The sequence below is a fragment of the Chenopodium album genome, chromosome 26, assembly GCF_948465745.1.
Source record: "Chenopodium album chromosome 26, dcCheAlbu1.1, whole genome shotgun sequence".
NCBI lineage: Eukaryota > Viridiplantae > Streptophyta > Magnoliopsida > Caryophyllales > Amaranthaceae > Chenopodium > Chenopodium album.
In genome coordinates this window covers 28494514-28566602 of record NC_137859.1, presented here as the reverse complement: position 1 = coordinate 28566602, position 72089 = coordinate 28494514, and the positions used below count along the sequence as shown (strand labels likewise).

Below are 72089 nucleotides of genomic sequence, written 5' to 3'. Positions count from 1 at the left end.
ATATTTTTTTCACAAAAATTTTAAAATATAATGATTTAATAAGTAATAATAATTTTATTTATGAATTTGTCTTAATCATATATTTTTAATCCTAAAATTATAATAATATACAAAGTACTACTTGAAAACAACCTCTTTTTTAATTCTTAAATTGTATGGAAAGATTTTAAAATTAATTCAACTCTATAAACTAACAATCAATACCTACATAAAATGTTTCTACATATTGTGATTCTATTATCTAATGTTTATAAAAGAAATTGTTATTAATTGTTATTATTTTTATTATTATTATTTATTTTTTTGAAATAATTGTTATAATTATTAGAAATTATTAATTAATAATATTATTAAATATTAATTATTAATAGTTTAAATTATCAAATTTTATTATTAATAATTATTATAATTATTCAAAATATTATAACTTATTATCATCAACACAATATTAATCATTATTATTAAATATTAATTATTATTAATGTTATTATTAATTATTATTTGAAAACAGAGCAGAGTAGAGCAGATTTCTTTTGAGCTTAGCAGAGCAGAGAAGATTTGATTTGAGTAGAGCAGCTCTAAAGAACATGGCCTAATACTAGAGAAATGAATTAATGGGCAAGCTAATGATGAATAAGGATTTTGCATAATACACCGAGTGACAACACAAAGGATATAGAGAGGCAAAAATACTAATAAGATTGGCAACGAATAACATATACCTATATTATAAGGGTTCATAATATAGCTTATATAGACTCCGAAAACAGAGAAACTTTTATCATATAACTAGCTTAAGGCCCGTGCCATGCTTGGTAAGACTAATTTTTGTAAGAATATCAAACAAATAAAATTTGAAAAAACATACACATCAAATATAGAAATTAAAATGTCATAATCTATATTAGTAGGCAAGCAAAAATTTAAACAAAAATGGATATTTTGGGCTGCCTAAACCCGAGAATATTTTCAGGCGGGGCTTGGTTTGATCAGGTCTAGTGACCATTTTAGCAAAATACATATTTTTTTAATAAATTTTTAATAAAAATAAAAAATTAATCGAACAATAGAATAAAATTAATTGATATTTTACCTTTTCTTAAAATTAGACATATGATATAATTGTCAAATACAACATTTATTTTATAGTTATACTATACTCCATAAATCCTTAATTTGTAATGATATATACGTAGTAGTAAAATTTTAGAAACAAAATTATTATTAATTTGAATATATAGTCATATTGAAAATTAAAATAAAATATTAGTTAGAGGTATTGGAAAGAAAAAATTAAGTGTTTTTTTAAAGTAATTTCTTTAACATCTATTATATGAATCAATTTATAATTAATTTTTTGGCATAATTTAATAATACTCCTTTTAAAAGACAATTAAAAATGATTTGGAATAATTATTTTGGTAAATATGTATAGAAAAATTATGAACACAAAGTAAAATAAAGGAATACATTTGTCATAAAGACAATAAAAAAGATTTGGAATGGTATTATTATAGAATCAAAATCAAATATTAACAAAAAAAATATCATAAAGATAACATAAAACATTTGGAATGATATTTATTATAGAATCAAATGTTAACAATTTTTTTTAAGGTTAAAAAGGGAAGGGGAGTTTTGGAAAGAAAAAACAGCATCAGGATTGTAGGCTTCGTTTGAAGTGCGCCTACGTTAAGCATTTGTTAAATATGCTTGGCACTTATAGGAAGTAGGAATTGACATATACGATTAGGGACAACGATTAGAGACAAGGAAAGTAGGGAGCCGCCAACAAGTTTTTAAGGAACTTGTAAACCGTTCACGGATCATAAAGGCAGCCACGATTAAGGGAAAACGTTAGGCAACAACGATTGACCCGTGAAGGTTACACCCCATTCATAATCCATGAGATTACTAACTCCATATGCTTCGCAACCACAAAAGGAGGATCGGGGATGATGGTACGAAGTGAGTCATGGAGTCACATTCGCCCGTATTGGCTTCTACTCGATTCTTATAATGAAAAGCATTCCAGTGATCTCAAAGGCATACAAACAAAATATTCAATTCGCTACAAACTATTATTATGCTAAATTGGTTGAATATTAATGCAACATATAATTCTAAAATGTTGTGATCACTTGAATTAATAACAAGATTAAAAAGGAACCTAAACCGGTCGTCCAAATTATCTTAGTAGGCGTGATTTTCAATTACATATTCCCTTTAAACATGCAATATGGTGATCATAATAATAATAGAACAAACATTAATATTGGAAGCAATTCAACAATAAAGTGTTAGTCAAATCAAATATAAAATGGCCTAATCATGATACTAGCAATATTAAAATAATATAATTTGATAATTACCACCAACTATTGTTGCCAAAATTGAAAATACCACCTCAAGTTTTTTTTTTTAAAAAATTTTACCACCTAGTTTTTTCCAAAAGTTTTCAAATTCCCACCTTCTGTGCGACATGACGTCATCATGCCGATTTCCCTCTTTCTTCCCACGATTTCCTTCCAATTTCATCTTTAAATTTGATTTCAAATACAAAAATTTCGCAAATTAGGTTATAATTGCTACAATCTAACCTACAACGAACTGAATTAAGTAGTTTAATTACGGTTTGGGTAATCAAATTGGGGGTTTTTGCTCAATTCAAAAAATTAGGGTTTCTGAATTGATTAATTGGACAATTAAACATGTAAACCCTAATTTTACATTTAATTGAGGCGAAAACACTAACATTTTACGAATTACATGTTTAATTGCCCATTTAAATTATGTTTTTACCCTAATTACATGTTTAATTGTCAAGTTATTCACCCAATTAATGAATTCCTAAACCCTAATTTTTCAAATTTAGGAAAACCCCCAAATTAATTGCCCAAACTCTAATTAAACTACTCTATTCAGTTTGTTGTAGATTAGATTGTAGAAATTATAACCTAATTTGCAAAATTTTTGTATTTGAAATCAAATTTGAGAGATGAAATTGAAAGAAGGGAGTAGAAGAACAGGGGAAACCGAGGGAAGAAAGAGGGAAAACGAAAGTGTGGGTCATATGATGACGTCATGCGGCAAAAAGGTGGGAATTTGAAAACTTTTGGAAAAAACTAGGTGGTAAAATTAAAAAAAAAAAAAAAACTTGAGGTGGTATTTTCAATTTTGGCAACAATAGTTGGTGGTAATTATCAAATTTTCCTAATTAAATTAATTAATTACTCACATTCCGCGCGTTTAAATTGCTACATCAGAATAAACCGTTAGTAACTTCAATAAAAATATAAAGCAAATGACAATTAAATTAAATAAATGTAGATTTGATTTGGTCCAAACCCTCAGTTATTTGTACCTTGCACATCTTGGTTTAAGGACGCAACCTCGGGTGTCGTATAGACTCCTTGGAATGCTTAAGGGAAGAATGGTGTAATTAGGAATATAGGTTTAAGGCTTAGAATATGAAAGAAAGAGAAGATAATAATTTTTTGGTGTAAAAGAGAGGAAGAGAGAAGGATTTGATGCCGCAAACTTCAGAAATGAGGGTCATATTTATAGGAAAAATGAGCCGAGGGAACACACGGAACCCTAAAAAGATAAAAACCCTAAAAAAGGCTATCGCGACACTGTAGATTCTACCGTGACACGGCAGATGCTACCGTGTCATGGGGAAAATTGGTGTGACCCGGGGAAAATTAGTGTGACGCGGGAAATATTTGACCTACGGGAGTAAAAACGCATGAAGCGTTTACGCGGAAAAGACACGAGAAGATTCCGTGACACGGCACACGTATCGTGACATGGTTGTACTCACCGTGGCAAGCCATGTCACGGTACAGTACACCGTGTCACGGTAAAAAAAAAGTACACGAAAATTACACGGAACATCCCCGTGTCACAGAATGAGTACCTTGACACGGGAAATTGTACCGTGCCACGGTGCAAAATCCTGTGGCGCGGCAATATTCCCTTGACACGGTAAGAAGAAAAGGAAGAATTACACAAAGGGGGCACCGTGTCACGGCAATATGCCCCGTGACACGTGAGCATTTGCCGCGTCACGGCATTTTGGCTGTTGCGCGGTAATTCCAATTTTTTGTCCATTTTTAAATCCATCATAACTTTTGATCAGTAACTCGGAATAAGACATATAATATATCATTGGAAAGATTATCAAGTCTAATTTCCAACCCAATTAGAATCAGGTCAAAATCATTTTTAGATTTTGGGATATGACTGTTTTAGTAGAAGGGTGTCAGTTTTGGGCCGAGTTTAGTGTTTGGCTCATATCTTCTTCGTTTCAAATCGGAATTGGGCTTATGATATATGGTTGGAAATCTTATTGAAAGGCCTATCCAAGAAAATAATAATTGGATCAAAATTATGTAGCCATAAAATCATTTCAGCTCGGTTTTGAGATGTGGATACGTAAAGTGGAAAATAAGTTATGATTTAGGGAAATGAGTTAGGAAATGAATTGGTTTATGAAATGTATTAGATAGAAACATGGATTTAAGCACTCCAAAGATTAAAGACTTAACCCGACCATTAACGGTGGTGAAAAGTTGTTCATCATCAGGTTTGGTTTTGGGGAGACATTTTTAGGTGTCTACAAGGATATGACACGTGTCACTTTTGGTGTCTGTTTTAGTATTAAGTTATTGATTGATGATTTGTATTAGAATTAGGCGAGAAACCAATTAAAGTATAAACAAAAAATCAAAATTCTCATTTAATAATAATTTGTGTAGTACAAATCTATTATTTGATAGATTCATCATTTAAATTATATTAAATTAAAAAATTTATGACGTATTAAAGATTTGTCGTATAGAGTAATAATAAATTGTGTAGTACACCAGGAATTGACACGTGTCATTCCTGATGTCTGTTTTAATAATAAGTTATTATTATTGATTTGTGTTAGAATTAGGCGAGAAACCAATGAAAGTATGAAAAAAAAATCAAAATTCTCATTTAATAATACTTTGTGTAGTACAAATCTATTATTTGATAGATACATCATTTAAATTATATTAATCAATTAAATTAAAAAAGTTATGATGTATTAAAGTTATGATGTATTAAAAAATTAAATTATATTATACCAAACTTATTAAAGAAGATTTTAGCAAAAAAGGGAAGAGTTTTTTTGGATGGAAAAAACTACACCAGGAATTGGTGTCTGTTTAGTACTTCCTCCGTTTTTAAATACTTGCTCCACTTCCCTTTTCCAGCCGTTTTTGAATACTTGCTCCATTTCCTTTTTTGGAAAGTTTTTACAATATTTAATTCATTTCATTCACTTGGTGGACCGAACATAATACTCTCTCTCCTCCTATTCTTCCACTATTTTTACTTTTTACAATTTTTTATTTTCTCAACTACCGTACTACCTTTATATTTTATTACTTTCTCCAATTTCTCCTAAAACTCCGCACATGGAGAAATGGAGAAAGTATTTTAAAACGAAGGGAGTATTAAGCTATTGATATTATAAAATTTAATATATGAAAACTATAATTTTAAATATTACAAAATCATGTAAATTACGAGTATTACAAAAAAAATATGAGAAGAATTTATTAAAAGTTGAAAATTTAAACCCATTTCATCACTGATAAAATGTAGCGGGAAAAAAGAACTGTAGTATATAGGAGGAAAGAAGGAAAGAAAAGAGACCAACCACCAATTTTAATATTTTTATTTTTTATCTCCATAGAAAAATTTTGTAGTTAGTAAATTTAGTTACACAAGCTTTTACGTAAATTAATCCACCTTTTTCAAACATTAGCTTTATTTTAAAATGATGGAGAAAAAAAAATATTGATGTCATTTATAATTTTGGAGGAAATTTTTTTATAAGAAGTTGACACAAGATAGTGGTGATGTTAACGGTAATTATTTCAGTATTAGTTATATAAATTATTTAAGAAATATAGTAGGGTATTCCCCTTGTTGATGTTTGCTATTGGTCAGGGATTCCAGCTAGAAAAGAGGTTGGCATTGGGTTGTATGGAGGGAACGACGGAGCCCTCAAACCTGCAGACGTGTTACTTTATTCCTAGGATCGTGGTCGTGATATTTGTGTTGACTTGACAGGGTCTTCTCCTTTGACACAATATGGGTTATCTGGCTTTGTTCCTGGATGGGTTGAGTTGATGCGGCTCACCGAAAGCGGGATAAGTAGGACTCCAATGGTTGCGCTATTTGATATGGCTTCCTTCCTTTATCTTTCTCTTCACTTGGGAATTATAAAAAGAGGCGGTTGCATTGCTGTAGCGGATCCAGAATTTCTCGAAAACTTAGGATATTGGGGCTCGTGATGCTGCTCATATCTTCACTATGATAGGTTTTGCTATAGGTCAAGGAGTGGGGGCCTATATTATATCTCGGTTCCCACTAATAGTTTGTAGTTTGTATGACTTTGTATGTTTTTGAGATATAATAATAATAATAATAATAATAATAATAATAATAATAATAATAATTCTCTTTGGTAAACATTTAGTCTTTAAAATTCTCAGTGGTGAATTACAAAAAAACTTATTAACATTAGTAAACTCTAATAAGTTATAATTTTTCAATACTAAACTTAATGAAACAATTTAGTTAACTTTTAACCTTGGTTAATATTTTTTCAAAATAAAAAATTGAAAATCCTAAAATATCCTCACTTATTTACACTTGATACATTCAAATTACTAAAATGTCCTCACTCATCAAAATCATCTTCATCCTCTATTTTTTCCTCGTCACCTTTCTTAATCACCACCCAATCACCACCTCGTTGACAGCCAGCCACCTCTCTCCCCTACCCACGCCGGCGACTGCTCCCAGCCCCTCCCTCACCGTGCGCCATCCTCCTCCACCCCTGCCGCACCTCTCCTTACCCCTGAGCCACCACCGTACCACCTCCCCAAAAATCCTCAAATCCTCGGAATTTGGCTTGAAATCTCCCCAATTCGATCCTCCAAAAGCCTAATTTCTTCTGCAATTTTGAATGATTTGTTGATAATTAATTTCTGCAATTTGGCTTGACTGATTTTGAACAATGGTGGTTTCTTCCGCTTTCATTTCCGTCTTCAGCGATTGGACTTGTTTTTTTGAGGCAAAGGATCGGAGTTGGAACGATTGATAATGGTATCATCTGGAAAATTGGAACACGGAAGTGAACGATGGTGGTGCGCTGTTGAGTGCGGGCGGTTGGCTATTTGAGCGCGAGAGAATGAGTACCAGTGTGGGTGGTCGTGGGTTTTCGATTAGTGGTCGAATTTCTAGGTTTTAGGGTCGAATTTCTCAAGGTGTTGTTGTTGTATTTGCTGGTGTTTTGGGTCAAACGGCAGCAAGGCATTGCTGGGGATTTATGAGGTTTTTTCCACTAGTGTTTGGGTTCGATCTGGTCGGAGCCGCAGAGGAGAGGGAGGTTGCGCTGGAAGGAGGAGAAAGAGAGGAGGGTTGTGGTTACGGTGGCCGGTGGGAGAACAGTGCTCGGTCAGAGAAGAAGAAAAAGATCGGCGGTGGCGTTGGTGCTGGTCTTGGCAGAGGAGGGGTTGTGTTTTTTTAATAATAATTTAATTATTAAAAATAGAATTAACCATGGTTAGTGAGTTTATGTTCAAAAACCTTTATCTTTGGTAAACAAAAATTCGAGTTTACATATGATAATAAGTTTTTTTGTAATTCACCACTGAGAATTTTAAAAACTACAGGTTTATCAAAGAGAATTTCCCTAATAATAATAATAATAATAATAATAATAATAATAATAATAATAATAATAATAATAATAATAAATATAATAAAGTAGTGAGTTTGGGTGGGGACGTTGAAAGGAGAGATATACTTCCACCGTGCTACATTTTTATTTTCACAATCTCCTAGATAACTTTTTCAGAGGAGAGAGATAGAGAGAAAAATAAGAGGGACCCATGTGGGTAGGAGAGAGATAGAGAGAAAGAAATGTCAAGTATGGACAGTGTTGCAACTAATTTCCAATTTCCAAAATAGGAAAGTGTAACAACTAAAAAGAAACAGAGGAAGTTAATATTATAATTTAGTTTTTTCCAAAAAAGTGTGACACTTTAATACACATGGCCGACTTAGTAAGTGTGACCCCTACATAAAATACGGAGGGAGCATTAGCTGAGTTTTAAGGGTTCGCTTGGTTAGACCTTTTGAAATGAGTGGAGTACGTAGAACTAAAAACCATTGCATCTATTTTATTGTCTATTAACTAGATTAGACTCGTGTGTTGCACGATTTAATTAATTTTTAACATTATTCATGAAATAAATTTTATATTTGTGTAAAAAAGAGAGCTATTTTTTTTTGTTAGAAAAATGTGTAGTGTAGGTTAAAAAAATAAAAAATAAATGATGACATCACACATAAAAAATGGAGGGAAAATATTTAATATTAGGGTTGATGATGCCAGCAATGTTTTGTTTTAGTAATAGTTAATAGATTAGGTTTTGTTTAGGTATGGAAGTTCATAGTCTCGTACCAATATAATTCTTACTCAACCCAATCAATCCATCTTCTTCAAATCTCATACCCACCTCCACCTGGCTCTGTATCACCGTATGACTCACATCGAACATAAAATGACTAATCAAAATAATATTAAAAAAAAATATTTCCGTTTCCAAAAAAAAAATAAATAAAGGGAAATTCTACATGGTGGCCTCAAGGTTTCAATTTTTCTACGTGGAAGACGAACTTGTGGCACCCAAGTCTTGAAAAATTATCCACAGTGCCCATTTTAAGATTTATGGCAAACTTTTTTAGTTTTTGGTTAACCTTAATTAATTTTTTAAGAAATTAAAAAAAAAAACCACTTGCCAATCCCCACCGCCGCCACCACCACCACCACCACCACGCCGGAACCCCTACCCCATTGCCAAATAACCCATCCCACTTCCAACCTGCCAACCAGCCAAACCCCATTAGCGACCAACCCAGCCCACCTAAACACTACCGACCAACCTAGCGCAAGCAAACACTGCCGACCAGTCCCGCCTAGAACTAGCATAGCCAACCATAAACACTCCAAATGGCGAACCAACTCCCACCAACCTCCTTCACCGGAATCGAGAACGAACTCCCTAAACCCCCAACCCAAACTTGAAACTCAAACCTAACGAATTGGGAGTGGTTTAAACCATGGGGTTTCGGGTTTGGGTTAGAGGTTTTGGGTTTGGGGTCGCCGGGCCGGGGAAGAAGGAGAGAGGGATAGTTCCAATTAGGGTGGCCGAATTCAGGAACAGAAAAGGAGTGGCGGTTGATCGGCCAACCGACACAAGGGGGAGGGTGAGGGAGAGGTTTGGGCGGCAGCTGGGTTGTCGGGTTAGGGTTCCGGCGACTCGGTGTGGTGGTGGCTGAGTTGGTTGTTGTTTTTTTTTAAATAAATTTTATTGTTTTTATAATAATTTTTAATTAAAAAAAAATCAAAGGTTAACCATTTTGATCGTAAAAGGTTAGCCATAAATCTTAAATTGGGCACTATGGATAATTTTTCAAGACTTGGGTGCCATTAAAGAGAGTTGGAAAAAAATTCGTCTTATATATTTGACCAAAATGATTTCAATACAAAAATAGGACATAAAAATCCATACTACAGTAGTCCTTAAAAATTCAATCTTTCAAGTCGAAAGTACCTCAAATAAATAACATTTTACAAACAAATGGTATTATAAAACTATTACATTAAATTAACTTTATGATTTTATACTATAATGATATTAAAATTGATTGCACATATATAGTAGAAATAGAAACAAGAATTATTAAAAAAATATACAACAACAAAAAAAAAAGATATCTTTAATAACCGGTCTCACTAATGGAAAAAGAAAGAAACGCAAAAAATCATTCAAATTCAAGTATTTAATGGATCAGAATAGAGACCAGTTATCTAAATATTAGGTCTTTTTGACATTTTAAAAAAACTAAGGTATTGCTAAAATCATGAACAAATAGCAGCATCATAATTCTTCTTTTTTTAAAAAAACATCTAATAATTTTTTTTTGGCGAGTCACGTGCACCACTGTGAACACGAAATTTCCCCAAAATTTCACCATTATGAAATTAATCAAGCAAGTATTTTAACCATAATTTTAAAACATTTCATGCATAATTAAGTCAAGATCAGATTTACAGCTACATACCACTCTTTTGAAATTACTCTTCCATAGTTAATATTTCATATGATTATATCCCTAATAATAATGTGAGCTTGTTTTGTTAGTTCCACACTCATAATAATATACGTTCCTTTATTTTTGTTAGTTTTAATAGTAAACTAGTGAGTAGCCCGAGCATTGCCCCGGGTTGCTATTTTTGTAATTTTACAGGATTCAGACCCTTAATTTATGACATAGAATTATTTACAGAATTCACGAGCTCTAAAAAATAGTTCAAATCAAACAAATCAAAATAAATAAGTTCAAATCGTATCATTACAAATCAAATTGAATTAGAACAAATGTAACATATTAATTTCTTATTAAAGTATGCCTAAGAAAAATCAAACAGATCCTTGATATGTCAACCCAATATAACAAACAAAAAAACAAAATTAACTACACTCCACGTTATGACAATAATGCTTTCATATTAGTTATAGTTAAGGAAAAGAGGATAACCAAATCCCATACATGTCGGACAACCAAATCCCATTCTTGTCTGACATATATTTTAAATAATATAAATCGTAACATCCTTTTCTTTAATTGATGATAAATTTTATTAAAAAAATATGTTTGTTTATCTACAAATTTTTGTATGCGGCTGGTCATATGGTGCGGCATGAGTTATTTGTAGGGTGTTACTGATGATTTGATCTGAGTTACTTGTAGGGTGTTACTAGTTTTGGTAGTTTTGGTTAGGGGTTACTTGTAGAGTGTTACTGGTTTGATATGTGAGGGTTTGTTTTGGGGTTACTTGTAGGGGTTACTCAGAAAGTCATAATAATACAAGTAACACCTACATGTAACCCCCAGAATGCAAGTAATAACACATACAAGTACCTCATAACAAAATCAGTAATACCCTATAAGTAATCCCTGCCACACCATATGCCCTAACGCACTGAAAAACCTATGTTGTTTATCATCACAAATTTCTTTCATAAATTACGTGTTCAAATGGTGAGTTTCAAGTAAAAGAGGAATTATTACAAATGTACTAGTACCATATAGACTATTCATTAATAAAATTGATTTGAAACTTAATCATTTCTAGACATAAAAGATTATAGCATATATTCATCAATAACGATCAAATTTATTACTATTAGACTCTTAATTTATTAAACTTGCTATATACAAATACTAACTTTCGAACAATTGGTTTACGAAAAAATGAGATATGAAATAAAATAAATAGTTACAAAGTTCTACCTATGTATTCTATTATTTGCTCCATTTCTCTATGCGTGGAGTTTTAGAAGTAGTAGAAAATAATCAAATATGATAAAGTGGGATTAGTTGAAAAACAAAAAACAAAAAACAAAAAAAAAAGTTAGTATGTATAAGTGGGGAGGAGAGAATAAGAACAATATTAAATAATGTATGATATGAGGGGATCATTATTAGGGAGGAAAATTGTAAAATATTATTAAAAATTTCGAAAAAAAGAAAATAGAACAAGTACTAAAATACAACTTGAAAAGGGAAGTGGAGCAAGTAACAAAATACGGAGAGAGTAAGGACTAACAATTTAAATACTAATTATAAGGCTAAACTCAAATAGTAAAGGGTTAAAATTAAATAAAACGTGAAGGATTAAAATGTACTCCTTAATAGTGGAGGGTTAAAAATATAACAACTAAAATATAAAAAATAGTTTTTGGTTACTAATAAATATAGCATTTTATCAAAAAAAAAATAATAAAATAAAAATATTACAAAGTAATGAAGTAAAATTTTTATAACCTATATATAATAAACAACTAGTTTTTGAGCCTGGGCGATGCACCGGATTATTACATGGAATCGAACATTAATATATGTTGTAATATATGATTCAATTTTCTTGTAATTAAATTTGTTGTTCTATTGTCATTTGCTACATATTAATATATTGTACTCAAAATATTATTTAAAAAATCTCATAGCTTGGTGGTAAGACCGTAAGACACTTAGTTCTAGATTTAGAGGTTGCGGGTTCAAATCTTATGGAAAACTTTTTATTATTATTATTATTATTATTATTATTATTATTATTATTATTATTATTATGATGAGTGCATGACATGCAATGAAAAATAAATGGAAGGAAAGCCACGTGGCGTAATGAATAGTTGAGTGGGTGACGTGGTGTAGTGAGAAGGGTTTACATGACACGTGGACGTTCTTAGAAACGCCTTTTAATATATTAGTATAGATAAAATTCTTGATACTTTATTTACTTCTTCTAAGGAGATCTACTTTAACTAATCATGCGCGGTTATACTATATTTTTTTTTTCCATCTCTATTAGCATTAATAGTATAGTCTTATTTGTTAAAATTAATATTAGATTATTGATTATTATTAGACGCTTCAATTAATTAATCTTGTAATATAAAAATAATGACTTTCGGTCAATTGTATTACAAAAAAGTAAAATATAAAGAAAGTAAAGAGTTGTAACTCTTGAAATACTCAATGTTTGCTTCAACCACCTAATACTACTAATAACAAAATTTAGGTTGGAAGACTAAAATCAAATCGTAAAGGGTTAAAATCAAATAGTGAATGGTTAAAAAAATGACATTTAGAATACAAAAAACTGTAGTAGCATTTTGTCAAAATAATACAAATAAAGTAAAAGTTTAATAACATATTTATATTGAACAATAAAATTATTTACACTTTTTTTTTGAAGGGGGGAGATTAAATTCATTAATAAAAAGCCATACGGCATTTACATAAGAGATCGTAATCGAACAATAAAAAGACAACCGAACCAATTACAAGTTCGAAATAAAAGAAACTACAATTGCACGCGCAGAATGACTTTCTTAAGTACCCTTGGCTCATATAACGATGTCCTATGCAACCTCTTGCAAGGGGGTCTGGCAATATAATGTAATTTCTGACGACAACCTTCATTGGCTCAGAATCCCGTACTCCTCGACCTGAAATCAAAATTGATGTCGTACACTTCACCATAGACAAGACAAACTCCGATTCAAACACGGATATCGACATGGAAGCAAAACCCTTTAGCCCAAACCAACAGAAGATCAAACCGAAACCCCATAGCCAAAAAACCCGGCTTAAATCCTGCACCAGAAGATCAGTACACCGATCTGCAAGCCCCATATCACCCCAACACACCACACAAACAGAAAAAATAATAAAACTAAAAAGCACACAATGACTACTAACAGGAAAAACAGAAAGAAAACTAAAACCTAAAACAAAAAACGAAACCCTAACATCCCACCCCGCCGCTAAACCGAGCCCCACCACCAACGCACTGGGATTCACCGACCCAGCCCACGAACCGCCGGAAAGAAACGCACGGACCACCGAGGCCCGCCTGATAAGCCCGAACCCCACACGCCCCTAAGCCACGGCAACGACAACCCTACACAAGGGACTTAGAACGGCCCTACACGAGGGACTCAGAGGGAGAAAACTCCCCCTCCCCGTTCTCGTAATCAACGTCGCGGCAACGGACAAGGGGGTGGGCGTAGGCGCGGCAGGGAGGCGGTACAAAGAAACGACGGCAGGCCGGCCACACAGTCGGAGAAGAAAGACGGCGGCGGACAAAGAAGCGGTGCGGCGCAAGATGAAAGGCTGAAGAAACGAACAAACATAACGGAAAAAGAAAAAAACAAGCTAAAAGGGAAGATTGGAGGCTCGCCGACGCTGTGGCGTGGGCGGTGAGCCACACGCCCGCCGGCGAGCCTCATAGCCGGAGAAGAAAGAAGGGGGGCGGCGGTTTATGGGAGAGGGAGAGAGAGATGATTTTTAGATCCAAGTATTTTACTTCGTATTATTAGTATATGTTCAAATTATTTACACTTTGTTTAAACTAATCTTTATTTTACTATATATTTTTTCCTCATTTTGTAAGCGAATTTCTAACTATATTCATTAAACAATCCATCAACGTACTATTTTTGTTAACATTTCTCATATGATCTTATTTCTTAATACTAATATTAAGCAATTGATTATTATCACATACTTCAATTAATGTTTTTAAATTTTAAAATGTTTTTCATCATTATATTGTAATATAGAGTTAAAAATAAACTATATATCATCGTATCATATAATTGTTGGTACTTATTAACTCCATGGAGTAAAGAACTATATTACACCTATATCATCTACCATTGTTTATAGCATATTAAATTGGAATCGTATCTTATAAGAGTTATAAATAAAAAGTGGATGTAAGCTAAGAAAATATCCATTTCGAATACAAACAATTATTATCCCTTATAATATAAGAGTTATAAATAAATAGTGGATGTAAGAAAATATCCATTTCGAATACAAACAATTATTATCCCTTAAGTAAAATTACGAACATATTTTAACAACTTTTTTTTAAACAGACATAATGCTATTACAAATTTTATTAAAAAAAAAATTAATGGGGAAAATGTGGCGCTAATATTGTAGATGGCTATAAAATATCCATTTAGAATATAATGTTGAGCTCTTTAAGTAAAATTACAATCATGTTTTTATAACTTATTTCTTAAAAAGGCTACAGTGCTAATAAAACAAAATCAAAAGTAGTTGGAAATATGCGGCACTAAGAAAAAAAATACACAGTTTTTAAACTCGGAACCTAATAATAAGAAACATGTTTTCATTGTTGCATTGGTAACCAAGATTGCAATTCAAGATATTCACCATATCAACAAATAAATACTTTAAATACATATCTTATACACTGTTATCATTTGCAAACAATTCAATAATATAGATTTTGAATACTATATAAATAAATATTATTACTAAACTTACAAACAGATGCAAGCAAACTTATAAGCTCAACATTTGAACATTTTTCTTTACCAATTATGTTATGAATACTTGAATTTTATTACAATGCAAAGCTAGATGTTTAGTTCTAAACTAAAATATCCATTTCTCACTAATTTGTTACTGTTATAAACCCAAGAGCTTAATATGTTGTTATTATGATAAATCCGATGTCCATATTTTGTTACTAATACATAATCTAAGTAAAATAGATGTGACACTTTAATGGTGAAATTCTAGGAAAATTGAAGAACAATGGAAATAACAATATTTCATTTTACATAATACATATATACACGATGGAAGATATACATACTGTATTTTGAATTGAATTTTATTATATAGTATGGATGGAAATATAACATTTTAAAAAAATAAATATAATAAAATAAGGGAGACAAAAAAAATATTTAAGAAATGGAGTATTTAAAGCAAAAGATGGTGAAGATGGATCAAATGAAGATAATATATGAATTATTAATCTGAAAAAAGAGTAATTTTTTTTTATTTACCAAAAAAAAAAAATAAAAAAAATTAATATAAAACAAATTCATTATTATCAGAAAGCATTTTGACACATTTATACAAACAAATTCATTTTTATCTTTTGAAAAAAAACACACACACACATATATATATATACAAAGAAAAAAATTTGGACAAAAATTAAATAGTGTGAAAATTTGATACAAAATACTACCTCCGTTTCATAAAATCTGCAACAAAGGAAGAATCATATTTCCCAATGCAAAATTTGATAATAGTGTATTAGCAAAAGCAAGGGTAGGTGATTAATATTAGAGGAGAGAGAAAGTGGGACCAAAACCAAACCCCACATGCAAAAATTGGCAGAATTCTTTACACATTTTGGAGGGAGAATTTTCATTGGAGAATTAAATTAGGCCTCCAAATTTAAAATTTTCAACTTTTACCCAAATTCAAAAGTTGCCTCCAACTTTTTTGTTTCTACCTAACTTATAAATACAACACTTACTACACCAGCATTTTAGTTCAAAAAATGTACAGAGCATAATTTAATACAACCTTCAAAATACAGCCTTCAAAATGAATCATCCACCATCCTAATTTAATGTTAGTCAACACTTCAAGCTTTCAAAAAGTCAAGGCTTCAAGCTTCATCTCCTACAGCATCTGTTAGTGGTGGTGGTCCTCCTCCATTATCAGCATCTGAGTCAAAAAAACAGAAAATAAAACACAAAAATGGAAGAGTCTGGTGATGATTATTTCAACATAGATCATATTTTAATGGAAGAATATCTCCTCCAACATGAGGTCAATGCAAATCAGAATCAGAATCAACAAACTGACAGAATACACCTTACTCTTGCTGAAAAACGAGGTATTGTTGATGAAATTCTAACACAACTTAGGGAGGATGACACAATGCAACATGGTATGCAAAGTAAGATAGTAGCAAAATTTGGGGTACACAGATCAACTGTTTGCAAGTTATTCAATGATGTAATCAAGCAAAAACAGAGAGGGGAGGTGATTGATGTCAGGAATAAAAAATTGGGCAAGGTTGGTCCCAAATTCAAGCACTACTCTGAAGAATTTCTCTAGTCATGCCCACTAAGGTTGAGAACCACAGAAAGAAGTTATGCAGGTTACTTAAACATATGTCATGTAACAATACACAGGCTGAAGAAAAGGGGGCTGCATAGAATACATACAAGTTGTAACCACCCAAGGCTGACTGACAACCACAAGATAGAAAGACTAAGATGGGTGTTGGCACACCTCAGCCCTGCCACACAAACAGAAGATCCAATGTACAATGACAAGGACCATGTCATTCACATCGATGAAAAGTGGTTCTACATGAACCCAGAGACAAGAAGGTTTTACCTTCTGCCCAATGAGGAAAACCCCTATAGGTGTGAGCAGTCCAAAAGGTTTAAGATTAAGGCCATGTTCATGGCCATGATAGGAAAGCCACAATACAACACAAATGGGCAAATGATCCTTGATGGCAAGTATGGAATTTTTGGGTTTGTTTATAAGCAAAGGGCAAAAAATCAAGCAAAAACAGGCCAACAAGAACTATGGAATTGAAAGCACTGCAATCTGTAACTAAGGATGTGATCAGAGATATGTTAATCAACAAAGTCATACCAGCCATTGTAGAGAAATGGCCAGCACACTTGTCTAAGGAAGTTGTCCTTCAATGGGATAATGCTAGACCCTATAAAATTCCAACAGACCCTGAGTTTGTGGCAGCTTGTACACAAAATGGATTCAACATCCAAATTGTGTACCAACCCCCACAATCTCCAGACCTAAATGTGCTGGATTTAGGGTTGTTCACAGTTATGCAATCAATTCAATATCAGGCATTTCCCAAAAATGTGGTGGAGTTAGTTAAAGCTGTGGAAGATGCATACAACACATTTGATCCAATATCAAACAAATTCACACGGGTCACATTACAGTCTTGTATAACTGAAATTCTAAAAAGGATGGGAGGCAACAACTTTACTCCACCTCACATGAAAAAGCAAAGACTGGAACAAATGAGAATTCTGCCAGAGAGGCTGACTGTGAGCCCTGACATTGTGGCACAAGCTGTAAACCATCTTAATGACATGTTCAGACCAGTTAACCAGGGACAAGCAGAAGAAGAAGATCAAATGGAAGTAGATGCTAATTGAGCAAAACATATAGTCAAGGTAGGGGGACTCAAAATTCTGTTCAATGTTTCTTTTTGGTTTATGTGTATAAGGAAGTTTTTTGGCAGTCCTTAGGACCTACATATAAGGGTGGACTGCCACTCATAACCATCTTGTGATGTATGGGACTCAATTCTTTATGGTTATGAGTTATTTTTGTGGGACTCTCTACTTTGTATGCATGTTATGGCATGCTTTTGTTAATCATGAAATGGAACTATGTTTTTCTTTTATTTATCACATCTGCATAACTTCTTTTAGGTTTAAAAAAATAAAAAAAAATCCATCAGAGGGTTTGTTTTCTCATCACAACAACTTTCAATTGTTTGTTACCTCAACACTACTTGATTCTATAATTCATAGATCAAATAGTAGAGCAAATCAAATAACATATTGTTTGTCAAACGAGTCCCTTCATCATTTGGAATCTAGGGTGGTTGATGATCTCTGACTAAATGTCATTGAGATCTAAATGGGACTCAAAATTGGACATCAACCAACAATAACAAATAATCTCTCCAACATGGTCATTGAGATCAAGGGGGACTCATTTAAGGTATTCACAAAACCAAAAATTACTTCATAAACCAATCATCATCCATCAATCAGCATCCCCATGACCAATATCCAACAACTGAACATTATATCCAACAATATCTAACAAAACATTATGCACAAAAAAATCATAGCATCCAACACAAATCAATATCCAACACAATAACCAACACAAATCAATATCCAAAAACATCATAGCATCCAACACAATTCAATATCCACCACAATAACCAACACAAATCAATTTCCAAATCAATATCCAACAACATTATATCCAAATCAATATCCAACAACATTATATCCAACAACATTATATCCAAAACATTATTCAACAACATTATATCCAACAACATAGTATCCAACAGAACATTATCAAACAACAAAGCCAATAGAGCAAGAAGCATAGACAACCAAAGGGACTCAAAAAATTGGCCATAAACCATAAAAATCGAACCAATTTCAAGGGATAATGCATTAATATATACACATGCATATAAGAAATGATAATAAAGTTAAGGGTCAGAGAATTATACGAGCCTGAGTCACCCAGAAGGGTGGAATTTCCATTCCATCCACTTGAGGAACTCGAGATACGTTGGATCATACACATCCTCGTCAACCTCAACCCCAGATCTCACCCTTTTGCCCCCACCCTTAGCATCTTTAGAGGGAAAATACATCTTTGGTGGAGGATTAGACATGGTGTACCCATACCACTCATCTTCCTCTTCAGCTCCTCCTTCCACCTTCTCCTTCCCTTTTCCTCCTTCGTTCTTTTCAGCTACAACCTCTTTCTTTTTTTTTTCCTCTTCCTCTTCAGATCCGCCTACCACCTTCTCCTTCCCTTTTCCTCCATCGTTTTTTTCAGCCTCAACCTCCTTCTTCTTTTCCTCTTCCTCAATTTGGTCAACTATCTTAACCCCCCTCCCACCAATCTTCCTCATAACCTCACATCTACCCATTTTCCTTGGTCTGTAAATACGCCGTCCCCTTACGAGAGAGTTAGGTTCCACATCCGGCACATCAATCATGTTCACACCCCCTTCGCTTCCTCAATTGAATTCAAGACCTTACCTAGTGCTACCAACCCCGCGTCAAACAGAACCAAAGCAGCCTCACCGGAATCGAAAAAACGGCGAGGCCAATTGAAATTTGTCCCCTGAGATATGATCAGATCAGAAAGTACACCTGCCTCCGCGTCGTTGGAGGTTGCACAAAAGACCCTCTCTAAGGGACTCAAGTCAGGGATTTTACGATTATCCATGAGTAAATGTTGTAAATCTGCGAAAAACGGAGGAAATTATGGTAGATCTGAAAGAGAAAAGAGAGAAATTCAGAAGAGGAGGAGTTGATGAAGGAGATGAAGTGAAGAGAGTGAAAGAGCTGAGTAAGTTGGGGATGAACAAGAGTTAGGGTTCTTAATTTTTGGATGAATATTGTTGAATCTGGATGTTAACAGAAGAAAGGGTGGGTGAATTAATTGAGAGTAGTTGGGAGTTACTTTAAATTTGGTGGGAGAGAAAAGGTGAATCAAATTAGCTTAGTAAGTTAATCAAATTTGATTAGGAGTTGTAAGTGTAGATTAAACAAAAAAATAAGGGTATAATTGTAACTTAACACAAAAAAATTACTAAATTTGGAAAGTTTATACTTTGTTGCACATAATGTGTAGCTTCCTTTTATGGAATTTGTTGCAGATTTTATGAAATGGAGGTAGTAGCAAAGATTAGAAATCTGAAAATATTCATTAAATAATCTATTTTAAAAAAAAACCCCTCAAAATTCATTAAAAATGAAGAACATCAGATGAGATAGAAGAGAAAAGAAAAAAGACCCCAAAAATTTTACTGGATGGAAAATGAGAGGAGAGAGAATGTGATAGTTGGAAAAGTGCAAAAATTTAATTAGCATTGAAACTCTAAATCAAATTTGAATTTTGAAATAAATTTTTCATTTAAATTCAAATGAAATTTCTGAAAATTTGAAAATAAAGGCCCAAATCTAAGACCAATAAAATGTTGACACATCATAGTGTATGTTGGGCCCACATACACCCAGTGTATGTGTAGCCTTTACCCTTTATGCATTCCGTAACTTGCACATTTAAGTAAGAAAATAAAGTGTTTCATTTCCACCATGATAAAATAAAGTTGAATTAATTAGTACACATTACATAAACATATGAAGTATAATAAAATATGGAGTATAACTTAAACTAATATTTGAGTATAACATTCTCTCTCCTCTCATTACATGGAGTATAACTTAAACTAATATTACATTATTCATGTATAACTTAAACTAAAATATGGAGTATAACATATGAATTAATTAGTACACATTACATGGCCTAATATTTGAGTACTTGTATTGATTTTGTGATGTGTGAGCTTGCTACTTCAATTCGAAACACCATCAAACTAGTTCAGGGGAATTATATTACTGTTTTTAAAATTGAAGTTAACTCAACTTGAGTTAGATCTGGCAATCCTGACTCGACCCGACCCGAATGACTCGATCCGCGACCCGAAAATTGGCTTGAAATCATTGACCCGAAAATGATCCGCACCTGAATTAACCGACCCGAACTGAAATGAAGTTGACTCGATACCCGAAATGACCCGACCCGAATGACCCGACCCGAAATTGACTCGAAACCCGAACTTGACCCGACCCAATTTTAACCCTAATTGATTGACCCGACCCAATTTTAACCCTAATTTTAACCCGAACATATACATATATACATACATTTACATATAAGTTATGTGAAAAAAAAGTTATATATGTAAAAAATCCTTCTACATATAAGTAATAATTACATATGAAATATACTACAGTAGAAGATTTGATTTAGCTTTCCAAAAAAAAAAAAAAAATATTGACAACTAATAAGTTAAGCAAAAAAATTAAAAATAATATTCTTAATATACAAGTAATTCGTGACATGTGGATGTGGACAATTTTTTAAGGAATGAAAGACATATTATAAATTATATACGTTTATTACGAAAAAAAATTATAAATTAATTTTTTGATTTTTTAACCACGTAATAGAAGCTACGGGCTTAAATAATAAAATGTGATTATTAAATCAACCAATGATATCTTTATTTTTTTTTATTTTGTCATGATTTTAAAATCAATTATTGAAAAGTACCGTGCATGGCACGGGAACTAACCTAGTATATATATATTTTAATGATTTTACTTAATTTTTCCAACTTATTTTTTTAAGTGAATCAATTTTGGTGACCCGACTCAAACTTGACCTAACCCGAACTAACGTGATCCGAATTAACATGACCCGTATTGACTCGGCCCAAAATTGAACTAACCCAAAATTGACCCGAAAATTGGACCTTAAAGGTGAATAGACCTGAATTGACTTGACCCGAACTGACTCGACTTGAATTGACACGACCTAAACTTGACCCGACCCGAACTTGACCCGAAACCTAAATTGACCAGACTCGACCCGAACCTAACCCGAATATTTGCTTACCCAAAATTGATCCGACCTGAACGACCCGTTTGCCGAGCTTTTCCTAATTGGAGTTTAATTTCTTTATGCATGAAGAAGTATACACAAGGGGCAAGGGCATAATTTCGACTAGTGTTGATCAGTTGAGTGGAATTCCACATCAGCAACCGTTATACTTTTTGTCAGCCCGTTGGAGATGTAATAGTGTATTTTCTCTTGTATGTTGTAGTTGGGTTGTAAACTGTTGTAGGGAATATTTCAAGCATCCCAAACTTGAACCCCACTGTGATAATACACTTAAGCATGGTGACGTCTAAAAGGAAAGAAGCTAGAGCAAAAGAGTTGCCAACAAGTTTTAGGAACTTGTAAACTGTTCACAGGGTGAAGGTTACACCCTTCACGATCCTACAAATCGCTAACTATATAGTGGTCCGGAACCATGATCGGATATTCGGGGATGAAGGTACGAATCCAACCTAAAAGAGATTGAACCCGCTCTAAAATAGGCCTCTACTTATTCTTCTCATATTCATGTGCGTTTTCTGACTAACATACAATCACTAGGTTAATCCTAAACCTGTTTAATCTATGTTGGTTGAATATTAATGCACAAATAAAACTATTATTGGCGATCACTTGAATTAAAATCATATTAGCCTAAACAAAATTATTAATTATCTTATTAAGCGTGATTTCAAGTACAAATTCCCTTTAAACCCGCATAAAAGGCGTGATCAAGCAATAACAATAATATATATCAAGCAACATAATATCAAATAATTATCGACGCAACAATCATCACAATCTCAGTCAAGATCCCAATAAAACATAATATTATTAGCAAGATCCTAGGCATGATACTAACAAGATTAATAACAAATCCTAGCATGTCACTAAATAATAAAGATCATACCTTTAGCCCTAACATGGTACTAACATGATATTACAAAGAATAGGAAGCACCCTAAACATGATAATAGAAAGCAAAAATTGCATCGTAACATGATACTAGAAATTAATAAAATCTAAGCATACTTTCTACAAGAATAGAGTAATAAAATTACTCACTTTGATGTCTCGCACCTCTTTTTGAAAAAAAAAATACACTCATTAGTAAACTTTAATAAAATATTAAATCAAACAATTAAATTAAAGAACTGAAAATATGGATTTGGGACCAAACCCTCATAAATTATCAACTTTTCACGTCGAGGCGAAGGCAACTTCGAACTTTTAGAACATGCAAATGCGGAATTGTGTTTTGAAAAGGGCTAGGCTTAGAAAAAGAACAGAGAGAGAATAAACTTTAGCTTAGAGAGAGAAGAGAGATGATTTTGATCAAGCTTGTTGAGGATTTAAAAACGGGGGTTGAGGACCCTATTTATAGAAAAACGATAAGTGTCATTTATGTCTCTATTTTCAGGAGTTTTCTAGTTATTTTTTCATAGTTTTTCTATCTTTATACTTGGTTGTAATAACGTTTTACTACATTTGTCATGTTTGTGTGTGAAATGTCGCTATTGCTCAATTTTGGCTTTTCTTGCATATTTTGGTGGCTTATGGCATTAGATTAAACTTTATTGGTTTATTCTTATGTTTAGGAACACTTGGATAACTTCATTGCTCAAGATTGAAGAAATATAAACATAAAAGAACAAGTAATGAAGAAACTAGTTATTAGCCCAGGTGATGCCCCGGGTCATTATAAATTTATTATTTTAATCAATTATATATATATTTTGGCTTGTTTGTCATTGAGAGCTTAAGTGGTGGTTTTTATTTATTTATTTATTTAATATAATAGCTTAGGTAGCTTGTTGCTTGTATGAGTTGGTTTGATTATAAGAATACGAGTAATTTTTTTACATTAAAATCATAAAAATATGATAACTCAAATCTTTATAAATTTGATGTCAAACTATATACCACTCCAATACTCCATAATGCACAAAAATCTTTTACTCTATGATTACAATTTTATGAGTTAATGCACAAAATAAAAATGGAGTAATGTTTAATTTCTTACTAACTTTATTATATGTAATTATTAAGGAGTTACATTCCAAGGGAAATTATCATGCATATGAAGAGTTTATCAATTAAACTTAACATAATACATGAAAGTTAATGCATAGAGTTTTTCAATAGTTAATGCTATGGTATGATTTGGCGACGACACATCATATGCCAAATGGCAAAATTGTTAACACAGGGCAAAACATCATGTCTTGCCATGAGTTTTAATATATATATTGATGTGCACTTGATTTGCAAAGATCATACTTTAAAAGCCTATATCTTTTGATCAACAAAACATATTGGGGAGATTCCGATTGGAGATGAAAGCTTATCTCGAGAGCTTTCCAACGACAGGTAATACGCCCAATTCTGATGTAAAACGTGGGAGATATGCTCATTTGACGCTGATCGGCTTGCCTAGTCCGATAAGAGTGGGCGCGCACCCTATGAGAAGTGCCCGCTCCAAACTTTCTAGAACGATTCTGCCTTACTCTGCTGCAGCTAGGAGCGCCCGTGCACGACATTTGGAGTGCCCGCTCCTCTACGCGCTGCTCGAATTTTTGCGGAGCTTCACTCAGCTTCCTAGGCAATTTAGTAAGGGGTACAAATAGATTTTTTGCTCAATTTAGAAGGGGAAATTCATATTTTCAGTTGTTTTTAGATTAGTTTTAGGTTTTTAGAGAGAGAAACTCTCAAATTTTGGAGACAGAAAGTGAGAAACACAATGGTTTTCATGGATTTTGGATAATCAAAGGAGGAATTTGATGATTTGAAGATCTCCATCTTATATCGATGAGAATTATTACTCTCTTTTCTCTTTATGCTTTCTTTAATTGCTTTGTTAATTATGTTTCAGTAGATTTCATTATACTAGGTGTTAAGTGAAGCTTTGTAATGGTTATTTGAGTTATTTGAGATAAATTTGATGATAATTGAGTGATTAAATTAATTGAATTGATGATGGCATGTTGTTTGTTTTAGATTGGATTGATCTCCCATGATAGCAAACTTAATTGCATATTAGTTCTAGTTTGACAAGGGATTGTGAATTAGAATTGATATATTTGATTGCATTTTGGGTAAATTTCTTCTATGTACCTAGTCAATGAGGGATCTAGGCTAGGAGTATGAGAGATTGCTCTTGAGTGTCATTAATTCCCATTTTAATTTTTTCTTTGCATGATTGATTACCAAATGGATTCTCATCAACTTGTTAATTGTTCAAAGTGGATTTTTGCCCCTAGTTGACTTTAGAACATCTTGATCTTTATATATGTGTTAGTGTAGTTTTAGTGTCCATTATCCATAAACCGACTTCGACATAGCTTAAGCATTAGATCGAGAACAATCTAACATTACTGTTCCTTATGGTTCGACTCCGAACTTACCACTAAACTTGTTTAGGGGTTAGTTTAAGATTATAATAAATTTTGTTTGGCCGTGAGGAAGTTAGTCAACGACCTAATTTACCCGCGCTCAAAAAACAGTCTGGAAATCAATAGAAAAGAGATCGAGTTTGACTTGGAATAAAACTGCTCCTGTCGCGAACGACAAGCTCTAGCGCTAAACGACAAGCATGACGTTTGGCGACAGAGTCTGTTGTTTGGCGCTAATCTAAAGACAAAATGCGCTTTTGTACGGAATCCTTTTTCTAATATAATTAAGTAATTAGACTTCGCGTTTATCAGTTTTAAAATCCGTTTATCATAATAAAACACTTATTTTATTCCAAATAAAATTCTTTATTATCTAAAAGATAATTATCAATCCTAATTCCATTAGAATTGAAAAGAACCTTCTAGATTATTCTAGAAGATTAAAGTCATTCCTAATAACTTTAGGAATAATAACTAATAGGCCCTCCTCTAGATCATTGGGCCGCATATAAAATTCATTTCGGGCCCTACTTAGTATTTTGGCCATAACTTCCTCATTATTCATCGGAATTGCAATTGGGCTTATAATATATCGTTGGAATGCTCTTTTCGAGCTCAATCCAACTACACTATTATTGGACCCTTATCATGGACCAAAGTAAATTGGACTAGCTATTTTCATAAATAGAGTAGATTTTTGAAAATAAAAAGAGAGATATTTTATTAAAACAACCGCATCACTAGACTTTTCACACTTTCCCTTCGTTCGATAATCATTGACGTGAAAGATATTCATCAGTGGGTTTGGTTTTTGGGGAGACATATTTAGGTGTTGACGAGGGGAAAACTAGGTTGTTGACTAATCTTCCATAAGCCAAAAAAAATTTATAATCACTTAACAAACCTATATACAAGTATAGAGGTAAGTCAAGGGTCGAACCACTATGAACGGTTATGTTCAAGTGCTCTCAATCAATGGTTAAGCTAGGTCGAATTCTAAGGGTAAAGAAGGTTATACTAACAATTAAGTAAACAAAGAACCAAACAAATAAAGCACTAGGGAATGAGGGTCAACGAGTAATAATGACAATTGTAGCAACTCAGGAACCACATGCAAATCAATGGTTGCGATGACTAATGGTAAGAGCAATCTAAAGAGCTCGACAAGCTATCTCCTAGAGGGCTAGCTAGCGCCAACAACGAGAGACTCTAACTAGGAACGTCACTAACAAAGCTCAATCGACAATTGTAATTCCTAAATCAATGGTCCGTATCATTAGAAACTACAATGCAATCTAGCATAATTCTCAAGGCTTAATCGAATTACACACATGCAAACTTACATTAATCAATTTAATCTCAACAATTAATCAACACAATCCCCAAATTAAGCATAATCAATCAATCAATCATACAAGTTTCACCCTATCCCTAGCAAAACAACTACTCTAACATCATCATCTAATCAACTAACAACTAAGGAAATCAAGAATCAACAAAATCAAGCATCAAACATCAAGCATCAAACATCAAAATCAAGCATCAAACATCAAACATCAAAATCAAATAAACAAACATGAATATTAAACAAAGCAATAAAATGAGATAGAGTTAGAAATGCTCATTGATAATAGAGAAGATCTTCAACACAATTGTCACTCTTGCATCATCAATCTCTCAAGCACCATTAAATTCCTCACTTTCTCTCCCCAAATCTACTCCTAAACTAACCCTAAAACTAGAGAGAGAAACTCTCAACTAAGCTAAAATTATGATAAAAATATGAATAAAACTTGCTTACAAAATCGGGTTACATTTATATAGGAGGCCCGATACAAAACCGAGCAAAACCAGGAACCCGGGGAGGCGCACCCACGCTGGCTGGTGGATGTGCGCCCGCGCTCCTCTGGGTTCTTCGGTTCTTCTCGAGGCTTCGTGCAATCGGTCAGGGACTTCGAGTGAAGCAATATGGTGATGATGAACACTAAGAGTGGAAGCTCCAAAAGCACTTTACAGTGGGTTCAACACCACTCCTTCATGAGAGCAAGGCATGAGAGTACAAGAGGTAGAACTTGGAGAGTTTACTTGCTTGCACCGTGAGCTTCCCCAATGCTATAAGCTTGTTCCAAAAGCATCTTCCACATTAGTAAACCACCAATATCTTGACATGAACCTCTTACAATACCTACAACCATGAAAATAGAGCAAATAAAGGAGAAAATACTAAAAAACCATCAAAATGCACAAAACCACAAAATAAGAGAGAAAAGGTTAAACAAAAAGGAAAAACATAAAAATAAGCATTTATTAAGAAGGAAAGCTATGAAAATAAGGTGAAAACAACAAAAATACTCATCAAATGGGTGCCATTTATGACACCCATCAAATGCCCCCAAGCATATCTTTTGCTCGTCCTCGAACAAAACAAAACCAAGGAATGGAAAATGATGAGCTTATCCAAACAAACAAAAGAAGATAGGAGACAAGGCTATACACTAACTCACTTTTGTAGGAATCACGGTGAATTTTAGCAACTAAAGACAAGCCTAGAGAATGAGTGATGCTCTCGTAAAGGTTTTCTAAGAGATTAACCCATAACTCTCATAATAATACAAACAAGGCAAAGCATGAAAAAGAAATCAAGAGAAAAGCAAAACAAACCAATGTTCATGGAAGGACTTTTCCAAATGTACAAGCACAAATGAATGCAATTCTTTCTAAACAAATAAGGGAGTGCACGTTTAAAGATATCTAAGGTTGATTGAAACATAAATATGCTAAGCATAGAGAACTAGTAAACACAATCCACCTTCATCCCATTCTATCTTATCGCGTTCTCCCTACTAGTCTAAATCTTCCCCTATTGAGCATCTCAATAGTTCCTCGAAGGAACCGAAAAAGAAGACATTTTGGGCTCCTCGACGTCTTGACTATGCATTCCCTCACTATAGGCTATGACTTTTATTTCCCTCTCCCGATATGTGAATCAACCTCTAGGTCTAAAGGACTTTCTTAGGTTGTAATGTAAGGGCAAAAAGGGTGAGGGTGATGAGTGACATTTAAGGCACTCATTTGATCTCTTTTAGGATGATTTTAATTTCATTTTGTAGCTCTTTTCCTTAGTTTTTCTTAGTTTTGCTCTTTATTTCGTTACTTTGTGCTTTTCGTAGTTAGTTTCTTTATTTTGTGCATTTCTTTTTTTATTCGTTGTTTTTCTTTATTACTTGTTTATTTTCATTTGTTTTTAGGTTATGATCGAGCTTCCAAATATTTCCGAGTTTCCCTTCTACATTTATCATCATATTGGATGCCTTGTGCTAGCATTTGGAGCTTCAAGCTTGGAGGAACTCAAAGGGCAAGTCTAGAGACCGGTGCACGCATGCGGTGGGGGCATCATCTATGCTACAAACCCACCAAAATGCTCATTTCAAGACTGCATATTTTGATGTTCATCACCATCACCAAGTCATGCGCACAAGGTTGATCAAGATCGAAGAAGGGGAGGAGGAAGACCCTCCTAGGTGCGGGCGCACCAGTGGCGCGTGCGGGCGCACCTACCTGGGTTTGTGCCCGTACCCTGCTCCGTACGCCCTCTTCTCCCTCTTGTGCGGCCGCATCTCCGTGGGTCTATTTTTGGACGATCTAATCGACTTTTTCCTTGTATATATATATAGTAGTTTCTTTTTATTTTTAGGTAGATTTTGAAGAGATTTTTAGAGAGAATCATTAGAGGATAATTAGAGAAGTACTTAGAGGGAGAATTAGAACTTTTGATCATATTTTTGTAGAGAGAAAAAACTCTAGTTTGAAGAGAGAGAAATTCATGGTGTATTGTTGATGATTCAAGATTTCTTCATTCCAATTGATCTTTGATCAAGTTTTGTAAGGTTTACTCATCTTTGATTCAATATAAGTTTGATTTTAGTTGATTTCATTTGTTTTTCATATGATTGTTGATTGTTTGAAGTTTGATTGAAGTTAAATTGAAGTTTCATTGATTTTTATATTGATTTTAGATTTCTTAATATGATCATGATGAAATTGTTGATTAGTTTTGTTTTGATCTTAATTACCATGATTAGTGAGTAGTTTACTTGCTAGGGTAATGGTGAAGCATGTATGAGTAATGGATTTGTGTTAATTGGGGATAATTGATGGAGTTGATGATGTGATTAAACTTGGTTGATGAATCATGTGCATGTGTGTGATTAATTGATGATTGGCCAACTTTGATTGTTGCACTAGATTGCATTGTAAATTCACATTAATACGGACCATTGATTTGTGGCTTGCATTTACACGATTGAGGTGTCTTGTGATGTTTCCTAGCGAGAGTTGTTTGTAGTTGACGCTAGTTAGACCTCTTGGAGAATAGCTTGTAATGCTCTTTTGGTTGCATGATTGATTTTCCCTCACATTGTTTGATCTGACTTAGCAAATTTGACCTCCCAATTAGCCATCTCCATTATGAATGCATGTGGATCCTAGCCCTAGTGTTTATCATCTTTGATTTCTAAAAGTTTAATTTTTGTGGTTAGCTCTAGTTTTAGCATTACAAACCCACCTTTGATTTCGGGATAGCTTAGCGAAAGACAATAGAGTGATAGACCATCACTCACTATTCTTTGGGTTCGACCCTTGACTTGCTACTATACTTGTATAGGGGTTGGTTGAGTGTTATAAATTTTGTTTGACCGGTTAGGGAGAGTAGTCCAACGACCTACCATTTTGCCATCGATCAAAATGGCTCCGTTGCCGGGGAATGGTGTCGTGATTGTGTATTGTTGTTCGAGTCTATTCCATCTTATTAAAAAACTCAAAAAGATTATATTTCTTTCTTTTAGGCTACACTTGTAGCCGTGCATCTAAGAATTTCTTTTGAGATTTTGCATGCATAGCGCTCGTGATCGATCTATTGTGTCTTTTGACCCGGAAATCGAGAGGACACTTTCAAGGAGAAGAATAACCAATCGATCTTTGGAGTATAGTTCTTCAAGTGAAGAGGAGTTTGAAGAAGAGATGCAAGGAGGAATGGGTGAGAATCCTTTGGGTTCAATTGAATAGACCATCACTCATTATTCCTTTGGGTTCGACCCTTGACTTGCTAATATACTTGTATAGGGGTTGGTTGAGTGTTATAAATTTTGTTTGATCGGTTGGGGAGGGTAGTCCAATGACCTACCATTTCGCCATCGATCGGAGGGTAGGCTTAAAATTTCAAATTTGGTGGTTAAACTAAATTGTGAATCAAAGATTGGCCAAATCTTAACACCAAAACCAAGTAATCGCCAAACAAAATCACCAACACCCCCAAGCTTATTCAAAGCTAAGATCACAAACATATACACAAAAAGCGTGAGAACGTTTCCCCCCAAGCTTAAATGGAGCATTGTCCTCAATGCTCTAAATCGGGAGAAATACACTCACATCAAAATATTTTTGTATTTTTCATATTCACTTTTTTTTTCATTTTTCATTATTGCTTTGTCCTTGCCTCTTTTAACTTTGGATGGCTTTTTCAACTTTGCACTTGCTATGTCCTTGCCTTTTTTTTTTTTTTTTTTTAAAACTTTGGACGGCTTTTTCATTTATTCATTTGCCATTATTCACACAAGAATCACAACACAAACTTGCATTCAAGAGAACCAAATATACAAACTCCTCCACCACAAACTTTGACAATAATGATCATTTGCTTCATAAAAACCAAGAATGGAAACAAAAACCAAAAGATGTGTTTGTCCTCCCTAAATGGTTTGGTCTCGGACTTGGGAACTATGAGTCAAGATTCTACATAAGGTCCGTAATAGTCAAGGATCCATGCCGCTCATGCAAGTATATGTTGAAGGCTTGAAAAAGTTAAAATCTCATATGGATGTAGCAAAAACTCACTATTGGTGTCAAATCGACTATAGGAAGCAACTACCTATCATGCCACAAACAAGTAGGTCCCACTAGTTCTAGACACGCTACCTTAGCATGCTTTATCCTAGAATCAACCAAGCATACTCTCAAATCGTGCACACTGTTACCATTTAAGAAGAAAAACATTCAATTATACAAGTCCAAATGTTATTATGTCCAAAGCAAGAACAAAACAAAACACAATGCAAATATGCCTTGATAGAAACAGAAATCTTTTTGGGGTTTTTCAAAATATAAGAACATGGAAAAGCATGTACAAAGGTGCATGGCATATTTGAATCATCATCCCACCAAACATGATAGAATACCCTCCTCCAAGCTTGAATGAGACAATACACTCAAACATATATCAAATCATCCATGGGAGGGGAAAATAAGGAGATCAATCCAATAAACCAACACATGTCTAACATGGCATCAACCATTAGAGAAAGAGCAATGAAGGATATTACCGGATATGAGGTGGGTGTAAATACCAGCAAATTACCCAATATAATTAAACCTTTCAAAGCTAAATTCTCAAGAATTGAACCTTGATTTCCATATTCTAGCAAAAGTAGGAGTCAACCTTCCTTGATTCTTGATCCAAATCGAAGCACTAAAGTATATTAAGTCATGTACCTAGAAAAATGCACACAAACATTTCCATGAGAGAAAATCTATTCTAAAAACAAAAGAAAATCTAATCTAAAACACGGGTTACTTCCCGAGAATGGCTTGCTTAAGGTCTAAGCTTGATCGCTCTAGAAGATAATAATTCAACACAAGCAAGAGCTTGTCAAATGCACTACAAATCATTTCATAAGATGAACGGTAGGCAAATGAAGGGATAAGAACGTGCAACAAAATTGTTGCACGCAAGTGAGAAGGGATATGCCAAAAGAAAGAAGAAAAGGGATTAAAAGGAAAAACAAGAAAATAAGAAGAAGAAAAAGAGGAAAAATAAGAAGGGAAAGAAAAGTAAAAAGGCAAATCCTCCTCACTAAATTTTTGGTTGGCATAATTCCTCTTTTCCTCAACAATGATGAAATAAGGGACATGAAAATTATCCATAGAAAGAGGCTCCCTAATAGGTTCTTTGAGATAGGAAGGGAGAAAAATAGGGCAAGAAGGGATGTGGTCAAACCTTTGAGAAAAAGGGGTATGAGAAATAGGAAAAGGGGTAGCTACTCCCTCAACACAAGATCTCAAATCGCCAATGAGGGCGTGAAAATTAATCAAGAGTCCTGAAATGAAGAACTCTCACAATCTCCACCTCCCTCAAGCTCAAAAACTCCAAGAGAATCAACCTCATCCTCCTTTCCACCACAATAAACAACCTTTCCTTCAACTATCTCCAAACCTAAGTCCTCAAACCCGTGCATGAATGGAGGTAGAGTCATCACAAACACATCTAAGTCCCAAAAAGCGTTCTCAATGAACTCATCCAAAAATCTATAAATCCTCATATGACTCTGCAAAACAAATAGGACGTTACCTCAAAAGTGACTATGTACTCATAGATTGAAGGCTCATAAACATACACTTGAGGCTCATCAAGATGTGAAAGAGGGTAAGGATTTTCTAATTCAAATCTCTCTTCATTCACAACTCCTTCACCATCACTCATATGCTTACCATTGGGATCCTCACACTCTCTTGGTTGCTCAAAATCATCATCATCATCCTCAAGACACACATTAGATTTAGAGTTTTCATAAACAAGCATCAAAGACGACAATTGGCTTTCTAGCTCTTCACCTCTCCCTCTTCTCTCCTCAAGATGTTCCTCACTCTTTTTAAAACATTCCTCACTCTTTTTCATCATCTCCAATTAGCTTCTCATAGAATTAAGAATGGACTCCTTATTAGGCCCAAGATCATCACTAAGCTTAATATGCCTAATTTGAGTTTCTAAAGTAGCAATTAGAGATTCAAAAGGTGTAGAAGGTTTAGGCTCAACAAGAGAAGAAGAAGTACAACCAATATTGAAAGAATCAACATTAAGATCATGCGCGTATACATCACATTGGGGAGTGGGGGCACAATCAAGCATATGAGATTTGTTATTAAGGCATGGTAAATAATGAAGAAAATTGAGACACACCATTAGCATCAACTTGAGCATGTACTTCATCATCATGAGCAAAAGAGGAAATAGAAGTGAAAGCATTTGTTCTAGGTTCACTAATGGGATCATGTGACAAATCATGGGAAATCATGCTAATATTAGAAGAATCAAGATTTTTCACATCAACATTAGAATCACTACTACCCATATTATAAACATCCCTAGCAAACCAAGCATAGAAATACCAAGCATCATCAATTGACAATGCTCTAAATTCACCATTATATATGCTTTCAACTACATTCCTAGTGTAGACACCCAATTGTGTCTCCCTAAAACCAAACCCAGTGATGAATACCTTTCGCATCGAATGATAATCGAATGAAGTGAAAGTGTGAAAAGTATAGTATTGCAGTAGTTTTTATTTAAAACCTTTCTTTCTATTTTCGAAAACCTGCTCTGTTTATGAAAATAGCCATTCCAATTTAGTTTTGTCCATGATAAGGGTCTAATAATAGTTTAATTGGATTAAGCACGAAAAGAGCTTTCCAACGATATATTATAAGCCAATTCCGATGAATAATGAGGAAGTTATGGCCAAAATACTAAATTGGGCATGATTTGGTTCTTACATTATGTGGCCCAATGATCTAGATGAGGGCGTATTATAAATTATCAATCCTAAGGCAATTAGGATTAATTATAGTCTTCTAGAATTATCTAGAAGGTTCTCTTAAATCTTGGAGTTTTACTTGGAATAAAATAAGTATTTTTATGGAAATACAATTTTCACCTTAAAACACGTATTTTACGACTTAATTATATTACGACTTAATTATATTAAGAAGTGGATTCTGCGTGGAAAACGTGTGATTTTCTAAAACAGTGCCTGGCGCTGGTCCTGTCGTCTGGCGACAAGATGTGTTTTATTTTGAATTGAACTCGATCTCTATTCTATTGGTTTTCGGATTATTTTTCTATAAATAGGGTCCTTGGAGCTTCGTTTTCGATCATCCACAATCATCAACAATCATCTAATTCTCTCTCTTCTCCTAAGCAATATAGCTTTCTTTCTCTCTCTTGCTTTCTAAACTAGCCCTTTTACAAATACAATTTCGCATTCAAAAGATCTAGACACACCTGGCCAAGTTCGAAGTTGCCTTCGCCCCAGACGTGAAAGGTTGATAATTTCTGATGGTTTGGACCCAAATCCAGTCTAAACTTTTTAACTCTTTATTTCAATCCTTCTAATTATTCTTTAATTTGATTATTAAATTTTATTGTTTTCCTTGAAGTTACTGACCTTTGTATTTTGTTATTAGAAGGAGGTACGAGGCATCAAATGAAGTAATTGATAAACCATCTATTTTTTTAATGTAGAGAGTATGCTTATATTTGTTTAATTCCTAGTATCATGTTAGAATGCTTTTATTGCTTTCTAGAATCATGTCATGTTTAGGTTGCCATATATTCTTTCTAATAGCATGTTAGTATCATGTTAGGGCTTAAGCTTTGAACTTTCTTGCTTAGTGACATGCAAGGTTTTGTTATTAATCTTGTTAGTATCATGCCTAGGATCTTGCTAATATTATTAAGCTTATTATGATTATGATGATGTTGATTGTTATGATTGTTATAATTATGATTATTATCATGTTGCTTGATGTATATTGTTGTTATTGCTTGATCACGCCTTTTATGTAGGTCTAAAGGGAATTTGTACTTGAAATCACACCTAATAAGATAATTAATAATTTTATTTAGGCTAATATGATATTAATTCAAGTAGTGATCGCTAATAATAGATTTATTTGGGCATTAATATTCAACCAACACAGATTAAACTGGTTTAGGGTTAACCTAATGTTTGCATGTTAGTTAGAAAGCGCACATGAATAGGGTTAACCTTATATTTTTATCGATGCAACTTCCATTCTAGTAGGAAGAAGCAGAAGAAGGGTTGTCGTTCTTCCGGCTCTTGCCAGTATTGGTATAGATTTTGACCTTCTTGTTGCTCGGAGGAACACGAAGGTAATTTGAATCAACAAGATCTAGAATACAATCTTTGAGGGTGAAGAACTCTTTGGTGGTGTGACCATGGCCTCTATGATATTTGCAATAAGAGTTTGGATCCCAATTGGGAGACCGTTTCTCAGGTGGTGGATCTTGACTTGGACCGATGGGATGAATAAGGTTTCGACCGTGAAAATAGTCAAAAGCTTCATTATAAGTCAAACCTATTGGTGTGTATTCTTCAATGGTCTGTTTTGCCTGTGGCTTAGGAGCATTGAATTTTTCATTAAATCCTTGGTGGGAAGAAGAGAAAAAGTAGTGATCTTTCTCTTCATTCTTTCGGTCCTGACAATGAGAATTTTTTTCGATAACCATCATCCAACTTGCTAGTCCTTCTATCACACATTCAAGAGCATAGAATGACATCTAGTAGTTTTCGAACATCTTCTTATAGACTTGACAAATTTTCCTTGGTATCGTCTAAGGAAGTTCTTTCATCCTCCTCAGTCATGGTCGCTTCACCAATAGAGGTTATATAGACTGTCTCGATCATGGGTTCACCTACAGGTGTGATAAGGAGCGAAGGATCGAAGGATATTTGATCTTCTGCGATGGCTAGAATCTCAGAAGTTTTATTGTCATCGATCAAGTCTTGAATAGCTTCTTTGAGTTTCCAATACTCTTCAATGTTGTGACCCTGTCCCTGGTGATATTTGCAGTGTTTATAAGGATCCCTCTCACGTGGCCTAGCTTCCGGAACTGGGTCTTTGATGGGTCCTATGGGCAAGACTAGTCTTTTGTGGTGTAGCTTTTCGAAAGTTATCTCGTAACTCATACCAAGTGGAGTGAACACTCTCTTCAACCTTTGGATTCATTGTTTAGAGGTGTTCGTAGCATGTACTTCATTAATGGGAGAGGGAGAAAAAGGATGGTCGTCCTTCTTTCCTATCGCATTATAAATTCTCACTTTATCACTCTTTAGAGATTTTGAAGAGGAGTTTGGATACTCTATGGCAACAACTGTTCAAATGTTAGGCAGTAATGAAGAATGCCTAATTTATCAAGTTACACTAGAAGACAAGCCATGGTCTGCACATCAAGTAAACTATATACATGAGAGCCAAACTGTATGGTGCACTTGCAAAAATTTTGAAGCATCTGGATGGTTATGTTATCATTGCATCAGAATTCTACATTTGCATTCAGTAACAAGAATACCAGATAAGTATGTTTCAAAAAGATGGACTAAGTTTGCAAAAACAGAGGCATGGGATAGGTTGAAGAATCAGGATCCTAAACAGCGATATATTCCATGGAGGCAAACAATGATGAGGAAATACTACAATCTAATCTTAAAAAGTCAAGAAAATGAAGACACAAGAGCATTTATGGAAGAAAGCTTCAGAAACAGTCTTAAAATGGTGGAAGACTTACTTGCTATTGCTGCTCAGAAAGAAAGTGCAGAAGCTGCTTCTAACATTCCTGATGTGGCAGACAGCACTCAAAGCAATACTGACGTTTCTTCAGCATCGAGTACAAGCACAAGTGTACCACAAATACTTGATCCTAAAAGAGCTGTAACAAAAGGAAGAAGCAAGAGAGCAAAAGGAGGACTTGAAAAAAGCAAGAGAAAAAGAAAACCAGCACTTCCACCTCCAAATTCAGAATTTGGATCAAAAACACCTAACTTACGACTCTTTTAAGATCTTTTTTTGAACATTTTTTTTTTTCGAAATTAATATACCTTGTATTGTTAAGCTTCAGAAACAGTCTTAAAATGGTGGAAGACTTACTTGCTATTGCTGCTCAGAAAGAAAGTACAGAAGCTGCTTCTAACATTCCTGATGTGGCAGACAGCACTCAAAGCAATACTAAAGTTTCTTCAGCATCGAGTACAAGCACAAGTGTACCACAAATACTTGATCCTAAAACGGCTGTAACAAAAGGAAGAAGCAAGAGAGCAAAAGGAGGACTTGAAAAAAGCAAGAGAAAAAGAAAACCAGCACTGCCACCTCCAAATTCAGAATTTGGTTCAAAAACACCTAACTTACGACTCTTTTAAGATCTTTTTTTGAACATTTTTTTTTTTGAAATTAATATACCTTGTATTGTTAAACTATTTTTCTTTTGTTTTTTTACTCTATGACAAGTTTAATGAAAATGTGATTGACACTTTTATTAGCAGATATTTAATTCTTGGAAACATCAACTTATGTTACCCTTTTAACGTATAAAAGTAACCCTTTTCATGAATTAAAGTGACCCTTTTCATGCATAAACGTTATCCTTTATATCCACTAAAAGTTACGCTTTCTGGTAATAAAAGTTACCCCTTTTGTCAATAAAAGTTACCCTTTTCACGCATAAAAGTTACCTTATCTATCCAAAAAAAGTATACCTTATCCTTTCTATCCACTAAATTAACCTTTTCTTTGTTAATAGTTACCCTTTCAAGTAATAAAAGTTACCCCTTTTGTCAATAAAAGTTACCCTTTTCATGCATAAAAGTTACCCTATCTACCCAAAAAAGTATACCTTATCAAATATAAAAAGTAACCCTTTTTATGCCACAAAGTAACCCTTTTTATGTACAAAAGTGACCCCAAAAAACATACACAAGAACCTTTCAAATTACTTAATGTATGCACATACATCAGTATTCCAAAAGAACAAAAAACTAACCACTAAGTTTAATTACATCATTTAACTTGATGTATATGCACAAACATTAAGTTTTTTCATTGTTCAAAAAATGCTCCTAGACCTAATCAACCTTTGCTTCTAACAGTCATTTCACCCTTTAGAAGGAGTGTACTTGTCTGTCTTCTTTTTTGCCCTTTTTCCTTTGGGATTCTCTTCGTCTGCCTCTGCCTTTGCTTCTACTTCAACTGCCATTATTCTTTCTTCATTATCTTTCTTCTTCTTTGCAGCAATTGCATCCTTTCTTCTCATTTCAATTTCTTGGCAATAAGCAGGATCTTTCTTCTTCTCATTGAACTTCTCTAATTCTGACAACACATCATTCCTAGATTCATTCAAATCACACAGCACCAGTGTCGTACAGATCTCACCTCGCAGAAATTTTCTCCCAATAATCTCACAATAGAAAAAAAAAACTTATCAATATGTAATTAATAAAAGCATTAGAAAGGGAAAAACTACATACAAAATAGATGAATAATTACTGTTTTGAGTTCATTTAATTTGAACGATTCGCCAACAAAATGGAGCGTGTGATACATAACAAACACCCCACAGTCCAAATTGTCAACTTTTTCTTTTCTCCATTCCAACTCAACAATTTGAAACCTATAAGAAGGTAGCTGAACACTCTTTGGATGATTTCTTTTTCCGAGAAAAACACCCATTTGATCACACTGACATAAAATATAAAAGTTTAGAATAAAATAAAACAAGAAAAAAGAAAAAAAAATTTAAATGGAAACAATAAGTAAACAGAAACATAACAATGAAATCAACATAAACATACCAAGTGTGAAGACAATTCTTTGGTATATTCAAGAGCATCATCACGCCAGATGATATTGTCAAGATAATATACCACCTCTTTTGTATGATCAATAACAAACAAAATATAGTGATTCTCAATAAGAACAGGAAAATATATCTGAAACAGAAAAAATTAAAACACTGATTTAGACAGATTAACACAAAACAAAACTTTTTTAAAGTTTTGATAGTAATTTATCATGAAATATACCAGTTCAGCATCCATAATATCACATTCAGGATTCTCATAGCTCACCCAACCTTCCCATAAACCGTGCAAATCATTAACAGCTTGTGAAACTTCACCTTTGCCAATGTTTTCACAAACATGCAAGAATGCAAACTATTAAAAGTATGAGAACTTGTTTATATAAAAAGATAATAACTTTAGTGCACATAAAGGGTAACTTTAGTGCACATAAAGGGTAACTTAAGTGCACATAAAGGGTAACTTTAGTGCATATAAAAAAAAAAAAAAAATCAAATTACTTACACTTTGCCTCACACCAAAGAAGAATTTTCGAGGACCAGAATCAAAACATGCCTTCTCGTTCAAATACAGACAGTAGCAATCAATGATGCACCATCTAATTCTAAGTGGAGCTACCAGGGATACCATGTCTTCTCTTGGAATTAAAAAATTCATCCCAATAGTAACAAGATTCTCACTGCAACAATAAAAAATAAGATAAGCATTAAACAAAAAAATAAAGGAAAAAAAACATATAAAATATTTATAAAAAATGACATTTAACTTCCTCATCATTGAATCATCCTTCAGTAAACAATAATCAAGAATTTCCTGATGTAACTTGGGCAAATTCTTGAAAATCCGAGCATTAGACCTCAAAAACAGAGTAAGAAAAGGAACATCCACACCTACTGGCCCACAGTCGAGTGAGCAAAAAGATTTATTGCCTCTGACGATACGTCTAGAAGCATTTGCTACAGAAGGCCCAGCATCATCCTCAGACCTATTCATCAAAACACTTTTTCCTTTACCATTGACATCATCCTCAGACCTATTCAAATTCAAATCTTCAGCAGGTTCATTATCAGGATCATCATTGTTATGACCTTCAGGTTCATAAAAATCACGAAACATTTCATGAATAGACTTCATCTTGTTACACTCCTCAATTAAACCATCTAAAAGCTTCAGGTAATGAGGATCAGAAAGTAACTGTTGTGTTTGAGAAAATACAACAGGATCATCAGAGGATAATGATTCAGTTCTGCGAGAAGCAATCATATCACTCAAGGTTTGAAAACCCTGTGACTGAACCAACAATAATACATCCATATTTCTTTTGACCAAAAGAAATGTTTCATGAACAGCCTGCAAACATATGAACCAATAAGAAACTATACAAATGTAAAAAATAAAAATAAAAAACAAATGAAAATTCATGATATATGCATAAAGTTACCCTTTTAAATGCATAAAGTTACCCTTTATTATGCATAAAGTTACCCTTTAAAATGCATAAAGTAACCCTTATAACTGAATATTTAGGGTAACTTTAGTGCACAAAAAGGGTAACTTTAGTGCACAAAAAGGGTAACTTTAGTGCATATAAAGAGATAATAACTAAATAAAAAAAAAGAAAAAAAAGAGCACTTACATCAGTTGAAATTTCTTTAATTTCATCATCAGTCATCACACTTTCTGGAAGATCAAATGCAAGAATGCGGCCACTTCTACCACTTGTAGAAGCCCCTTGACCACAAGTTTGCTTAACAACAGGAGTTACAGGATCCCTAACTTCAGGCTGTGAAACAGGATATGTAAGGGTATCCAATGGTCCCTGCCCAAAATCACCAGCTTTAATCTCCAAATTGATCCGCTTCTTAATCTTCGCATCAGTCCAATGTTGAATCAAAGGAAGGGTACTACTTTCCTTTTCTCCTTGGAAATTTAATCGATGAAAATACATAATTTGCAAAGCTAGCAAATAACCACTTACATTTTGAGCATTTTCATCATTCTTATAATTCACAACAGCCTTCTTTAATTTTTTCAAAACATATGAACACCAATCAAATGTTTTGATTTCATCAACATTTTCCACAGCCTTCAGCAAGTTCAATGAAACAGTCCTATTAGTAGTAGGAGCTAAGAAGCTAGACATAGCATGTAGCACAAAACATCTCTTGAATTCTTCACCACCATCATCCAAATCAACCATCCTAGACTCCACTTTTGACAAATGTAGAGGTTGCTTCTCAGTAAGACCATAATCATGTCTCCATGACTGAATGATACGTTTATCTACACTACCTTCTTCAGGATTCTTCTGAAGTTCAGGAACAGCAATCTCACTCATAAGCAAGCCAAAGACATCACATATATCATTTTTAGTAACTACAAACTCTTTACCAGCAGCAATAGTGAACATGCAGCTACCTCCATTAAAGTGTTCAACCAGCCAATGTAGCATTTGACGATTCAAAGTTTTCAATTTCAGATGTAATAAACCACCAAAACCTATTTCTTCAACAGCTTTTTGTTGATTAGGACTAAAATTACTCATCATTAATTCCAATGTGTGTGGTCTGCACCTTGCAATCAAGGGTCTTTTTTCCCTAAATAATAATAATATAAGTAAAACAATATCAGAATCAGAATCAGAATCAGAATCATGATATATATGATTAAAAAAATACAAAACAAAAAACATTTATACTTACACAACAGTATCAGAATCAGAATCAGAAACTACTTGCAATTCAGCATCTGCTTTGGCCTTCTTAGATACAATTTTAGACTTCTTAGGAGCTGCTTTAACCTTCTGAGACTCTGCTTTGGCCTTCTTAGGAACAGTTTTAGCCTTCACAGTTTTAGCCTTCACAGTGTTAGACTTCACAGTTTTAGACTCTGTTTTGTCCTTCTCAGGAGTTGTCTTGTTCTTTTTAGCAGGCTCTTTACCCATTCCTTTTCCCCTTGAAGGCGATTTATAACGATATCCACCTATTGAACCACCTATATCTAATTAATACAGAGGATAACCATAAATTACAAATTCACAAATTACTTAGGGGAAAATTTAGAATATATGCATAAAAATCCTTTTAAATGCAAAAAGTGACCCTTTTAAAAGAATAAAGTGACCCTTTTTACTGCATAAAGTCACCCTTAAAATACAACAAGTAACCCTTTTAACAAAAAAGTAACCCTTTAACAAGCATAAAGTGACCCTTTTAACTATATAAAGTGACCCTTTTCACTGCATAAAGTCACACTTTAAACTACAACAAGTAACCCTTTTAAATACAAACGTGACCCTTTTGACGGAATAAAGTGACCCTTTTCACAGCATAAAGTGACCCTTTTCAAAGCATAAAATAACCTTTGTCATGCATATAAATAACATATGTATATATTACTCACACACAATGCACAATGCACTTATTACTGGTACTCAAACACATATACACAAACACAATGCAGATATGCATACTATTCTCATAATCCAACTAAAACCTAACATCAAAATTTGAAGAATAATGAATAAAACTTCTGAAAACAAACATGCAAAATTTGTTTAACATGTAACAACACCACAACACATATATATCAAATTTTGAACCAATTATCACAATGAACAATAAAATAAAGCAAAATTAAACATAATAACTTCAAAATTGAAATTCAATTATCATAATATGCATAATAAATCAACATAAAACAATAAAAAATAACATGCACTACTAATTCGACATATATAAGCGAAAATTCAATTGAAAATTCGAAAAAATGATGAAAAATTTAATTAAACACACCTTCTTCAGCATCTACAACCTTCTTTGTAATCTTCTTCTTCACCATTGCTGAAACTAACACTACAAAAAACGAAAACAAAATCAAAATCAAAATCAAAAAACCTAAAAATCGAAGAACCAAAACAATTTAAACTAACAAAAATCTCAAAAAAATAAGTAAACTAACCAGAATTAAGTGATAAACAACTTCACAAGTGAAAGAAAAGAGAGAAAAAGCTCGAAAAGCAACAATGGAGGAGAGAGAAAACGATCGCAATCGCAAGTTCACTGGTTTTAGAGAGAGAAAAACAAGGAGAGAGAAAGCAACAACGGTTTGAATGAAAGAGAAAAACGAGGAGAGAGAAACTTTTATTTCTTTATTCAATTTTAGCAATCATTACACGCACGTGAATACCCACTACATTGCTTGTCCGAAAATTTCGCCATTCATTAAATTAATGAACACCGGCTTTTTTTAAAAATTTGTGATTATTTTATTATTTCATTGACAAGAAAATGGTCATCATTTTTAGTTATCAAATTTAACAACCATTTGTAGTCTATTTCTATTATGCGTTGCCCCCCAAACAAAATAAACCTCCACTAACCCCCCCTCCCTCGGTCTCTCTCTTTTCCCCTTTCTCTGTTTCTCTGTTTAGCAACCCAAATAAAAACATAATTTTTCTCCTTTTTTTTCCTCTTTACACATAAATTTCATTCATTTCCATAAAATTTCCCCTTTTTTTAATTTCATTTTATTGAATTTCATTTATTTTAATTTCCTAATTTAAGAAGGTTCTCTATTTCATGAAACATGGATGCTGCAGAACATTCAGCTGCCACCCAGAATTTTAATCAACAGGTAATTAATTATTTTTTTTTAACTTTATTATATGAACTTGATTTTTTTTAGCTTATTGCAAATTTTCTTAAAAAAAATCCCCATTTAAAAATAAAATATTCACTGTTATTGTTTCTAATAATAATAATAAAGCTATTAATAGTTGTAGGAATTATTAGAGAAATTATTTGTTTTTTTCATGATTACTTATTGAATATAAATAGCTGGAAGATCACATGATGAGAGCAGGTTAGTTGAACTGTAATTTGTAATTTCTTATTTTTTTTAGTCTATGTCTGATTTTCGATAAATGTCCTTTTTAATAATGCTTAACATTTCTTGTTTAATACGAGTATATGTTAGCTGAAATTCTGCATTTGTATATCATGTATTATTCAAATAGTGCGGCCATATCGTATGACTACTTTAAAGTAATCCTTATAACCCTGATCAAAAATTTATATAACTATTTTTTTTAAAAAAAAGTAACCCGTGTATACCGATCGAGTAACTTTTATAACACTAACCGAGTAACCCTATAACACCGACAAAGTATCCCCTAACACTCATAAGTAACCTTTATTACACTAATGAAATAACCCTATAATGCGGACACATATAAGAATTTGTGTGGCTCGTTATCCACCGAAAGAAAAAAGAAAGGAAAAAAAAAAAAAAAAAACAATCATTGTTTATTCTTACCAATTTTGAGTTGATGGAGATGTATCATATCAAACCCTTTAATTCGATTCCAAAATTCTAATGTAATTGACTTTTGGGTGTTAGTGGTTTCTGATTCATAGTTTTAGTGTATTTTAGTGCCAAAAAAAAAAAACCATTATATGTAAGAAATTAATTTAATGAGTATTGGATATGCTCTAAATCCTTATACTTAAAAAAATAATTAATCCAGTAACTTAACACATGAAAATGGCCTTTCCATAGATGTATTTGACCTTTTTTATATTTCTTGTGATCTTTTGACGCCTTTTGGCACACTGGCGGTCGCTAGGCCGCCATAATAGAACATTGTATTGGATAGAGCCTTAAACTTGGGACCCTATTGTGTATCAAATTCTTGGAGGGAATATTATTTAAATTTCCTTTTTTATATAATTGTTTTTTTGATGTTACTTACTTACTTAGGACCCATGGTGGGAACTAGGAAGCCATTTTTGGTTTGATAATGTATACAAGTAATCCTTTCGCTCTTTTCAATTCGTGCTTTTATAATAACATACTCTATGCAGCATACATATATATACAAAATTTGTTGGCTTTTAAAACAAGAGTCATTTTAAGGGTAATGCACTTGAATATAGGAACTGATGTACGAAATGAAGTTTGGTGAGTTGAAAATGTAAAATATGAATACTGGATTGCATTTTATGAAAGGTTAAATAACAAAAATTTGATTTAATTGGGTGTTGTAATTATTGCAAATGAAATATTATAGAACAAACTTAATTATTGTTTGCTTTATTTGCTGGCTGGAAACTCAACTATTATTGTAGATCCTAGTCACATACTAATCAAAATAAACTTAATTATTTTTGTATTATATTTTATTTTAGTTTTGCTTTTGCTTTTGCCTTTCCTTCTTGTAGCAATTGAAGCTTCAATTAATTGAATTTTGAATAATTATGTTTGTCTTTTTACTTGCATATAATGTTTGTAATGTCATTTATTCCTTTTTCATTTTAATTTTTTAATCAGTGAATTATGCATAGACATTATTACATCAGTCTCCCAGGCCATAATCAGTAATTTTTTTGTGTTATATTTCTCTACTATGGATTAAGTTTTTTTATATTGCTGTAGTAGTGTAGTGTTAAAAGATTTTTAATATGGAGGAAATTATTGTGGTGTGATTCTGTATACTTGAGATAGGTTGAAAAGTGTGAGTTGTGCCAATATGGCTATCTTATGTATGAAGCAGATGGTGTCCTTAGTCTAGAAGAGGAAGTTAGACGTAGTCTTAAACTCAAACGAGCTTCAGTACTAAACTGTTTTCTCTAATAATTTGGTTTTGTTAGATGTCAATAAATAACAGTCTATAGATTTATTTTGAGATATGTATGTCTTTCTCAATCCTGTTTATATTTACCCATGTTCATTCTTGCAGATGGAAAAATCGACTGAAATTACTGAAGAAAATTCAACTGGCCAACGCAGTAGGCCACTCCCACAACATCTAGTCTTAGAGATACCATCAGAGAATGTTCAATGTTCCCCAGAGGATTCTGTGAGAATAAATGTTCTTCCAACACCCAAAAGAGTGAATTTCTCTCCAATGCACAGCCCTGCCGTTGCTGGTTTAACCAGGTCTTCAAGCTCCAGCATGCGTAGGGACAAGTCATCATTTAAAAGTCTCCTCCCAAGACTTAGTTTCAAGTTCAGAAACTCCTCTACAGAAGTTGAAAATGCTGCCTTTCTAGCCCTCGGTTCTCCTTCTTCTGTGAGAGGGGGGAGACCGCGAATGATGAGGACGTTTTCTCTTTCAAAGCTTTTTACGCCAAAAGGAAATAAAGCTTCATCTTTGCCTGTTACTCCAATTGCACACTCTAACCCAGGGTCCACTCATGGAAGCAATGTGAGTTATTAAATTACTGTCTTAAAGACGTTAGGTTTACATGGTTTCGTGGAATTTTTCTTGGTTGGATAAAATTATTAACTTTTCATATTGAAAAGATAATTTATCTTTGGGTAAAAGGGTTTGACAATAGTAGTTTTGCATATAGGTCTAAAGCTCTGATTTCTTTTCACTGCATTAAGGCAATACTAATAATCTGTGATCTTTGTATTCCTTGGTACATAAATGTAGGTCATTGTAGCTTATATAATTTACCTCATCTCGGTCATGGCCGTCTATTATCCTGTCCCTGAGCTTCACAAAAAGATTGCTGGCCTTTGCTTAATCATATTGATTCAGTAAAAAAGAAGTGAAAATTTAAGTTCAGAAAATTGCAGTTTTTTCATGCACACCAGGTCTTGTTGCCCCAACTTCATAAAATGAGATATGTGCTACTATTGCTATTTATCAATATCTGAAAAGATATGCTTGAAATTTTGCAGTGCTTTTATATTTAGTTCAATTCCAATGATTAATCTCTTACCTGCCATTACTTTCATGTATATTGACTGTTCATATCATAATACTGCTGCATAAACTAACAAAATATGGCTCTTACCTCTTCCCTTGCTTCCGCCTTCTTTTTCTTTGGGAGATATTACATTTATGGGGCATGGAGAATCCCTCTCACATGAACTTCATCCATCCCTGTATTTGATTCTTAACAGATTTCCTCACTTTACAGAAAGGACGGATCCAATTACCTATTCATCGTTCACATTCTGTTCCAGCTCTTATCAAAGATGGTAGTGTACGGCAGATGGATTCTTTTGGTGGGGTATTTCGTGTAGTACCAACAACTCCGCGTGCTAAAGATGGACCCCCAGTGGCGCCAGGTGCAAGTGCAAGTGCAACTGCTGCTGATGGTATTATACTATTATTGTTTGGTTTTTTTACTTGATTTTTTCTTATTATTTTATGATAAATTAAAACGTTGAAAACTGTGTGCTTCAGAAAAAGATGATGACGGTGAGGACATTCCTGAAGAGGAAGCTGTTTGCAGAATTTGCTTTGTTGAACTTGGGGAAGGTTCCGAGACACTCAAGATGGAATGTAGCTGCAAAGGTGAACTTGCTTTGGCTCACCAAGAATGTGCTGTTAAATGGTTTAGCATCAAAGGGAACAAGATTTGTGAAGTATGCCAGCAAGAGGTTCAAAACCTGCCTGTGACACTTTTACGAATTCAGAATGCTCAGGCTCAGCAAGGAAGTAACGGACAACAAGCTGACATGTCTGGTTTCAGGCAAGACAAAGATCGCTAGTTTCTCTTCTACTTCAAATTTATATATATATATATAGGGGAGGGATCCGGTGAGAATAGGTCCATATGTGAGAATTCATACTTATATGAGAACTGATTTAAAATTTAGAACATATGAATAAAATTTTAGAACATGTGAGTAAAAATTTAGAACATTCGAGTTAAAATTTAGAACATGTGACTCAAATTAAAATTCTGAACATATGAGTAATAAATTAGAATATTTGTGTGATTAATATGTTTAGAACATCTGATTTTAGAATTAGAACAAGTGATTAAAAATTTAAAAAATTTGCATTATGAAATTTTAAACATGAGTAAAATTTAGAACATCTGACTTAAAATTATGAATATGTGAATAAAAATTTAGAACAAACTGATACAAAATATAGAAAGTGTGAGTAAAGAATTTAGAACATACGTGTAAAAAAAAATAGAACATACGCTTTAAAATCTGGAACATATAATTAAAAATCTTAGAACACACGTTTTAAAATTTAGAACATATAAGTTAAAATTTTGGAACAAGTTATTTAAAATTTATTACATCAAACTTAACTAATTTATGGTTTAGAACATGTGAGTACTTAATTAGAACATTTGATTTAATTTAGAACACCTAAGGAAAAGTTCAGAACATCAGATTTAAAATTTAGAACATAAAGAGTGTTCTCACATATGAAAAATTCTCACATAAGAAAAATTCTCACAAGAGCCTTCCCCTATATATATATATATATATATATATTCTTCTTAAACGAAGAAAGGGAACGATTATGTTACATTAAGGCATTTGAAACACCTTGGAACAAAACTAGTTTATCTTAGAAAACAAAAGACACACCATTGGTGTAAAGGGACGAAGTTATTGCACCGCTGATTATAATAACAACTAGGACATTGAAGTTGCAAAAATTAAAACTGCAAGTAGTAAGGTAGCTTTTGTGTAAAGGGATGTCACGTAAAGCTTAGTACTAAAATTCAGCAATCCAAGGGTAGGTGGTGGATAGAAGTGATAAACAATTTGTTCTCTTTGAGTTCTTTCCATATTAGCCAGTCCATGAACTACGCCATTTTCTGATCTCCTGGCATACAAAACAGTCACATCCCAGTCTCTTTAAAGTAGTCCACTTACATCTCTGATGATATTGCCTAATTTATGATCCATGTATGCTGATAATATTGCCTATGATAATGCTCTGCTCTTTACATATTTATACCAATACTCGTTGAAAATAATGTTTAACACTCCTACATTTTTATTTAATTGATTATCATAAAGAGACATATACAGACATTGCATATTATTTCACAGACCCTACATTTTGTTGAGAAATTTTGTTTCTTCAACACAAGTCACAGAAGCTAAAGAACCTGAATTACTCGATATTGGTATATCACTAGGTCATGTCTCCCTCCATTGGATGCAATATACAGATAATGATGTAATCATAATTGATTTTTTTTACATGTTTTAAATAATAAAAAATTAATTTTTTTGCTTATCAGGGTTTGGCAAGATGTTCCTGTACTTGTTATTGTAAGCATGCTTGCTTACTTTTGTTTTCTCGAACAACTTTTGGTAAGCTCTATGTAACAAGTATCACACACTTTGTATCAATTACTTTTCAAGTCCTATCTAATTTTAATGCTGTACTTGTGAACAGGTTAAGAAATTGGGTTCAGGTGCAATTGCCATCTCTCTTCCATTTTCATGCATTTTGGGTCTGCTTGCATCTATGACATCGACAACCATGGGTATGGTGATTTGATCTCAGACTGATTTATAACAAATTCATTTCCAAATTAATTTTTTATTTTGTTTAATTTTGAGTTCTCATGTGAAAATCATGCCAACTAAGTAGTGATTTGACCTTTTGTGCAGTTGGAAGAAAATTTCTTTGGGTATATGCTGCTGCGCAATTCATTATGGTGGTTTCCTTTGCACATATTTTGTATTCCCTGGTACGGTCTTCCTAAGTTCTCTGCTTTCAGTTCAATGTTATCGTAATCTAACTACTCACTTTGTAAGGGCTATATTTAAAGCAGCATTATTTGATAATGTGTTTTCTTATTTTCTGCCTGTACAGCTACACATGCAAGCAGTGGTATCAGTCATAATTGCTACATTTGTTGGTTTCGGAGTGGCAATGTGTGGATGTTCCATTATCTTTGAGATTTCGAGATGGAGAAGGATGTTGCAAGCTCAGTCAAATACCGGAGCTACTACTGTGGATGTAGTTCCTGTACCAATGTCCAACGCAGCTAACATAACACAAGCGACACTTAATCAACCTGAAACTATGTCCAATAGTACTAACTCTCATCATGGAGGTTAAATCTTTTATTGAGAATGTACATAACTACATATTGAGCTCTTGTACAGAAAATATTTTCAGAAAGAGGCTTTTTCGTAGATAACTTAGAGTATTTCACAACATTGTCTGTGCTAGAGGTAAAATATTTTTATTTTTTTTCCTTTTTTTTTTTTTTTTTTTGAATGTAATATTATGGAATGTTTGCTAGGAAGTAGGATGGAAAGCAATTGTAAATCGATTGATGTAGAAAACATATGTTGCTTAGTTTTCAAGCCTTATGGTCGGTGGCGCCTTTGCCCACCTCCTTTGGTGTTTGTTGTGGTTTTTCCTTGTACAATTTGGTGGCTTTGCAAATGATGCTTCAGGTATCTAGCTATACGACCAAATTCTTTCTAGTCTTTATGTTAGGAAGTTTCGTGATTGACATTAGAACTTCGTGATCTTTAATGTTATATGATAAATTTGCTAATATTGCCTTGTATTTACAATGATGTAAATATTGCTATGTAATGTGCAACTATTCCTTACTGTCCCAAAATAATTGACGCAATCAAACTTTGCACGCATACCGGTTTAATAGTTTGACTTTTTGTTACCTTTTTTTTTTTTATATAAGTAAATACTAATTAAAATTATTAAAAAAAAAGTTATATTATGAAACATACTTGTAAATCAATACCTATCTAACAACATATTTTATGATAAACTAGATTAGTGCCCATGCGATGCACAATAGCAGTAATTATTTTTTTCATAATTAATTTGTGATATGATATAAATATGAGGCAACGAATTATTTAAAACAATAAAATAAAAACGAGACAACTCATATGAAATAAACAAATATATTATGTGTAAGAAAAATGATATAATAAGGCCAAAATTATTAAAATTAAGATTGGGAAAAAAAAAATTACTGTTTGTCGTGTTGAAAATTTTTAAAAGTAATATACATTATATTACATTAATGATGCATGTTTTTCTCAATAAAACTATACAACGTAATTTCAAAAAATAAGTTAATTAAAATAATAAATAAAAAAAATAATGATGACATTATATGTTGTTTTGGCGATAAGTTTTTTAATGATAGCTTGACATTTGTATGTTCTGTTTTAGCATTAGTTAATAGATAGTTTTTTTTTATATATAATATATATTGCTATTACATAAATCAATGATACGCTACATTAAAAAATAATATGCTACATAAAAAAGGATTATATGTATTCTAATTGAAAAATATTATTTGTATAAATGATACACTTGTATGTGTAAATTAAGATTTGAAATTATTCTAGCCTAAAATTTATCCGAAAAGTCAGTTAACACTAATCACTGGAGCACAAAAACTAGTACATATAGACTTATTTTACAAATAGTAAATGTTGAGATCAAATGAAACAGAGGTAATATTTCAATTTCCATACTATCCAAGGTTACCAAGAATAATGAGAATTTTCATTGAATTCAAGAAGCAACAAAGGCAGCAGTACACAATATTATCTCAGCATACCATCAAACAAAACTTTAACTGGATACAATAATCCTCAAAAAGAATAAGCAAGGAAGAAATTAAAGTAGTTAACAAAATCATAGAACTGTATAGATTGAAGCAGCAACCAAAGAGATGGCAAAGACCACCTTACTCAACCTAAACTTCGCGAGTTCACTGGCACCAGAAGTATCAGTACTATCATCAGTGTCATCTGATGTATCAGCTGCCTTGGCACCCTTCTTCGGCTTACTGGCTTCTGGAGCTGGCGCAGGTGCTGGTGTTCTGAAGAATGCCAAAGGAAGAAGCACTTGATCCACTTGGTAAACAGCCAACTGCCCATCACTGTAAATGGAATTCGACACTGTTGTATTGACGACACCAGTAGTTATATTCACTTGGTTTCCAGAGGTGGTGACATTTAGTGGATACTCGCCATCATTGCTATTCCCAGCCTGTGTCCTCAACGGGTTGCTTGCTGTCTGAAATTCAGATTGAGCTATATAGTCAGGGAGTATATGAAACTGCACTAGCTGCACCTTCTGTTGGTCTGACAGGGAGTTCAGCAGCCCTGATTTAAGGCTAGAAAAGGCGTTGTCAGGTGGGGCGAATATTGTGAGGCCAGAATTCGAGTTGTTGAGCTGATTGTTGATTTGATCTGCTTCTTGAGTGGTCTCTAGTAGCTTAATAAACATCGTGAACTGACCAGCTTTTGAAAGAATCGCCGTTACATTTGTAGGTCCTGCAGGTCCAGGAGCCGGCGCCTGTGCTTGACCCATAGTCTGAACAAGGACCTGCAGAAACAATGCTACAACAAAGAGCTTCATTTTCACTCTTTTGTGTTTGTTCTTCTTTTGGATGAAGGTGTGATATACAATCCCTTGACAGAGGTTATGTTATATACTATATTGAATCTTTTGTTAGGTATAAATATAAAGATTAAAATTAAATTTAAGTTGGATTGACAACCTCAAACATTTAGGTGTGACAGAAATAATGTTGTTGAAATAGTGAGCATGTTTTGCTTAGCAAGGCAGGAAAGTTCTTTTTGCAGAAGATATTATAGCAATCTTTTAATTGCTTCTTGTTTAGGACAACTTGAAAAGTAAATTAAAAGCTTTGTTTTCAAGGTTTATGTGCCATCATCATCTTCCATAGATCAAATTGGTTGAAATTGGTTCATATTTTGACAGATGAACTGTAAATTATGTTACTTTTGGTTTTGAAATGCAAGATTTGGCCTACTTGTGGGTCTGATTCTCTCCATTAGTGGTGGGTGCTATGTTAGAGTAATCCTGTGTGTCAAGTTTATCAAAGCATCCATCATCAAGAGTACACCCAACATATCTTTTTTCTCCATCCAATTGCTCACTTTGAGCTTTCGAAATAAGCGAGTGATCAAATAACAGGCTCAAGTGTACTTATCTTTTAATTGAGTGAACGAAATATCGGACTTGAGTGTAACTATCTTTAGATACACAAGGGTATATAATAGAATTTGTTTAAGTATTTAGATCGAAGAAAAATTTGTTTATAATATAATTTTTGTACAACATGAAAGTTATTTATTATTTTACTAATTGGTTGTTGGTGCAGATTATTGGGACTGCACTAAATAGGAAGGACCGTGTATACGATCTCCCGCAACAACAATTGGATTGCGGGATTGAAACAATATACCCATAACTGATCATCGAATCCGAATTAGCCCGTGAATCGTGTTGAACACTAAAAAAAAAAATATATTATTTTTTGGTGGATAGATAACAATTTGCCAATTATTTGTTACGCTGGCATTTTCTTGGACCAAATTATGTGTTTTTTTAGTAGTAATACAACAACCGAAATTTTTAAGAAACATATCTTTACAATCAACCAAGCTAATTTTGGCCTATTTGTAAGGACCTTAGGATCCCTTTAAGTGTGGGGATCAAGTGATCCTTTACCCTTACCTACATACAAATACCCATAGTAACATCAAACTTTTTTTTCTTTATATTTATAAAATTATTTTCAATTAATGAAAATCAAGACAAAGTTTTATCATCACCAAATTCTACCTTTTCCGAAGAAAGAAAAAAGAAAATTTATGATATAAGTCTTGATGTATTTGTCTATAGTATTCATAATCTTATGAATGATTGGCTTCCTGCCTTATACACATGGTGAGAACTATTTGTTCAAGTGGTACCACAATTGCTTTTTCCTATTTGCATATTTATAAAGTTATTACATCATAAGTATATAACACAGCAAAATTAGTATATAGTTTACCGTTATAATAAAATTAACAGAGTAAACGACTAGACTTTCTGCATGTTTAATGTTTATTCGGACAACTAACAGACTACTAGAAGAGTAATATTTGTTAGAGGGAGTCGTTCTAACAATCTCCCCCGCCTTTGCTATATAAAATGAATTATCATAGTTTATCTCTGTGCGCGACCAAGTTCTCTTGATAGGCAATCTATAGATCTAAAAATTGCAAAGGTTATAACAGCTGAGCAGATGAAAAGTACGCTACCAAAACAAAATTTGATTCTATTTCATATCTCACGTAACAATACAAGTATAAAGCTGGTGTCAAACTTCATTATGTCGCCAAACAGGAAGAACCTAAGGCAATACATTTGTTACCCTCAAAACTCATCTAAAGACTAAAGCATATGCATCTCCCCAATTTTATTTTCTCATCACTATGTTGACCCAAAAAAGATAGATTACAATTAGATTACAGAACACAGATATGCAGTAAGGAAAAGGCCTATTCTTCTTGGGAAAATGGATCGATCAAGTTTTGGATGAAGCTTCTTTTTCGACCAATAAAGATTCAGCGAAGGCTGAGGATTTGATAGATACCAATCAGGTGTTAGTGAAAAAAAAATAATCAGGTTGCACTGTTGAGCTTAATTCTGACTTCAATAATGCAGAAAAGATCCACAGGCAACAGCATAGCACCTTAGAAATGAAATCCTCCAAAGTCACCACCAGGAAAGCCTCCTTCGAAATGAAATGTATACTGCTGTCCACCACCACCACCAAAAGGATCAAATCCACCAAATCCATAACCACCGCCACCACCACCCATCCCCATGCCTTCTTCATCCTCTCCTCTGTCATATCTTACACGTTTTTCTTCATCCCCTAGAACCTGCAAGAGAAAATGCCACAATTGAGTTTCTGCAGACAAGTAACACATCATGAAACAGCTCAATTCACGGGTCAAAATCATAAGATGGAGCATTTGACAAAAAAAATATATATAAAAATTAAAAAAAAAAAAAAATTGTTGAAGCTGATAGCCTGTTTGGTAACAATGGTACTCGTAATAAATTTGTATGTAAATTTGGTTAGATATCAATGTCCATTCCCATAACCATTTAAGATGACCCCTTGAATTATCTATTCATCTTCACAAATTTTCAAGTTTTCTACTAATACCACCTCTTAAGTGGTAATGGATGGTAATGGAAAAATATAAAAAAACTCGAAGATTATAAGTTGTTTTGCATACTACATTACACTTATAATCCAATCCTATCACCGCAATTTATTACTAGCTACCAAAAGGGCTGTAAGAGATTTCGATGTATAATATACTTCTATAAAGCAAGGTTTTAAATGACTAATAATTTTAACTCTAAGTAGTTATGCCACTACTTATTGGCATTATTGCACACTATAATACAGAGTAGCTCATAGCAATTTGTAGACATTGTACCCAGCCTTACCAATACAATTCTCAAGGGCTCTTTTACTAGACAGCTTCTAGACTTTGATACATAATCAAGCAACAGTCACAATGAAACTAATTAGAAATTTGTAGATATCAACAAGACAGTGACAAAAAGCAGCAATGTGGAAATACATCATTCAGATCAATACATCAATGTGGAACTCATTCAACCAAACCAATGAGCTTAATTCACGTTCACATTCAAGTAATAGAAGAGAACGGTCAGCCTCATGCTTGTGATAACTAATGAGCTTAGTTCATGTTCAGCGGGAAGGAAATAAATACGAACCCACCTAAGGAAATGAAAATACGGTTAAATAAAACATTGCCCTTCTGAGGGCTCTGACTCAAAATGAAAAAGTAAATAAAGTTCTGTATTGCATTTAACTGCTAGCCCGTATAGTTATTTCGAAATATTGATTGAATCTTTAGAGGCATTAGAATTATCGGCAACATGTGCCTAAGCACACATGCATTAAGCATATTCACAGCCACAGCAGAGAAGGTGGCGCAAATCAAGCTTGTCACAATAGCTAAAGAAATAAGTTTGCTAAGTGATCATCAAGCTAACAGCAGTAGCTTAACAAGTGGGCTCAGCCACTGAAAAACCACATTGAAATAGATTACTATGAATATAATATTGGATATATGCTATTAGAAATAGTACTAATGGATGAACCCTTAGCCAACTCATAAGTCTAAATCACATCGAGAAGCATATATTGAATTATTGATGGAAAATTTATGTTGTCTAAGAGGCTGATTAAAAATAAAAAGTGAATCAGAATCATCAAGAGATCAAAGAAATGTTGCACAAAGTCAAACCTCGTATGCAGCCGCGATTTCTCGAAACTTGTTCTCAGCTTCTTCTCTATTATCAGAATTCTTATCTGGATGCCACTGTAAAGCAAGCTTCTTATAGGCACGTTTGATCTCTGCAACAGATGCAGTTTTAGAGACGCCCAAAATTTTGTACCAGTCTTTTCGTTTGCTCAACTTTAGAGCTTTCTCAGCCCTCATTAGTGCTTCTCTGATGCTCCTGTCCTGTACATTGGGCACAATAATTGTTCAATATATAAAGACATGAAACTAGGCGATAGAGTTAACGCAAGTTATATTTTAACTAAACCATGTTCAGCAGATAGCATTCATCGCAAAGATATTTTATCAATACAGATCGTGTTCATTTATATGCAGCTACATCACCAAAAAATTCAATCACAGACTCTACTCAGTCATGGACTAGAAAGGCTGTAACTGCAACTTATTATTACAAACACTTTAATTAAATAAATGAATAGATTTGGTGAAAAAGTAAGCTCAGTTTGTTCACGAATTGCTTCTACTACTAACACTTCAGATATTAAAAACATGCAGCAAAAAAGTTCTAAAACATTATCTCAGTAAAAGAAAATGTAATGTCCAAACCCAACAATTTAAATTCAAGCTCAAAGAACCGAGGGAAAGAGATTAAAAGAGCCAATGGAAAAGAAAATAGGAATCCAACGAATTAGATGTTGTATAAACCAAAGCAATAATAATGTGAGCACGATAAGTCACAAAGGATCAAAGATTCGCCAATTCTACCGTCAAAAAAATGTGCAGAAAACATATGCAATTGATACTAATAAACACCGCAAAACTATTAAAGTTATCCAAGACAGCCAACCTGGGATTTTTGAGCTGCATTTTTAAGATCTTCCACTGCCCCTTCCCAATCTTCCACCAATAGTTTTGCTTCACCCCTCTGAGTAAGTCACATGAATATCATCAGAAAAATTATGAATTCACTGATCAGACAATCTTATTTAATCAATCTGGTTAGGTTGTAATCATCCCATAATTTATTAAGCTTACAAGTAAAATTTAGTAACTGCAAGTGAATGCTAACCTGTACCAAAGCCTCAACAAGCTCTTCATCAATGTTTAAGACTTCCGTGCAGCTATTCACAGCATCTTTACCTCTACCCAGTTTCACCAATACCTTACACAAACCAAGATGAAGATGCACATTATGTGCAATATGAACAGGGTCTAGAGCAAGAGCTGCTTTATAGTCCTCTACTGCAAGACGCAATTTACCTTTCTCTACATTTGTTTCTGCCTGTGAGAAGCAATTGGTCAAATATCAATCAGTTAAACTGAAAAGGAAAATAACATGAGTGTCAAATCGACTCAAATGACAAAACTTCCCTGACTCCCACCACTAAAAAAATTACTAAAATAAATCATGCATGGATATTGTTTTAGCCACATACACTTTTTGTCTTCTTTTGCAAATTTTTCAATCCAAAATATGCTTTCTTCAATTCGCTGTGCTCTGGATCTAGGCGAAGTCCTTTTTGGTAATGTCTAAGAAAATAAAGACAAATTATGAATTTTAAACATAATAAAAAGACATTACACATGTAATCATAAATTTTTGTCCAAACCTCATGGCCACATCATGATCTGCCAAATAGTAATAGGCACGACCTCTAACCAACAAAGCATCAAGGTTGTTCTCATCTTCTTTGAGAATATAACCAGTCTCAGCAATAGCACCTGAATAATCTTGTGATGCCAACAACAATTTCACCTTCAGAAGTTTAGCCTGCCACATCATTAAGGTAACTTTATTAAACAAGTTCCCCAAATATTTGAAAATCTTGAAAGACTTGGTGAATGATGCTCCCTCCGTTTTTTTTATTATTATTAGTATATTTTATTTTTTTATTTGCATCACTTTCCTTTTATGGTTGTTTTTTATTATTATTAATATTTGCATCACTTCAATAAAAAGTACTCCATAACTTTATACTCCCTCCGTCCCTAAATTACATTTCTCTTTCTGTCTATTATGTGAGGAATTAATGTTAGAAAGAGGAATGTAATTTAGGGACGGAGGGAGTACCATATTTTAATATTCTCTCTCTTGTTTTAAACCCCACTCAAATTAATTTATCAATTCTCTCTTTCATGGTCCCCACTACTCTCTCTCTCTCACACATACTTTCACTTTTACGGTCCCCACATCACTTTAACCATAACAAATTATCCATCCCCTCACATTATTATTATACTATACCAAATTCATTCTCCTAAAACTCCGCGCAGCAAGTGATGCAAATAAAATAATAAAAAAAAAAATGGAGGGAGTAAATAAATTTAAAATATAAATAAAGAAAAGAAAAAGATGGACACCTTTGAGCATGCAGGAGAGAAAACAAGCACAACTTTGTCAACATACTCCAACGCTTTCTTAAGATCTCCTGAATCATACAGAGCAGAAGCTGTTTCCAGAGCACTTCGAGCTTGATGCAACTGAGAAAGCTCCTTTTCAGCAGCAACATTTCCAGGCTTGAGTTCTAGATACTTATTATAATTGACCTCTGACTCTTCATACCTACATTTGACAGATGACACATCAAGAATAGAACTCATGAGTTCAAGTATCTAATTTAACAAAAATCTCATAAGGATAAGATAGGAAGGGAAACAAAATAATGCATCAGAAACTTTTTTTTACAAAAATAATACAGAGTATTCTCCCATGATTAGTGTAAAGGTTTTCATCCACTTGCCACAAAATAACTTTAACTATAAAAAGATACATATGTGGAAAACTGGATCATCCCCATTTATGGTGGTTAAAAATGTAAAGATGGTACTGTAGCAGGTAACCTGTCGGCAGGTGGAAAGGGGATGTTTGGAATGATCTACAAGACTTGTGATTGTATTGAAAGGTTTTTCAACACTCCCAACATTCAATTTATGCTCAACTACTTGCATCAATATCATGGCCAAGCAGATCAATAAAGTCCAAACAGCTCCAGCCACCAGCCGGCCGCATTGACCAGTGGAAGCATCAAAATGCTATATGACATGCAAAAGTCATTAAACTGGTTATATGCCCTAATTAAACTTAATGATTTCACGCTAGTGATACTCATGGTGACAACTTTACAGCCTCTTGACAAATTGCATCGGGAAGTAAAAGTGGTTGGGTAGGAAAATACAGATAATTTACTCCATGTCTTACTTATAAGTGACAAAATCACAAAACAGGCACGGCAGGACTCTTACATGAACAGCAGCGTAACACAGTGCTTGACGGTGCCACAGACTGAGCTCATGCAAAGCACATACAATACAAGACTTGAGCAGCAAGGCAGCAACTAGGAGATTCCTACTCTGCTAGGAATAGAATTCTTCACAGATTTTAGTTTTATTTTCAGTGGATTAACACACGGTTTACTAATTCCCTTAAAAAAAGCATTTTACGTGTGCAAAACATTGCTTAAGATTATCCTAAACTCTGTTGTTTTTCTGTTATATTAAGAGCTCCAAAAGGTATGTTGTTAGAATATGCAGCTAACATTACTACTCTTAATAATTATTCAACTTATGTGATTAAAGATGTTAAGTTGAAGTTTACTTTAAAACATGTGTGAGAATCCGATATAGTTCAAGCCTGGTCCCTTTGCTTGCATCTCAGATGGCTGTTTTTGATATGTTTGATCATAACTGTACTGTTCAGATTCATTTAATTCACAGCTAAGAGCCTCTTAACCCGGTTTTTGGTTGGTCTATTTGATTACACTATTTCATTTACTAATCACAAGATTCCAATTCATGAATTTTCGGCCATAAAAAATTATCTTCCAAAATATATCTATTACTCCCTCCGTTTCATAATGATGTTCCTATTTCGCAAATCGATGCAAAATTTTACCCATCTTTGACCGCAAATATCTTTAATCTCACACTAGCAAAAATTATAAAAGTTAGATATTAATAATCTACTCACCAAGACGAATCAAACTAGATCCCACATGACTATATTTGCTCTTATAGATTAAGAGAAATTTAGAAGATTCTCTCTTTCTTAAAAAAGTCAAAGATTCAAAACAGGAACATCATTGTGGAACGGAGGGAGTATCTCAAAAGAAAACAGTTTGAGAAATTTGAGTTTGATGTAGAATTATTAAACACAACAAAACATGTAGATTATAAGGTACATGGCTTTGCCACTTCGCAAAAATATTGGTCTACCAAACAATTTTTGGAGCTTCATGAATCTTGACCCATTAACAATGTAAACAGTAGATATATATATGCTTTACTAGTTTACTACAGTCACTAGTTCAAACGGTTCATGGAGGTTACGCAATCTGTATCTATGCCATTGCAAAAGACTTTTTATGCTGTTGTAACAGATTGTAGTGATAATTTTAATATCATGCCTCAATTGTTATTACAGATCACAAATTCATCTCCAATCATATACACAATCATTGTAAAAGATATGCATAAACACAACAAACTTCAAGTATTGGTCTGTAAGACCGCTAAATGAATCACAAACCACAAGACTAGTTGTTAGCCTGTTAATTCAGCAGAATAACAAAAACTTAATTGAGAAAATTTTCAGAGAAAAAAAAAAATAACAAACCTGCACAGCTGACGAAGGATATTTGCCCGTCGTGAATATGCCTCCGAGAGTGTTGGATCTGCCTCAATAGCAGCATTAAGATCCTCCAGTGCCTCACTATAACGTTTCACTTTTATACTTTGTTCAGCCTTTTGCAGTAAATCATCTGCTTTCACAGGAATTCCATCTGCATAGCAGGGATATGAGCATCAGGTACATTGTACAACGTACATAGCAATAGGGAAAAACAAAAACCACAATTGTCTTCAAACACTGGCTAGTCAAAACAGATCGTAGACGGGCTACAATTAGTAAATTGAAACTATTTATAATTTTAACACTGCTTTTTTTACCTCTTAATTTAAGGATTTAGATATTCTTAAATTGAAAATACTAGTATTACATATGGCAACAAAATATGTTAATCTCTGAGGTGTATTAGGCTCTGAGTTTAACTTGGCCAACGAAATACCAAAGAAAGAGTGTGAAACTATCCTCAAAAGCTTAACCTCTAATTAGGTTTGACAATACAACTTCGCTAACTCGCTAAGGCAGTGCTTGATGATTGTGCAAAATCAAAGAACATGTGGTAGATACAATTCTATCAACAAATATTCCAAACTCGATACCACTTATTGAATAGGATCTGTATACACTTTCATTCGCGAAGTCCTATGATAAAACAACGATACAGAAAATCAAGTCATCCATAATTATGTATGAATTATAAGTCATCCAAGCAATAAGCATAGCAAAATTCATCTCACCAGCTACCAAAACTCACCCTAACAGCAACCAAAAGTAACCTTATAACTACGTAAAAATTGCTGTTAGACAACATTCTTGTAATATACATTGCAAAATACAAGCACATCTTAATTATATATACCCAATGTTTAAGCAGCACAATATATCAAAGCAAAATTCTATCCCAGATAACCCAAGAAAGCCGTGACGAATAGCGACAATCGAAGATCAATAAAACCAATACAATGTCGATCACATTCCATTGCAATGCCCAACTCAGAACCATAAATGCTTAAAATTTAGCTAATCAAGTCCAACGTATTTCCAAAAAAAACTTTTTATTCCGTAGTTCAATATTATTAGACATTTAATATGTAAAATTTGACATAATAACGACAAAATCACACAAAAATTTACCCAAAAAAATTGGATTATGAACCCTTAAATTAAGCACCGCTACCACACTCAATCAAGTGAAGAACACAAATTCAACAAAAATCCATTAAAAAAATCAAAAAAAGGGAAATTTACCTGAAGCAGAAACAAGAGGTTGAAGAAGAAGAAGGTGACAAGCAAGAACAAAGTTGAGGATAAAAATGGTGAAGATGAATCCTCTCCATGCAACCATATCAATGGAGAAAGGGAAAATACGGTGAAGATTAATCATTCAAAAAGATTGAATCTTTAAATAAATTTCTGCAGATTTATAGTTTGTGATTAAAAGATTTGTGATGGATTTGTAGAGTTTGATTAGAATTAGAATTGAGATTTCCTGGTAATTTTGGGTTTTCAGGGAGGAAGAAAAGAAAGGCGGGGGAGGATTCGAAAGTCCTTGGTGGCAGTCCACGTAAATGTAACCTATGGGTGATTGCCACCTGGGATTTTTACGCAATTTCTTGGTATTACCTTTTATGAAAAAAAGTTTGGCCTCTAAGAAGCTGCCACGTCGACATAGATCTAGAACTCAAGAAAAAAAATAAGTGCTACACTTTGACGGATATGTAATTTTATTGACCTGATATCTGGATATGAGGCATTTTAAAGGGAGAAGGCATTTTAAAGGGAGAAATGTTTTTTTTTTTTTGACAAGAAGACAAAGGATTTCATTAATGAAAGATAGCCGACACTTACAAACAATTCATAAAAAATCTAAAATTCCAATACAAGTACAAATCACCTTAAAACTAGTTTTATCGCAGATTCGATCAACGATCGCCTTAATAAAAAACTTCATCTGAAGCAATACAATCTGTGAGTTAGCACTAATTCGGCTTCAGATCCACGGATGAGTAGTTGTTTGGGTGAGGAAACTCATATGGCCTTCTAGATACTTTCGGAGACGATGAAATCCTAAATCTTCAATTTTTAGCACACGAACACACAAAAATAATTCTAATTGAATAAACCTCATCAAAAAGATGGGATTCATTATTGAAAGCAAATAAAAAAGTTTATTGGGGCTTACCACCGATAAAACCACCGGTGGAAGCCCCTATAAAAATTTACAATTGCGATCAGAAGAAAAGAGATGGAAGAGAAGAGAAAAAAGGAGAAGAGTGAAGGAAAACCTTCAAAAAAGCAGAAAAATATCTAGCAATAGAGGCTAGAAAAACCCTCCCAAGGGAAAACCCTAGAGGGAACCAAAAAACCCTTCCAAGGAGAAAACCTAGAGGGAAAATATTGAGTATTTCCTTCATTTTTACTTCCTCATCTGGACATATGGAGCGGATAGAAAATGTAAGTTATTTTCTTATTTGCATTGGAATCAAAAAAAAAATCGTGAACCATTGATATCGGTTTTGTATTCTCCGAATCTCGATTTAAATCTTATAATTTTAAGATTTTACAATTCATTTATGTCACACGATTCGATTTATGATTCTACCCGATTTTAATATAGGTATTATCCCTTGGTTGGTTAATGGGTAAATAACTATTATCTATAAATAATTAGGTTTCAATCTCAATATTTCAATATATTTAATTAATTTAGATTTGACGTCAGCATGTCGATAGAATCTTACGATTCTACGATTTGAGGAAGACAAAGATAGCTACACACAACTCTTCTATAATACGACACACAGTCTCGCATTTGCTGGCCTATCCCTATCTGTCGACCATTGTGATAGCCCTTTCCGATTCAAAGTAGAATCCCAATTTTAATAATTTTGCCCATAATAGAAATAGCGTATGGACCCTCTAATAGTATTAACGGTTACAAGATTAAGCTAATAAAAATGTCTTGTTCAAAATTTTTTTTTTTTTTTTTTTGCCAATAATTAAAAAGATTTCATTACCCTGATAAAAGATAACCAAATGTCACTTACAAATTAAACAATTCCTAGAAAATCTAAAATTCCAACACAAGTACAAATCACCTTATAACTAATTACATCACATATTTGATTAACATTCGCCTTTAAAAAAAGAACAAACAAGCGAACAAAATTCATCTAAAGCAATACAATTTATAGGTTCGCACTAATTCAACTTGAGATACACTAACTAATAGTTGTTTGAGTGAAAATACTTATATTGTATCTTCTAATACTTCCGAAGATAGTGAAGCCCTAAATCTTCTTCCTCGACAAACGAACAAGTAAAAAATTAAATTAAGCCTAATATAGTAACCACCATCTTAAAGATGGGATCTATTTATTGAAAGTAATTAAAAAGTTTATAGGGCTTATCACCGGTGAAATCCCCTACAAAGATTCACAATTGAGACCAGAACAAATTAGATGAAAGAAGAAGAGAGAAAGGCATAAGAGTGAAGAGTGAAGGAAAACCTTCAAAAATACAGAAAATAATCTAACAATGGAGGCTAGATAAACCCTCTAAAGGAAAAAAAAAAGAAAAAAAAAAAAAAAAACCCTAGAGGGAACAAGAAAAACCCTCCAAAAGAGAAATCCTCAAGGGAACTTTGTTGGGGTTTGATGAGTCCGACTCATCGCGGAAGAAAACCCGAGCCAAGATCACACTCACAATAAATATAATCAAAATGGCATAATAAACATAATGAACAAAAGAGATTAAGAGAAGAAGTAATTACTCTGATCTCGTAGCGTGCTTCGCTCGTACCTTGAGCTCTTACTTCGGAAAGCTTGAGTTTCGCGTTTAGGGGAAACCTCCTACGGTAACCACCCGTAACACTCTCCGACGAGGTCTATTGCTTAGAGGTTTGCTAAGCCCGACCAAACTACTCGAGTAATTATATGTGTTCAAAGGTTTTCTTAATGGAGATGCCTTTCCAACACCTTATTCAAGTGATTTTTCCCATACCCTAACTTGGGTATTTATAGGGAAAAACATGAGTAACATTTGTTATTCCATCAATGTGGGAGAATTTATTATTCCTTTTATTTTTAAATTAAAAACAAAAGAAAATAAACATCAACTAATTAATTAACAAGTGTCACACTTAGAGGGAGGGTTAAGTAAGGACCACTTGGGAAAGGGGGGGACCAAACTTGCTCCCCAAGGCTCCCCCATAACCGGCCACATGCACCCCTCAAGCCCTAATCAATGCGAGCCACGTGGCAGCCCCATCCAAGGCACCCAAGCAGCCTTGCTAGCGTTTAGTGCTTGCAGCTAGGCTTGCTGCCTTGGCCTAGCAGAGCGCTCGCACGCGCGCCAGCCCAGCAAGCTTGCTTACTGCTCGCTGCTGGGCTTGGTGCACTATACGACACCATGCTAGCTGCTGCCCGCACTCCCTGCAAGCACTGATAGCATCATGGCGCGCCATAGCTGCTGATGCTATATACGTGCCTTGATAGCTAGCTGGCGCGCCATAGCAGCTACGACTATGGATGTGCCTTGCTAGCATTGGTGCACTAGCACGCACCATCCAGCCATGGGCTTGGCATGGTGCGCTTGCTAGCCACCTTGCTTTGCTCGGGGCATTTCGATGCTAGGGTATTTTGGTAATTTTGTTAATTAATTATTAATTTTTCCGTCTCGTCTTTTATTATTTTCGACTCGACTTCCGATGCTCGGTTTCGACGCTCCTAGATCGATTTTCGACGTCTAAATATTAATTACTCAAGTGACGCATTAATTCCTTCCGAATTAATTCGTCGTGTTGGTTCGTTTGTTGCTTGGGGTGTGACCCGAAGGGTTCAGTCAAGATTAAGCTGTATTATTAATTATACATTAATATTACTGATCGGAAGCGGCCTCAACCTAGGCATTCCGATCACTTGACCTCACTGAATACTTAGCTTTCTAATAATTCCGAATCCTATATCAAGATTAATACACTTGTTCGAAGGACACCATTCCTTCAATCTCTTACTTTTCTTTCCGGACAAGTGAGGTTTTAATGTATAGCCCTTTTCCTATGTCACTTATTGTCTCTTCATGAACTATAAGGTAAGGTCATCCTTATTACGTCCAGAAGTGTTTCTTAAAATCCGAGTTTCACTGTCAATAAACAAATGATTTCTAAAATCCATCCGAGCACGGCCATGCATTTTCACAATCTTGCTATTCGAGAGGCCTTGTAAACAACAAAGACATGTTCCCTATTGTTAGTAGGGGGACATTCCCAATCTTGTTATGTCAGCTTCTCTTACTAAGAGGACCTAGCAGCCCGATTGCCGTCATTATAATCCCCATGTACGATAGACGTTTGACCAACATCAAAACGGACTAGTACTCAAACAAGAGAACTCACAATACTCATGGTCGAGGAAAAAAGATTCCGATAGCTATAATGAGAAATATACTTATGACGATTTTAAAATCTCTTAAAGTATTCTCATAGGTCGATCTAGTATGGTTCTAAACCAATACTTGTGTAAATGATTTATGACAATCATAAACTCGTAGAACAAGAAACAGTGCTATAAATCATACTACACACTAATCTCAACTGGTCATTAATCGTCCACCATTTTAAATGACCTTGATTAGGGATATTTTTTTATTAAAATATTCAATGTTCACTTAATAGGTATTTCTTTATCCAAGACATTGTGTTGATACCCTATTTTGAATATTCTCAAAATAGAATGGACTCAGTATTTCATTCTAAACCACAATTAAATAGCAACGGAGTGATAAAAATTGCAGGATAATTTAATTAGTCCAAAAACTAAATGTTTTATCGTAGTGCTTTACATTAAAATTGTCCAAAATTAATTAAAACACAAAATGAGGAAATCAAAGCTAGTCTTCGATGTGCCTAATTCCCATTGCCTCAACGTGCTCGTTGTGCTTCACTTGAGACAAAGGTTTAGTAAGTGGATCAGCTACATTGTCGTCCGTTCCAACTTTGCAAATTTTGATTTCACCTTCTGACTTCCACTCTCTAATCATGTGAAATCGCCTCTGGACATGTTTGACCTTTTGATGTTCTCATGGCTCTCTGACCTGAGCAATAGCCCCATTATTGTCACATTAGAGGTCTATTGGACCCTTGATGGAGGGTACAACATCAAGTTCACCAACGAACTTGCAAATCCAAACTGCCTCAGATGTTGCCAAGTATTCGGCTTTAGTTGTAGAATCTGCTGTTGTGCTTTGCTTAGAACTAGAGTAGGAATGGATTGGTCCCCCCGCTCGAATGACGGAAAATACGCACACACAAGGCTCTCTAGATATGGTCAAGGTGTGATACGCATACTAAGTGTATGTTTTATTAGTGAGTGCGTGTAAGTGACATATTATGATTCTTGTGTAAGACCATGGGACTAAGTGATTAGACTCAATTAAGGACTAAATACGGCTACCACCATTAATAAACTGATTAAACTAATTAATAAAACTGTTTAATTAGACTCATCGTGACGACTCGAGCAAGAAACTGGATCGTTGCCAAAGCAACAGGAACGTCGCCGCGCACTAAAGTGCAGCGCTAGATGACAAGGTTGTCATCAGGCGTTGCACACCAATGTTTGGCGCCACATCCCATACTTTTGCACCATTGCTGGAACATCGGTCTGGGACTCACTACACCAAAAACTAGAATAAGAAACGCAAGATACAAAACGGTTAACTTAGATAAGCGATCTCTAGGATTATATAGAACGCATATCTAAGTTCACCGTTCTATATGATTTATTTTATTATTTTTATTAAATTGTGATTTTATTATATAGAACGCATTTCTTATTTAACCGTTCTATTTCATATATCCAAAATTTTACACTCACAATATAGATCGCCCCTCCTAATTAACCGTTCTATATGTTTAACATTATTATTTTTATTTTAAAAAAAATATATATCATACCAAAAGGCCTAAAATTCTAACCCTAACTCCTCTTTCCTATTAGCCGTCATACAGTCATTCTCTTTCATAACTTCCCCTCTTCTTTCCTCCTATGAAACTCTTTCTGCTTTCTCTTCTACCTTCATGCCTTAGTGTTCTAAAAACTCCGAGCTAAAGCTCGATTAAACTCCAAGCATCCGATGTAACAAAAACTACGGTGTGCGAAAATCCGTCATCTTCTTCCTCTGTTAACAACTAGCCTTGTTTTAAGCCCCAACTCCGATACAATTAATGCGATGTGCTTGTTTTTAGCCTTGATATTGTTTTGATTTGGATTAAATTCTGATTTTTATCTTTGATTTATGGGTGCTTGTTGTGACTTCACTATTTGCTTGCATTATCGGTGGAGGCGCTGTGGTGGTTGAGGTCCGACCTTGGTGGAAGCGCTGATGGTGGTTCAGGTTGGTGTTGAAGTGTTGTTGGTGGTTCAAGTTGGTGGAAGTGCCGCTGCGGTTGAATTAGATTATTAAGTGGTTTTGAATTTAAAGGGAAAATCAAATTGGTGTTCTTCTGAAGTTGTAAACACATTGATAATTATTTAGTTAGGTTAGAGAATTGTATCAAAATGTACTTGAGATGTAATTACAATAAAGTTTGTTTTAATTAATTTGGCATCTGACTCACTTTTACAATTGTAACAATTTTATTTATTGATTGATGATGCAGATTACGAAATAGTATATATGCAATTTCCATGACGCAAAATTATTATTATTTTTTTTTATAAAAAACAACAAAGAGAACGGTTATCTTTGCTAACCGTTCTCTTTTATTATTTTTTATAAGCATATAAAACAGGAAAGAGAACGGTTATTTTTTGCATATAGAACGCCTCTTGTAACCGCTCTCTTTTCCCTTATATATAGAATGCCTCTTATGCCCGTTCTGTAAACTTTACACATCGCTTAGCAGAAGATCGCCTCTGAGATGATCTGTAAGGCCTATTATAACCGTTCTCTATTCCGTTTTTTGTAGTAGTGACTGTTTCCAGTATTTTTCTCTAAGAGGACAGACCTAAAGTTGTACTAAGTCAATATTAATTAATTTATTAGCCTTAACGTTACTCTAATTAATTAATTAATTAGGCAAAGTCCTTTTAGTCATTACTTGGTTTAGTTAGACTTAATCACAAGTCAAACAAACAATTAGTGTAAACACACATAGGTTATGCACAAGCAAAGAATGTACTAGTAGTCAAGTAAGTATAATATGATGTAATAAGTTTGTAACCTAACCATGGCTCTAGTTCTCTGAAGTTCAAGGATAAGTGTTAGTCAAAAAGGGGTCCATGTTTATGAGTCCGAATACATCGCGCCGAAGCCTTACCTTTGGAAGGGTTGGCACGTATGGATGGGACCCCGCAAGTTAAACTTGCTTCCACGGTTTGGTGGATTCACAAACTCGGATGTACCCGTCGTTGCCAGAAGCGTTCGATTGGGTAGATGGAGCGTGAACTCCCAGAGGGTTATGGCCATATGTAGAACACATATGGGTTTAGAAAAGAGAGAAAAACTCAATCAGGAAGTAGAATCGAGCTAACAGTACTAGAACTAGTTAAAACAAGAAGGCAAATTTCTGGCTTGATATTGGAAGAACTAGGTATAGACAACAGGGACTGGCGCCAGGAGATGACTCTGTCGCCAGACAACATTGCTTTCGTAGGCAACAGAGCCATCGCAAGGCGCTGGCTTTGTTTTCTTGGCGCTAGTTCCTATATGCCTCAGCAGCATTCTGTGTTCTTAGAATTTTCCAACTTTTCCAGTATTATTTCGATTCTAGTTGTGAAAGATATTTCTCAAATTTCCTATGTGTAAAAATCCTAAGTTTTTGACTCATTACGGATGCTCTTTCCAATGAGGACCTTTTTTATGCATATGACAATAATGTTAATCAAAATTACATACATGAAATACTTAGAACTTTTTGAGTCTCATCCGCTCATTCTAAATCATTGCCGAAATAAATTTAAGGAATTAAAATAGAAATCCTCCCAAGCGGTGTCGCTAAAAACTGTAGTGAATATTTCAAGCATTATCCCAAACTTGAACCCCACTGTGATCATACACTTAAGCATGGTGGCATCCAAAGGGAAGGAAGGTAGAGCAAAAGAGTCGCCAACAAGTTTTAGAAACTTGTAAACCGTTCACAGGGTGAAGGTTACACCCCTTAACGATCCATGTGATCGTCAACTCCAATAGGTCTGGAATCGTGACTGGTGTTTGGGAATTGAATGAGGGTACGAATCCAATCTAAAAGAGAAAGAACTCGCCCTATAATATAGGCCTCTACTTTATTCTACTCGTATTCATGTGCGCTTTTTGACTAACATGCAAACATTAGGTTAACCCTAAACCTGTTTAATCTATGTTGGTTGAATTATAATGCACAAATAAATCTATTATTGGGGATCACTTGAATTAAAATCATATTAGCCTAAACCAAATTATTAATTATCTTATTAAGCGTGATTTAAAGTACAAATTCCCTTTAAACCTGCAGAAAAGGCGTGATCAAGCAATAAAAAAAATATATACCAAGCAACATAATAATAATCTGAAAGGAATGGTGTCCTTCGAACAAGTGTATTATTCTGATAGCGGGTTCAGAATTATTAGAAAGCTAATATATTCAGTAATGTCAAGTGATCGGAATGCCTGGGTGGAGGCCGCTTCCGATCAGTAATATTAATATAATTAGTATTACAGCTTAAACTTGACTGAACCCTTCGGGTCACACCCAAGCAAATATATGCGAACCAACTCGACGAATTAATTCGGAAAAAATTAATTCGTCGCCTGAGTGTTAAATATTTAGACGTCGGTAATTCGAGCTTAGAGCGTCGAAATCGATCGTCAGAAGTCGAGTCTAAAATGATAAAAGACGAGACGCGCAAAATAATAATAAATCGACCATATTTCCGAAAATACCCCTAGCATCGGAGTGCCCCGAGCATCCGAATGCTAGGGGCAAGACAAGCTAGCACACCGTGCTAGCAACCCCGGCCAGCCGCGGCTAGGCACAGCAGCAGCAGCAGCTGGTGCGGGCTGGGCTCGGGTCAGGTGCGGGCTGGTGCGGGCCGGGCTCGGGCTTGGCTCGTGGCTTGGCTCGGGCCATAGGGCCATGAATAAAGGGGAAGCTTGGAATATGGGAGTAAGTGGGAGAGGACATGTGGCACAAGGAGAGTATTGAGTGGGGAGCAAGTATGGTCCCCTACTCTCCATGTGGTCCTCACCAACCCATCTCACATGGTGATGCCACTTGTAGATTTATTATTAGTTTGCAATTTTAATTTAATTTAGCTTTAAATTAATTTGTGGAATTTCATGATCCCACATTGATGGGATAGAAATTCCCACTCATACTTTCCTCTATAAATACCAACCTTGAGATTTGGAGTAAAGGGCTTGAGTGGGAGTTAAAAAGAGCATTCCATAATTTTTGGGAAAACTCTTAAACTCTCATAACACTCCGGTTTAGGTCGGACCTTGCTAACCCCAAGGTAGTAGACCTTAAAGTTGTGTTCGCCCATTTGTGGGTGGATACCGTCGGAGGCGCGGCGCTTGACGTGCTAGTAGCTTTCAAGTAAGAGCCCCGGGTTTTGGGCGAAGCTCGCTTCGAGGGTAAGATTCGTTATCTTTTCTTTGTGAATATTTATTTATGCTTTGTGATTTTAATTATTGCGAGTGGTTTCTCGGGAGGGGTTGTTTCCGCGGTGAGTCGGACTCACCAAACCCCAACAGAGGTATCAGAGCCCCGCTCGTTTATTTTTATAATCATGTTTTTCAAGGTTTATTTTTTGGCTTAATTTTCTGGTTTATGTTGCTAATTAGATTAGTAGCTCGGTTTTATTTATTTAATCCCGTTTTTAATGTCGAATTTGGCCCAGAACCCAGATTTTCGCCCAAGAATAGTGAATTTTGGCCTCAATTTTATATTGCACGAAGCTAAACCAATTTAATTAAAGATGGTTCTTGGAATTATTTTGGTTATTGCACTTTGAAAATTTTATTAAGTTAGACTTGTTTAAAATTTTATTTTTCTCACCAAATTAGTTCTAAAATTAATTTAGAATTAATTATATTTGTCTCGCGGAAAAAGGGATCAAATCCCAAGGTAGTGGCACGCAAAACGAGGCAATGCACCACCATGGCGAGCCGGGCTGCACAGCAGCCCGCATGTGGCTGCCACGGTGGTTGCGCCGCCTTGATGGTGGGCCACACGCGCGGCAGCAGCCACGCACAGCAGCAGCTCACGTGCGGCAGCAGCAGCCACGCGCGGCTGTGCTGTGGCAGCGGCTCGCGACCGTGTGCCGTGGGCCTTGTGTTCGTGGTCTTGGCGTGTGCGTATGCTTGGGTGCGGTGAGGTGATTAGCCGTAATAGGCTTGATGTTAATTATTTTGCTGTTTATTTATTTTAATTAATTTTGTTCATTTTAATTAAAATTTTGGGAGGCTAGGCCTCAGTTTATTGAGCGACATTGGCAAAATTTCATTTTGACAAGTTTGGGTACTACCGACTTAATTAATTGGATTAATTAAGAAAATGCGGAATTTAGTGGGAGCTTCAATTATTAATGACGTAATTTATATAATCGGTTAAACAACTTTGAGTAGTTTTAATTAGGCGTGTTAATCGGATCAACCACCTAGATTAGTTACTAGTGGGCGCGTTGTTTGAATGCATTTTACTTGTTGTCAATTTTGTAAATTGCATGGGCCATTCACAAATAGTGAATGAATGAATGGAATATATATATTCTCTCTCTCTCACAGGTTTTATGAAATGGCAACTAGTGGGACCCGACTAGGATAGAAAATACGGACTACGTGCCGTTATGTATTTTTGTAAATCTAAGTACGGTCTACGCACCGTTAAGTATTTTTGTACTTTAATACTTAGATTATTCCTAGTTATAGACACTAGTTTTTTGCATAGTTTGGTTAAATCTTGAAGACGGCGTATCTTGGAAGACAAAGCCT

The 72089-nt window shown here is 34.1% G+C and overlaps 5 protein-coding genes across 5 annotated transcripts; 1 reads left to right on the top strand and 4 right to left on the bottom strand.

The window, feature by feature from the left end:
• Nucleotides 1-27242: 27242 nt before the first annotated feature.
• Nucleotides 27243-40698, bottom strand: LOC145616977 (putative ubiquitin-like-specific protease 1B). The gene is made up of 6 exons (XM_081671687.1): nt 40596-40698; nt 39122-39296; nt 38840-38971; nt 38609-38746; nt 38359-38495; nt 27243-27315 (listed from the first exon to the last, which is right to left on the bottom strand). Exons 1-6 carry the CDS (start codon nt 40613-40615, stop codon nt 27243-27245), a joined length of 675 nt encoding a protein of 224 aa, XP_081527813.1. The 5' UTR covers nt 40616-40698.
• On the bottom strand, nt 39379-40575 carry LOC145616096 (uncharacterized). The gene is made up of 3 exons (XM_081670804.1): nt 40254-40575; nt 39441-39967; nt 39379-39382 (listed from the first exon to the last, which is right to left on the bottom strand). Exons 1-3 carry the CDS (start codon nt 40563-40565, stop codon nt 39379-39381), a joined length of 843 nt encoding a protein of 280 aa, XP_081526930.1. The 5' UTR covers nt 40566-40575.
• Nucleotides 40699-42978: 2280 nt separating the features above from the next.
• LOC145618030 (uncharacterized) lies at nt 42979-49765 on the top strand. The gene is made up of 8 exons (XM_081672806.1): nt 42979-43252; nt 45357-45824; nt 46549-46729; nt 46818-47106; nt 48634-48706; nt 48792-48882; nt 49010-49089; nt 49215-49765. The coding sequence occupies exons 1-8, from the start codon at nt 43205-43207 to the stop codon at nt 49461-49463; spliced, it is 1479 nt and encodes a 492-aa protein (XP_081528932.1). The 5' UTR covers nt 42979-43204; the 3' UTR covers nt 49464-49765.
• A 1168-nt stretch (nt 49766-50933) lies between these two features.
• Nucleotides 50934-52067, bottom strand: LOC145617480 (fasciclin-like arabinogalactan protein 11). The gene has a single exon (XM_081672183.1). The coding sequence runs from the start codon at nt 51762-51764 to the stop codon at nt 51036-51038; it is 729 nt and encodes a 242-aa protein (XP_081528309.1). The 5' UTR covers nt 51765-52067; the 3' UTR covers nt 50934-51035.
• Nucleotides 52068-53458: 1391 nt separating this feature from the next.
• On the bottom strand, nt 53459-61728 carry LOC145617479 (dnaJ protein P58IPK homolog). The gene is made up of 9 exons (XM_081672182.1): nt 61365-61728; nt 60108-60273; nt 57857-58058; nt 57106-57266; nt 56932-57025; nt 56565-56777; nt 56343-56420; nt 55499-55717; nt 53459-54088 (listed from the first exon to the last, which is right to left on the bottom strand). Exons 1-9 carry the CDS (start codon nt 61498-61500, stop codon nt 53897-53899), a joined length of 1461 nt encoding a protein of 486 aa, XP_081528308.1. The 5' UTR covers nt 61501-61728; the 3' UTR covers nt 53459-53896.
• Between the last annotated feature and the right edge of the window lie 10361 nt (nt 61729-72089).

Bases quoted from the DNA above. Each gene is read 5' to 3' on its own strand.
- LOC145618030 (XM_081672806.1), top strand. From the start codon at position 43,205: ATGGATGCTGCAGAACATTCAGCTGCCACCCAGAATTTTAATCAACAG. The intron at 45,825-46,548 runs GTGAGTTATTAA...CTCACTTTACAG, and splicing joins GGTCCACTCATGGAAGCAAT to AAAGGACGGATCCAATTACC. The intron at 49,090-49,214 runs GTACGGTCTTCC...CTGCCTGTACAG, and splicing joins CACATATTTTGTATTCCCTG to CTACACATGCAAGCAGTGGT.
- LOC145616977 (XM_081671687.1), bottom strand. From the start codon at position 40,615: ATGATGAAAATGCTCAAAAT. The intron at 39,297-40,595 runs GTAAGTGGTTAT...TTATTGTTGCAG, and splicing joins ATGATGAAAATGCTCAAAAT to TGAGAATCTTGTTACTATTG. The intron at 27,316-38,358 runs GTATCACACGCT...TCATGGTTGTAG, and splicing joins GACTGTGGGGTGTTTGTTAT to GTATTGTAAGAGGTTCATGT.
- LOC145617479 (XM_081672182.1), bottom strand. From the start codon at position 61,500: ATGATTAATCTTCACCGTATTTTCCCTTTCTCCATTGATATGGTTGCA. The intron at 60,274-61,364 runs GTAAATTTCCCT...CCTGCTATGCAG, and splicing joins ACCTCTTGTTTCTGCTTCAG to ATGGAATTCCTGTGAAAGCA. The intron at 56,778-56,931 runs GTATGTGGCTAA...TGCTTCTCACAG, and splicing joins TGCAAAAGAAGACAAAAAGT to GCAGAAACAAATGTAGAGAA.
- LOC145616096 (XM_081670804.1), bottom strand. From the start codon at position 40,565: ATGTATTTTCATCGATTAAATTTCCAAGGAGAAAAGGAAAGTAGTACC. The intron at 39,968-40,253 runs GTAAGTGCTCTT...ATATGTTTGCAG, and splicing joins TTAAAGAAATTTCAACTGAT to GCTGTTCATGAAACATTTCT.
- LOC145617480 (XM_081672183.1), bottom strand. From the start codon at position 51,764: ATGAAGCTCTTTGTTGTAGCATTGTTTCTGCAGGTCCTTGTTCAGACT.